The 72,089-nt window shown below is 38.4% G+C and overlaps 2 protein-coding genes and 2 pseudogenes across 2 annotated transcripts in view; all 4 read left to right on the forward strand.

Annotated features, from left to right (window-relative positions):
* The first annotated feature begins 4,224 nt into the window (after positions 1-4,224).
* On the forward strand, positions 4,225-9,207 carry LOC139723754 (uncharacterized). The gene is made up of 4 exons (XM_071634967.1): positions 4,225-4,552; positions 5,251-5,720; positions 6,730-7,163; positions 8,760-9,207. Exons 1-4 carry the CDS (start codon positions 4,225-4,227, stop codon positions 9,205-9,207), a joined length of 1,680 nt encoding a protein of 559 aa, XP_071491068.1.
* Positions 9,208-21,120: 11,913 nt separating this feature from the next.
* Positions 21,121-29,510, forward strand: LOC139723770 (uncharacterized; annotated as a pseudogene).
* Positions 29,511-37,454: 7,944 nt separating this feature from the next.
* On the forward strand, positions 37,455-51,800 carry LOC139723755 (uncharacterized; annotated as a pseudogene).
* Positions 51,801-64,280: 12,480 nt separating this feature from the next.
* The window catches only part of LOC139723757 (uncharacterized), a 7,997-nt gene continuing 188 nt past the window's right edge, over positions 64,281-72,089 (forward strand). Inside the window, exons 1-5 of the mRNA XM_071634968.1 lie at positions 64,281-64,520; positions 65,339-65,666; positions 69,466-69,935; positions 71,220-71,653; positions 71,830-72,089. The exon at positions 71,830-72,089 is cut by the window's right edge and continues 188 nt beyond it. Of these exons, the coding sequence (XP_071491069.1) occupies positions 65,339-65,666; positions 69,466-69,935; positions 71,220-71,653; positions 71,830-72,089 (1,492 nt within the window). The 5' untranslated portion in view covers positions 64,281-64,520. The remainder of the gene's footprint in view (positions 64,521-65,338; positions 65,667-69,465; positions 69,936-71,219; positions 71,654-71,829) is intronic.

Consider the following 72,089-nt stretch of genomic DNA (forward strand, 5'->3'; position numbering starts at 1 on the left):
GTCTTGAAGTAGGGGGTTTGAATGGAAAGCTCACCTGAGTATGGGGTCTCCAAGTCGGATAAAGCCTGTTTATAAACGCCCGCGGAAGTGGGTTTCAGAAATATTGACAGTCCTGAAAAAGGGGGCAGGGATGCTTTCAGAGGGACAAAAAACGAGCATAGGCCCTATGTGTGTTAGGTAACTCAGTATTGTGATACTGAGTAGAGGGGGAGGGGTGATGGCCTCCACCAAGGACCAATCTGAATACAAATGTACCTTATAACTCAGCAAAAAAAAAATTAAAAAAAATAAAAATCTCTGCAGATCTTCACATTTTGAGCGTGGACGGAGCAAGGTACGCTCAACAACCGTCGTTAAATGAAGCGTGAAGGGAGGCTTTATCGACCCATTTCTTCAATAGCGGTGTTTTTTCTCTCATCACAGCCGGACCCTGATCTTTACCATTATAGTCACTCCCACCGCGGACTGACGAAAAGCAAGCCTGGGCGCGAGCGCCTCTGAGGATCTCACATCAAGCTAACACACTGGTTTTTCGTACCCAGAAAACAATTAAGGTATGTAATGAAAACATGTCACTATCATTTTTTCTTGACCTTTATCTTGCTGAATATGCTAAAAATTAATGAGCTTATGAATTAATTTCATTCGAACTAAATAGTAAACATATCAGAGTTATCATTAATTTTTCCCTACAGGAATTGCAGTTGTTTGTCGTGACTACACGCGCGCTCCACGTATCATGCACGTTTAGTTCCATCCAGGAGGCAGGAAGTATTAATGCCAATTATAAAAGGAAGAAGCATTGCAAGAGGGGAAAAGACAAAGAATACTATATGCAGAACACTTTCTTTCAGACCGAGTACGCTTAATCCTAATCTAATGTCTAATCTAATGATTTAAGGTATCGATCACTCGTTTACAGCACCAAGATGTCATACCAGCTGCATATTATATGTCTTCTTTATTTTGGGTGAATCTGAATTTGATTTGAGATTCGAATAAGCCCTTTGATTCACAATTATGATTTTGTTGCTTCATATCGAAAATTTAAACTCTTTTCCCATCTTTAAAGAGACCGTCAACTTCAACTCAGTTTTGAAAGAATGGAAAGTTTTATGTACTTAAAATTTGTATAAATTGCTTTCTTTACATTCACAATGCGGATTTATTCGAAACTTATTAAAATGAAAAGTTTCGCAATGGGTGCTACTTAATTGGGTCTGTCCGGTTGAGATCTGTAAGGAGATTTTTTTTGTGTGTTACGTAACGATACATTTTTTAAATCCAAATAACCTGATTACCAGCAAATTTTCAACAAGTATCCTCGTTATGCACCCCTTGAATTTCCTGTATTAGGTAATATATTTTTACATAATATTTCGCAGTGGCACGATTATAACTTAATCATTGTTATTATAATTGTTTAATTATGTGAAGGAATGAGAGTTTTAAAGGCACTTAAGGATCGAGGGCTTCATCATGGATAGAGGCCCACGTATACTTGTACAGCATGTCCAGTTCTTTCCCTTATTATATATAGTTATACAGAATGGAAAATGTGTCTCATGCAGTCTTAATCAGACAGTAAAATCAAAATAATAATCACACTTTATAAGCTGCAGAGTCAACGTTGAAAACTCATTCATTCATGATAATTTATACATCCAAGATCCTATAGCACGTCTCTCACCAACTACGTTGTACAGTGTTTGATCCCCCCCCCCCCCTCCCGTCTTCCAATATTCTTGTACTGTCAGCAAAATCCGCCAATCCCCTTTTCACGTAAAAGTCTGGGCTGGTCAGCAACATAAATCATGATTATGATAAACAACCATAAAACTCTCAACATGCCCGTTAACATAGCCAAGTAATGGACTGGCTAGACAGTGTTGACCACTCGGCCCCCACCGTCTGGTACTCTGGCCTGATTTATTGCTAGACATGGAATAATGTGCATGCATTTGGAATGTGTAGTTTTGCCTAACTCTGAGCACAACAACAATTTTCTACACCTCATTCTAGAAGAGGCCCCCAATGTATATTATTGCCGTCTTCCCACTGCAAACAGGCACTTGCAAGTGACGGATCATACCCGTCAATGCATGTGTGTTTGCTTCTCTTTTTTGGATTCATTTTTTTCTCTACCATTGTGGCAAAGGAATCTGATATTTGGTATGCATCCCAAGCGTATAATGGGCCTCTGAATGTCATTGTACCAATGAATACAATCGTACACAATGGTTCCAGCGAGATATTCAATAGCGATTTTATTTAGATCACCTTTGAACACGTACATTTCTGTGACCAAGTAAAGTGAATGCAGAGTTCATCTACGGTCCTTTCATAACCCAAAGTCGCTTTCAAGCCAGAAGCAGGGACTATCGAGGTGTCAATGGCGTGAGGTTTACATGTAGGCCTATTTCACAATGCGTGTCCTGCATATATACAACAATTTAACATGGCGGCGACATAATTTGAAGCCTTGAATGAGAACCCTTGATAAACGACTACCACAGAATGATCGAGTCATGTATTACTGTCTAGTTGTCCTTCAGGTTTCACAGCTTTTTTTAAAGTGGATGCTGAAATGAAATTTTTTATAGATGTGACTGTTCCGTCCCATCATGCATGAGACATGAATCCATTATTGTCTTCCTATCTGTGGGGCAGATCGCAAATTGTCACGTATAGTAATCATTATTTCAAATACTTTTGAGTGGCGGCATTGAACATGGGAGCAAAGGGAAAAAGACTATAATATGACTCGATCTCAAGATTGAATATCTTTGGTGAGAGCTAGTCCTGTGTACAGTCTACTGAGTCAAAACTCTCTTTACTAGAGTCAATTACACTACTCCAGTCGGTCCATCACGGTAAATCTGTTTATACAAAAATCACTCGAGTGTGTAACTAAGCTGTCGGTTTAGTGATTAATTTTTTGTCCTAAATTCAGATTGTTCTTCACTGAAAACATGGAGATGCGTCGTCAATGAAAGAGTCGCGTTGCTTATTGTGCACAGCTCTTTCAAATATCTTCGGGTATTAGAGAGATTAGGCGATGATATTGATTGCATTGTATTTGCTGCTGGGTAACTTTAGCGTCCTTCAATTATTTTGGATTACCCACGTTTAGAAGAGACAGATTAAAGAATCTAATTGACTATACATGAATGACCGCGGTGTTCAGCATTCTTGCAGTGATTCTATCACTTCAAATGAAACACATAATTCGGGTCTTATCCATATCGAACTACGCTTAGATATTAGAAGTAATCAATGCATGAAAAAAAAATCACGGAACCACAATTTACTTTGTTTGGGCCTATTTCTTGTAATTCAAATAGAAAAATTAAGTAACTTCTTACTTTTTCAATTGACGTTTTCCATTATATTCCACCAAAAGCGATCGTTCAACTTCAATTCTTAGATGCAAATGCTCCCTTTTGTGGGGGGATTACCCTTCAGCATTCCTCGCTTTGTTGCTGCGCTAACATCTCCAAATAAGTTTATCAGTGTAAATGGGCAAATTAGGCCACATACTGGTAGGCCTACACAATTTTGTTTCAATGTTGCTTTTTCTTGCCGTAGAATATTATGACCAACACAACCTCTTACTTTGTTTGTCGACAACTTTCCAAATATTCCACGAAAAGCATGCAGCATATTGTTGAATTTAAATTCTAGAAATGCAAAACTTCATCGCGTGGGAGGGGGATGCCTCCTCCCACACCATACTCATGCTTGCGTATATATTTTCCTAAATTGATACTGAACATACACTGCATAAACTTGCACCCACATGAAAAAAAAAAAGAGAAATGTCTGTATGCGGCCATGAACTCGACTTATTTCGTTTGCACTCAGTCACATTTAATACCAACAAGTGATCAACCTAAAAGAGATGGTTGACATCTTCATCAGCACAAATTGAATCCAAGGATGACTGATGCTGAACTTAGTGCAGATAATAGGTCAGAACGATGTAGTATATTCGATGTGCACGAAGAAGATCAGACACTTTTCTTCATGGCTGATATTTTTACGTCACACAAAACTATTTATGGTTAAAAAATACTAGTAGATTATTACGTTTTAAGATATACCCTTCTACTGTACCCGCTTGTAAGATCCACTATTTCCAATGTTGAACCACTCCAGCCCCCCCCCCCCCAATAGTCCTATCTACAGGCCTGTGTCATCTATTTTTTACATTTCTGATTATAGATGGGCAAAACGGCTTCAAAAGCAGAAGTTCTTGGAGCTACGTACGAAAAGGACGTTGCCAAAGCAATTGACAAATATCGAGTTCTTCGCGACTTGGACCTCTTCGTGCTGGACAACTCGATCCGGGAGAGCACTGTGGGGCAACTGCGGGGCCACACCCTGGAGAGCAAGTGGCAGATCTTTGACGAGGTGAAGAAGTGCGGCTTTAAACACACCATCGTGGCCTCATTCTCCCACATGACCCGCGTGGATGATGTTTTCATCAAGCAGCTGAAGGAGAAAGGGGAGGATCCCGAAGGTCTGTGGGCATTCTCCGAGATAACTGCAGGTACAATTTGTTATAGTCATTTTTTTTTCTGAAGGTCACGCCTTTTTTCTTTTTCCAATAAGAATATTTTATTCTTATGATAATTGTATCTCGTACGTACTCTAGTCGTAATATGAGTAATACCTTGTTTGTTGCCAGTCTGCTATAGTGTGCGTGCAACACAATGTCGACATAGAAGCCAATTTCGTCTCTGAAAGCCTCAATTAACTTGCAAACCAGACAATAGCATACCAGCGTTTATCCCCAAGGATTCGTACAAACTACATTCGTACAAACTCTGATGCCACTGTCATCCTGTAATGCATTTGGGAATCGTTACAGAGAATCTTCTGGCGGGAAAGAATTTCGTACTATTCGTCATCGTATGCAGTCTTTGAAAATCTGCTGACTTTAGAGATAAAAGTAACCTTTTCTAATTTGAATGTGTGACCACGACAAAATAGATATTACGCTTAAGTTTCAAGAGACACATGAAAAGGATGGCAATGTTAGCAAAACATCTCGTCTTGGGACGCAAGCATCAACTGCGGATATCATGTTTGCGAATCCAGACCCTGATTCTTTGTACCACACTAAACAACATTTTGATAGAAATGTCACAACTGGGAAATCTACGACGATATCAAGAATGAGGTGTCGTAATTGTCAAGTTAGTGAACTATACCCTTCTTTTGTACTATTGTTTTCCCCCGGATCAGGTGTAAAAGAAAAGATACCGGACACTACAAACGTCCCGATAGGTATCCGAAAACTGCAACCAGCAGGTCTTTACAGCGTGATCTTTGAGGTGGACCTGGGAGACTCTGTATATGACTTCAACAAGTTCTCCATAAGCGACATGTGCGCATTGCTCAGCAAGTGGAACAACTGGTGCTATGAGAACCTCAGTTCTAAGGCCAAGGTGATGTTCAACTTCAGAGATATGCCCGACGTGATGCCTAACCACTCCGTCAGACTCTTTGAGGTGGTATCCTTCCTTGCCCAACTGCCGCCAAATCGACGTCCTTTTGGCATTTTGTTTGAGGAGCCCAGAGGCAAATCCCTGCCCGAGGAGTGCGGCATGTGGGCGCGGTACATCCGCAAAATCATGGACGACAACAAGTGGAAGGGACATCTGCTGGTTCACGTCCATGAAAAGTTTGGCTACTGCGATGCAACTGCGCTACAGGTAAGTCGAATATTTAACTAATCGCTCTAGGTAGAAGTGTGTTAGAATTTACCTTAGGTATACGATTAAGATGAATAAACCTTAAAAAGAAGTACTAGTAAGTTGCAAGCAAGCTTCAACAGCTGGACTCGTCATCTAAACCAAATTGTTAGTTAACGTCATGTTACGTAGTTATACATTTTATTGGTCAAGGAAAATGACTGCTTTAAGGCATCAAACTTCAATGAACAAAGAAATCGCTCCACCCAATTGTTAGCTGCCGAGCTCTACTGTAACCTCCTCCAGATGCATATAAAACAGCTAGCACATGTAGAAACATTTTCTGAAACTAAATCTAGTTCAAAATCTGCCAGCTATATAGGGCCTTATATAGAACCTTTCCAGGTGGCTGTGTCATAAATATGCCTAAAACCATGGGCCCGTTGCATAAAAGTTACAATTATGGTAAGTTTGCCATCCAATGGTAACTACCATGGTAACAATACTCAACAGCCAATCAAAATCAAGAATTCCATGGAAGTTGCCATTGGATGGCAAAGTTACCATAATTGTAACTTTTATGCAACGGGCCCAATTTTGTTAGAACTTTGAGGGTGGATCGCTGTAAAATCGACGTTCACCTATCGACAAATAAAATAGGAAAATCTGGTGGAATGAAACGTAGCTCACCTAAGATTGTGAATGTAAGCAATTCAAACATACATCGACATGTATTTACATAAATTAGATATATCCGAGACCAGTTAAACATTATAAAATATCATTAAATGCAACAAGCATTCTATATTCTAGCCTTCGTTCAGCGGCTCTGCTTCCCAGTCTTGAATTCTGATGCTCTAAAAATAAGATGGAAGAGATTATTATTCTTTGGTCAATGGAATCGTTTTGCTATATAAATCATCAGCTTGATGACATTCAGAAACATAATAACTAACTTGCTTCGTTCAGCTATTAAGTGGAAAGTGAAAATCAATTCCAATTTATTTCAATTTAATTTCCCAAATTCAAGGCTCTGATGGATGGTGCGAACGGCATCTGGGCAAGCGTTTGTGCCGAGGGTGCTTCTATGGGCAATGCTTCATCCTGCGTCACTCTGATGAATCTCATTCGCCTCGGCAACAAGAAGGTCCTCAAGAAGTATGACTGCACCTACCTTCGCCAGGCCGCCATCAACGTCACCAAAATCACAACAGGAAAAGACCCACATATCAAGCAGCCGATTTTCGGGGGGCGCGCCGTCGATTTCGTCTACGACCTCCAGCCTGAAGAATTCGATTTGGCCAAGTTCTTTGGTGAGAAGGCACCTGTGAGGATCACCACGATGGCCAGCAAGGAGATGATCCTTCAAAAATTAGTCAATATCTTCGGAGAGAATCCCCAGTTCACCTTGGAATTGGCCAACAAGATGAAGGAGCTGATTCTTGAAGATCTGCGGACTGGCAGGTGAGAAATACCCCCTCTGCGAATTCATAGTCATGGAGAGAGTTAATTTACTGACTGTTTTTTTTTTTAATGGGATTTTCTAATTGTATGTAACTCATTTTGAGATCAATACGTGACACATATTTTGCCTCAATATTTCCAGGCATCCAAAATAACTTGGGGACAACAGTAACGTTTGCAAAGGAGTCTTCGATGCAAGGGAGAACTTTTTGTTAGTTAGAACATTGTGTATCTATGATATATCATTGTACATGTACATCTTTTTCTAATGCAAACTGTAAGATACCTGCTTTGTTGAACAAGACAGACATGCTATTCTATAAATCATTAAATCTCTGAGGCGGTACTCAGTGGGAAAAGGAAATACAACTGAAATCTAAAACATATCATATATCTATGAGCAGTTCGTTGAACTTACCCTGGTATGGACATATCAATATTTAGTAGCATAAGATCGATGTCAGACAGATTCCCATGCAAGGAGAAATAATGCCACATCCTGTTATAAAATACCTTGATTTCGTGATAGGGTATCATCCAACTATTTAAATCAAATGGTAGTCTAAGTTAAAATAGGTCTATCGGACACGGAACTTAAAAACAAAAAAAAAGTTCAGAAATTTCCGGGTTCAATGGAATACAACGATGAAGGAGTAACATCGATTGCAACATCATACCACGAAGTAGATAGGATTATGACGTCATGGATATACTCCTGTCCTTTGTTTGAATATATTTTGATATACAAAATAGTGGAAAGTTGAAACTAGTAATCAAAGCTAATTTGCATATGTAGTAACTACAGTCTGATCCATTCCCTGTATAAACATAGATATACCACCTTACAATATTGACCAACAATAATTGAGTTGGTAGGCTACATAGTTTGTAGCATGTGACATAACGTGTAAGGCTGTTGTACGAGAATGCGTGTTGTACTTTCTGTCATTAAAGTATTGACTCATTGTATTTGTTAGGGATGTCATTGTTATTCAGACGATATACGACTTAATCTGTCTTCTATAAACTTACTGTGTCTTCACTGCTATTGCAAAACATAAATCATGTTTACAGGACCTGAAAATCTGGATCGCATCCAATGGCTTTAAAATGCATGTGTTTCATTGATCATGTTTGTTATTTTCTTTGCTGTTTTCGCACTTGTACCGATACATATATTTTTCCTCGTTCCACTTTTTGAAGAGCCATGAGCACTGAAAGGTGGTCCTGTGCGCTTATTGCGGCCACTGTTATTATTGATAATTCAATATCATTATACACCTCAGTCAGCAATGTTGATACATTCTTTGTTTTTATTAAGCCACCACAATATCAATGTCCATTTCAGTTCAATTTGATTTATTTAGTCGAGACAATTTGCTTCAGCAGAGGTGTTCTCTTTGAGATGGGCTATTTATGCATGTAAGCTCGACCAAACTACTCACACCATTGACCATTGCACCGAGTGTAAGTTGCGCAAAACACAAGCGTGTCATGTCGCATGTCCTCGAAAAGCTTTTAAGTTTCCGCCCTAAGCCAACGCTCACAAACCTGTTTCCAATTTTTATCTTTGTATATGTATTTCAAATATGGCAGGAAGGAAGAGTACATGAGTATGGTGGGTCTGGCCTTGCTCTTCGATCGGGCTGGAGGAAGTCTGGACGAGAGGATGAGAGATGCCATAGATCAGTTTCAAGTAAACAGCCCACATGCCAAGAACCTGCTGGCTAAAGTCCGCGAGATTTGGGATGAATGGGACCTCACGGAAGAAGCGAAAGGCGACGACATGCTGCAGTTCGACTCTTTCTACAACGGCTTCATGGCACCCTACTTCTCCTGCTATCGCTGTTCCGACACCAAGAAGGCCCTTTCCGCCATCGATATGGACAAGGATGGCATGGTAGATTGGAACGAATTTGAGACGTACTTGAAATGGGCGATCTATGAGTACCCGAACATCAGTAATGTGGAAGAGTTGTTTGACATCACTTTCCGGAAAGGCCTTATCCCCGCCATGCAAGACGAATTTCTGAAAACTACTTAAACGTCCTCATAACAGATATTCACCTACTAGCCAACGCAGGATAGTTTCTTTTTTTCGGGTTGTTTGTCAAATGATACAATACTGTATATACGCATGCGATATATGCAGAACATGTATTACTTGAATTATTGTCACATCATCAATATAATTATAACACTGACGCATTTATGTTCATTATACATTTATATGATATATTTACTATTGTCATTTAGTTTGATCCATTTCGCTTTTTAATCAGATGTAGCAAATCTAGATACAATAGAGGGAACTATAAGAACTTATCGAAGATGATCTACATGTATTTTGTTAGGACTGCGCGCCCAAAGATCTCAGGAACTCGTTCATGATGTCTACACGACAAATACACATAAGTACCTCTGCCTGTACAGCAGCATGTTGCTTAAAGCGATACTTTGATGGCAGCTTCAGTGATGGATTCATCAGTTCTCACATCCAACAATATTCTTGGTGCCATCACATCTTATGCAGTAGGTGCTTGAAAATATCTTCGACAAAAGCACAGGGGGCAAGATGGATTGACACAAGTGGCGTGCTTGATGAGGACGCTCCAGCGACAGTCAAACGTCGATGACGTCATCTGGATGTGGAAGAGTTGTTGGACATAACGGATTGTTACCTTCCGGAAAAAAGGAAACATTTCCGGCCATGCAAGGTGAATTTCTTAAGCGACCTATACATTCCAACCTCAAGATTTGCAGACGTGATTTTTTTCTTAGCATTCATTAACTGTGTAGATGTTTGCAATTACATACAACATAATTGATTGTTGAATTTCAATCATAAAATTGCAAAAGCTCCCTCACCCGGCCCCATTCCATAGACTTTGTACACTTTTGAGATTGACAAATTCTCGGGTATTTCATCAAAATGTGTGCATCATTTACAAAATTCAAAAGTTTCCTCATATGAGAGGGCAATATTCTCTTCTAGGTAATCTTTCCAATGCTCTATTCCCCTACACAGATTTAGAAAATTTTTTTTTTGATTGCCAATTTCAAAAATACTCAATTAAAATGTGTATTAATATCATAGTTTTTTTTTTAAATTGCTGCAACAGATTATCGGATCGATTATTACCACCTCTCTCTCTTATATCAATCTCTCTCTATCATTTGAAATATAGCAATTTCCTGCTCCACTCAAGATAGCAAAAGTTATCCCTGTGTACATGTATTAGTAATTACAGACCCATTTCTTTTACCCACCTTCTCTAAAATACTGGAAAGATTTATTAAGAGAGATTTGACAGTTTTCTGACCAAACACAATTCATACATTTCATTTCACTTTTGTACGTACACATCTCGCGCGTGTGCGTATTATGCATGAGCTTGTATACTCATGCTCGTGTATGTGAGGACTGTTGCCGATCAACCCTCCCCCCCCCCCCCCCCAACTCCTCGGTACGGATTTACTACTTACTTAATACAAGGACCCTAGAACTCTTATTCTTTTTTGTAAGTAAGCAATTATACTCTGAATAGATATAGGTTTCCCTGTCAATATCATACTTTTGTCATATTAATTAATTAATTAATTAATGTGCATTCAAACACACAACAAAATCTGTGGGCATTCAAATTCAGAATCCGAGCGATCAATATTTCCTTCGAGAGCTTCTTTCCGTCAAATCAAATTTACGCATGTGCGTGCAATTTTCGAAAACAAGAAGCTCATCAGGACGATCGCGTGGATTTGAATGCACGAGTAGGGAATGCAGTGCTTGCATTTGGAAATTCATTTCAAGGTTATCTATATCTCAATTAATACAATCATTTTGGTATACATTGTACTCGGTTTGCGGTTCGCCATGTGTAGTCCGTAGAAGGACTGTTGGAATGACAGGAGAAAAGAAGAAAGAAAGTCGGATAAGAGGTAAGAATTGAGTGAGAGTATTCTTTCTGGCAATCTGGAGTGTGTGTATTCCTGAAAAGGACTGTGAACCGAAGATATATATAGAAGAGCTTGAGTCCTTTCTCAAGCTCTTCTATCTCTTCGGTTCACAGTCCTTCTCTTCGGTTCACAGTCCTTTTCATGAATACACACACTCCAGAAAGAATACTCTCACTCAATTCTTACCTCTTATCCGACTTTCTTTCTTCTTTTCTCCTGTCATTCCAACAGTCCTTCTAAGGACTTAATGATGAACCGCAAACCGAGTATATCCCATGTACAACACCATGCAAACGCCTTCCCTCAAAAAAAAAAAATCATTTCGATATAGGAAATAGTTTTTGTTTTGCTTTGTTTTGATTTGTTTTGTTTTGTTTTGCTTTGTTTTGTTCTGTTTTGGTTTGGTTTGGTTTTTTTTTTTCTAAGAAGGAGGTATGGGGTGAGGATAGGGGAGGGGGAGGGGACGAACGTTTTCATAAGTTAAGCACACACAGGTATACGAAACCAAGATAGACTCAAATCTTTGTCATGATTGTGTTGTGTTTATATTTAGTTTTAGTTTTTCATTTCAAGAAATTTTAAATGATAAGGTCTAATTAGCAGTGCATTAAAACAACACAACGACAAATTAAACATACTCCTTGATAACACTGAATTCATGCACTTAGGAAGGACAACGCCCCAACACTATCAAAACAATGCATCAATCTGCAGACAAAGTAGGCCTATGTAAACAGATCTTTCATAGTCTCAAAGTCTCAAGACTTTGAATGACCAACATGCTTTCCTTGCAGGCTTGAAAAGAATTTTAATTGCTCATTGCCGAAAGGCATGCTCCTAATTTCGATTTTAATGACGCAAATGAACGGTTTGATTGATTGCTTAAGTAATGAGTTTCAATGACTGGATTTTGAATTTGATTATATTGATTCAGTGCCGCGAGCACTGGTAGGCTTGAAACTGAATGTTCGGAAATGGGAACTTGAAAGACAAAATTATGAAATTGACCGGGAAAACGCCAAGTAAATACATTAGTGAATGTACTTTCAAGATTGTTGTGGCGTAAATCCAGGGGTTGGGCGGGGATCAAATTGGAGGCCGGTTTGTAGACCTACATCTTGATCCCGTTTTTTCTTATTCAGGGTCATTTTTTATACATACAATGTAGGCCTAAGTCTATTTTGCCGATGCATTTTTGTTTTTAAACAAGTGTAACAAAGCATGCAAATGGACATTATTGCCCTCATACATGGAAGCCCTCAAACTTGAGTGTAATAGTCTCTGCAAAAATGTGGAAGGTGAACTTGCTATGAGGTGAGCGCGAGACCCCCCAGTCTCTTGTTATTTTCATGTCAAAACGATATACATGTATAACATATATATATATATATATATATATATATATATATATATATATATATGTATATGTATATATACATTTTGTATATATTATATTACAAACGTCAAAATAAAAATACGTATATATTCTTCCCCGTAATTTTCACGTTTATGGGTTTGTTTGGTTTTTTTTTTCCTTGTTTTGTCTTTTGCACATGCATTTTGACGTATAAAGGAATATTACATTACCTCTGTGGCCCTTTTTTATTCACTGGTTGGTACTTTTAGGTAAATTTATTGCACTCGTTTTCTACTGCCTATATGATATTTTACAGAATTGTAGCGTACTTTTTGCTTTTATGTATAATTATGTGATATTAAACTCATATTCTAGCCGTCTTTACCTTTGTAATAAACTTTTTCTGGTGTATCGTTATTTTTTTCGTGCTGGAAACGTGGTACTGACCTCATAGAGATGAGTACACCTAGTATCATGCGGGCACAGATGAGTTTGAGTCATCCATTCTTCGGTCTTGTCCGCCTCGAGATGGCGTTCGAAACCGGCAACCCGGAGAGCTTTGAGTGATTCCTCGCCACAACAGTCGCCCAGTTCAGCAAGATGTTTCCCGATGAAAAAGAAAAAGAAAAAGAAAGGATGATCATCTTGATCTTTGATAACGCTAAGCCATGTGTCACAGCTGAATTTCCATCAGCGTACCCAATTCCTTAAGTCATACAGTCATAGGTATATTGTATACATAAAAGTGTTTACATAAATCTCAGAATGGCCGAAGTCGCTCTTATTATGTAGCCGTGAGAGATTTTCAAACAGAAGTAAAATGAAGTCTCTCATAATTAGTAGGTCTTATGAGCGAAAGGTATTTCTTCAGACTTTCATGAAATGGACCTCAGGTCGTTGAAGCTGTCAATCGATTGAGGTCCAGCGCAGGCTGCTTAGCAGCAGCTGAACCAGCTTATGTCTATCTCCAGGGGTGGCCATACGACGTTGTGAGAAAATGTCGACACATACAAAAGCAACCGCGGTACACTTATTGTACACGCAGAACTATACGAGATTATAGGTGATTGAATGGCAAGGAGATCGATGTTTCAAGCAATTACCATTGTACAAACAAAAGAAGACAGCTGTGTGACAAACTATTTAAAAAAAAAGAAAAAGGTTACTCTGTAATTGTGCTTCAAATTGGTCTCTTGACTACGAGACATTTTATCTTTCTGTCTGTCCTCCTGTCTATTCAGTTACAAAATGCATCATTCAGTTTCGCGCGGAATGCGACTTCAGGGGGAATTCCCGTCGTACCGTTCTCTGTCAATGGGTATAATCAATAAAGCATATTGATCTTAAACTCAGATTATTAGAACATTAATCACAGTACACTGTAATAGTATGTCGGATCTTAATACATGTATTTGCTTTTACAATTCAATGAAATACAAAGGTCAACAAAATGCCCTTATCTCACGATTCCGCTAAGGTCTTAAAAAATCGACACCAAAGTGTGACGTATCGTAGCTTGATTGTTTCAAATCTGGCGCTAATGCACTTTCGTATCTATGTCAATATCTCAATTTCAACAATGCCAAATTTCACCAAAATCACACGAAATACACTAAAAAGCTTATTTCAAAAGAAACAAAAATTCAATCAAATTGGTTATCTGAAGGTATCGACATCGACTTCGACTTTCTTGTGGGCCTCTATGAAATAAAACGCGATCGCGGCGTACGCTGCCTGTACAATCTGAAACTGCATGAAGTTATTGTATAGCCATCTAAGATGTCTAATATTATGCGACGCATCTTATACATAATCGGAGCAAAGAATCAAACTACAACGATTATGGCGGGTTTAAAGTAGTCGATTGAGAAACAAAATATGAGCATGTGTGTGGTGTGTGTTTGTGTGTGTGAATGTGTGTGTGTGTGTATGTGTGTTTGTATATGTGTGCCTTCGTCAGCGTGTGTGTGCGTGCTTGTGTCTGTGTGTGTCTGTGTGTCTGTGTCTGTGTCTGTGTATACCCATGTGCGCTTTAGGAACTGCATTTCTTAACGGACTTTTATTCAACTGCCATATTATTTTCATTTACAGTGTGTATATTGTGTTAAATCCCGGTTACTAGAAAGATAATATCTATTTTAAAAAAAAAGTAGTACACTACTGTACGAAGAAAACTATCAGGATATACAAGAAATGTAGGTCTATATCAAATCATTTAATGCATGTATGAAAAATTCGCAATAAAGAAAAAAAACCTGAAGAATATGCTATATGAAAACCAGGAACATTGTCAAATACAGTAGGCCCTTAATATCAAACAGACATACACATACACACACACAGGGATAAGCGGAATGACTTGCAAGGCAAATTTTCAGATCACATAAAAATAATATCACTGTGAGTTATGTTCTATTATATCAAAGATAGAATAAAAATGAAAGCACGCTTACGACGGGAATTCCCCCTCAGGTCGAATTCCGCGAAACTGACTGACGCTGATAAATTGTGATAACTGAATAAATAGATGAATAGATAAAATGCCTCACATGCAGTCAAGAGACTTTGGATTATTGAATAATGACTATATACAGATTTGAAGAAAAAAAAGTCCTCTGAATGTATAGGGCCTATAATCATGAATGTATAAAATGAAACGTTTATGGATGGTTACAAAACATGTTGATATTAAAGGGGGTATACACAAATACATTATGAAAAAGCAGAATCAAACCTCAGTTATTACTCTCGGGTGAAGCTGTTAAGTATTCTAATACATCGTACAGATACACGGTGAGAAGAGTTCGGTGCTCATTCTCCCCGTTGCCATGAATGGACCTAGTATGGAAGTAACATAATACATTGTACATTGTACTATACCTCTTTGAAGGACAAAAAAAAATGTTGCCAACTTTTGGAGTAGACAAGTAAAACTTATCTATGATTGTAAAATTTAATGAGAGTTACATGAAATTAATCATCCAAGTTACTAAGTTTGTTTAGTCATTAATTAATTACTTAATTACTTAATTAATCAATTTATTCATTTATTCATCTTTTTTTCATTTATTTATTTATCTGTTTATTTATTCATTTATTTGTTTGTTTTTTATCTATTTATCTATTTATTTATTTAAGTCTTCTTTAAAAGCAGGGTAGTCTCATTCAGAGCGACGTACAAGGGCCTGCTTTACAAGGGAGCCCTGCATGCGTTGATATACATTACAATACATCATGTGCAAACAATATAAAACGAGAACAAAAACGAACGCAAATACACGTATATGGCACAGTTAACGAACAATCGGTTTGTATTAGCATAATATACATGAGAACAAACATAAAACAACCGGAGAAAATAGAAACAAATGATACCATGATATCTAACTGCCTATAGCTAGTGCAAAGGGTTCTTATCAAAATGAGAGATTAATGTTGTGGTCAACACAATTCTTAAATGCTTGCAGCGAAGAGGCTGTTTGAATAAAAATGGGTAACGCATCATTAATATATGAGAAGGAGCATTTCTTATATTCAGTTCTAGGTTTGGGTATATGCAATGCAAGAAAGGGCATATCGCGGGGGTATAAGTAGCAGTGCATTAAAATGGTCATGAGTTTGACTATGTGGGGCTAAATTATAAATTTTGTACACCAGAAGACAGTAATGGTATTGATTCTTTGACTGCCACTTATGAGAGCATGACTAAATGCTTGTGCTGGCATGGAGGCCTACTACTTTCATTTTGACAATCCTCGAAAAAATAGTAAGATATCAAATAGTAAGGACCTCCCTCATTGCCTTGCTCAAAAAACCCGGACGAGAAACTACTTTCTTTTTTTACTTGGCCTAATAACCCCCATTTAATACTTAAAGGGACTGTACAGTACTGGTTGAGGTAGGGATTCATGTTTTGAACATTCCTAAGTGAGATAATGAAAAGCCTCTTATGAAATATGAAAGAGCATGTAATTTTAAGAAGGATTCAACGTTTATTTGATGAAAATTGGTTTTCAAATGGCTGAGATATCAAAAAAAAAGTGTTAATAATAAAAGGCGACATGCCCCATCGTTATCAGTGTCTCTTTGTTTCACCTTGTTTTTGGATATCACAGCCATTTCAAAACCGATTTTCATCGAATAAACTTTTGATACCCCTTAGAACCGCATGCTCTTTGACATCTCATAGAGTGGTTTCTGAATATCTCACAAAACGTTAAAAGCTAAATCTTCACCTCGACCAGAACTGTACACACCCTTTAACGAGCATACTTATTTGGCAACGTTGCAATCCGTTTCGATTCCCATCATACAGCACAACAGTAATCAATATGCGGAAGTATGAAAGCAAAATACAACTGATTCATTGATCTCGCGCGTTAAACACTATTCTTTGTATACACACAATGGAAAGAGAAAATTTCATGACTACTTCATCGACATAAATTATGTGGAAACCAGTCAAGAGTATGTTCAAAGACTATTAAAATAATGCATTATGGTTTCGCAAGGGATAGTCCTGCTTTTCATACGCTAACTATATACGGTCGTATGTTATCATAATCTACTGCATCAGACAACAGCTATCTCCAAACAAACGGAGCTGCTATTATTGACTTACAATTTGACGACTTGCTGGTAAACCCAAAATACCACAATGCCTCCTCACCACTAAGCCTTGCTCACACTTTCTTTTGACAAAAGTTTCACGTTTCTTCCTCTTTACCTGGAAAAAGTGTATCGTCGATTCCTTTGATATTCGTTATTTGATAATTGTTATTTCCAAACGCTAAAGATTGCCGTGATTATTATACTATGAATGTAATATTGTGTGGTTTGTTTGTTTTTTTTAATTCTGTGGTCAGAGACTCGTGTTTTCGTTTCCACATATGATTTCCTTAACAAACAAAAAAATGCAGAAGAAATTAAATTGGAACTGAAACTGAACTGAAGAATGTCACACACAAACACAAATGGGGCAAAGTTTGTTTTAAGTTTTAAGTTTGTGTGAAGACTTACCTGTGTTCTTGCAGTTACATGGACGATATTCATAATGCTAGAATGTATAAGAGAGAGAGAGGAGAATAGGTGGAAGCGTAAAGTGAAAGAATGAAGCACGGCAAAATTAAGATTACTGGTATTGCTATCATAAGCAACCAAACAAACCACATGTGAAAGGATAAAGCGATAAATTCATTAAATCATAAAAGGATGGACAATGAATGATGATAAAACTTAACGAAAGAATTGAATTTTGAATACTGGAAAAGTTACCGCGATCGATTCTTTGAAATATTACATCGAAATAAGATATAACGATGATGCTGTCAATGCATCGGAAGGTTTGGTCTGGGTGAGAAATCATAAAAGGAATTTCACTGATTATCATCTTGAAGAGTTTGGTCTTTCAAGGATGTGAGTTATGCAGATGATAAGCAGCTATACGATGAAGCAGCGATCTATGACACATGACCATATAAATCAACGAGTAACTACACTGTATAGCCGTTAACACAGCCTTTCTGCGAACATAGTGTATAGAATAAAATCAAAATGTCGAACGGAAGCTATACGTGCAAATTATCTCCGCTGAAATGTATATAGAACGAGTGCCTGTAGTTGTGTGTACGAAATCTGTCAGGTATACATAGTCACAAGTCAGGAATTAATCACGAAACCTTGCGTCTTTTAATAAAATAATGGCCTCTGTTCTGGGAGTTAAAGAATATCATGAAGTCAGGAGAGAAAAAGGAACTTTATCCATTCATGCCCAATATAATCGTCTAACTGAATAACATTGTATATCCTTCTAACTTTTAGAGCTATAGCGCGTTACATGTTCGTTGGGCATAATTATCATGCAGCTACCGAAGAAAAACGGAAATTTGCCCATTTTTACGTCCCCGTCAATGTCAATGTCCAGTTTGCATTTCGCTGTCTTCGCTTTTGTCTTCGTCTGTCTTTTCTCTGTTTCTCTCTGTGTGTCCTTATCGCTAGACACTATGTTTTGTATCTTCTTTTATTACGTTATCGCATATCATTCATATTCATTTATGTTAAAGGCACACTAGCCACAAATACGACAAATAAGATATTTACTTCTACAGGTGTGCCCCTGACATGCTCAAAATTGATCGCATTGTTAGTTGTATTTAAAGCCACTATTTATCATTAATTTTGCAGATGAAAAAAAAAAAACATCCTCGGCCTTATTGCCATCAAAATAGTTCTACAACTGCGAGGTAGGAATAGAAGCAACTTAAAAATATCAGGTGTTGTTAAATATGACAAATATGAACAGTAGTTTTAGCAAAATCGTTTCTAAAGCGTCTACAGTCGTGACAGTTATGGTCTGTCGAGAAAACCAGTGATATCTCCATATGTTTGCAGCCTTTCAAAATTTTTATATGGTATGATGTTTCGTGAAACAAATGATGTATACATATGCAGCAAATGGGACAATTCTAAAATTATTTTAATCACTGTTCCCAATGGTAAACAGTATGCGATAGGGTTAAGTATATCAATGTTTGCTGGAAAACAATGTCATTAAACTAAACTGAACCGAAACGTCCCACCTGTATAGCATTGTGTCTCCTTTTATCATCCAGCTGTGTTTATGGAACGCATTCAATTCAAATCAAATTCAATTCAAATTCTATTCAAATTCAAACGAAACCAAATTTAATTCCCGTGTCATGTTTTTGTTTTCTATGCAATTCAAAGTAAAATAAAAGGAAATACAACAAATAACATACATCCATTCTATAATGTTTAAAAGCATTATATCAATATCGCACAATCCTTGTATTTCTTTTCTGATCATTCATTTAATGCTTTAACTATAAAAATGCGGATTCATTTTCTTCGTATTACCTACTGAAGTTAAAGGGATAGTACAGTATTGGTGGAGATGAGAATTGGGCTTTTAACTTTTTGCAAGATACCAAGAAAACACTTATTATATAGTACAGAGCATACCATTCTAAGAGGAATTCAAAGTTTATTTGATGAAAATCGGGTTTGGAATGGCTGAAACATCCAAAAACAAAGTAAAACAAAGCAATCGTGACAAAGTGTGGGACAAAGTGTGGGACCCACACTTTAGTGGAATTGCTCTTTTTTTGATATCTCAGCCATTTCAAAACCAATTTTCATCAAATAAACGTTGAATTCCTCATAGAATTACATGCTCTTTCATATTTTATAAGAGGTTTCTGATTATCTCACCATAAAATGTTAGAAACCTGAAATTAGGTCTCAACCAAAACTGTACGATCCCTTTAATGTGGTTTAAAGGGGATGGCTAGAACCTGATCAGTGGGAATGCTGGGTGATGATTGTTCCCATTCTTGTGGGATTCATTTAAGAGTACTTTATTATCTATTGTTGTGTGAAAATCATTTGTTTCAGAATGGTCTCATAGTCAAGTAATGTGCAGTTTAATGGTTCCAGGCTAGCATGCCTGTACATAAGTGACGGGGCATTAATCTGTCCATTACTTGATTAGACCGTTCTGAAGCAAATAATTTTCACACAACAATAGATATATACTGTACTCTTAAAGGACAAGTTCACCTTCACAAACATAAGGATTGAGAGAATGCAGCAATATTAGTAGAACACGTCAGTGAAAGTTTGAGGAAAATTGGACAATCGATGCAAAAGTTATGAATTTTTTTAATTTTTGTGTTGGAACTGCAGGACGAGGAGACAATTTTTTCACATAACAAAAGAGCATTTGACTTGCCTCTTTCTAAAGGCAGGGGGAATAATATTACCCATAACATAATATGTCGGTAACGAGTCAAGGGAATGTGTCCTTTTTTTCAAAAGATGAAATTTTGTGAAATTCTCTTTATATTTTCTTTATATTGTTGTACGCATGTGATATCGTACACTGCAGTAGTCTTCTCATCCAGCGGTTACTGCACAAAAACTTCAAAAAATCATAACTTTTGAACGGATTGTCCGATTTTCCTCAAACTTGCAATGACGTGTTATACTAATATTGCTACATTTTCTCAATCCTTATGTTTATGAAGGTGAACTTGTCCTTTAAATGAATCCCACAAGAATTGGAACAATCATCCCCAGCATTCCCACTGATTCCCACTGATCAGTTACTAGCCATCCCCTTTAAGTTCAAGTGGATGTATTTCATTTCTAACAAACAAATAATTAGGAATACAATGAAATGCTCGTATATACAGATAATGTTACGAAATCAGTAAAACAATGCGATGAACATAATAACATGTAATATGGACACAGGTAAATTATCAACAGAGATACAAATCAATGTTATATCATTATGGTAAAGGTTGCATGTATGTATTTAGTAATCAGTTATTTTGTTTATAAAGTACATTTTCTTTTTTACGTTGAGAAGAATGAAGTCATGATATATCAAGAGTCATTATGTCTAAGGGTACGCATGAGGCTGGGGAAAACCCCGTTAACTGAGTTACATCCCCTATGATAATTTCCTTATTTCAATTTCAATATCGATGCCTAATGTTGCGGTCGGAACATAATAGCAGTTTATTGACGGATGTGTGTCCATATATACTGGTCCCATTGTTATCACAATGTTATATTGCCTTACAAAGGATTAATCCAAAATACTCTTGTAATCTCAAAGCGAGCCCCGTGTGCAGACCTTCAACTTTGATTTTTAAAAGCGTGCGCGGATTAGGGCAATCTCAATAATCAGTGGTGGGACCACGAAGGCAAGACCATTTTTCATGTCAGTTGAGTTTTTACTCAGTGTTCGAAGTTCTTCGCCAGCCACGCTCTCCGTATAGAAGCCTTTTGACTTCAGGTGATAGGCCTATACGTCACAGTCACACACTTGGAATTGTTTTACAACAGTGAAACGAGGTATGCTGTCAAACACATCACGGTCATCTATGTGAATTTAACTTGCCGCATATTATCAGAGCGTAATGAAGTTTACAGAGTTATTTCATTCGAAAGTACAGTAGTAAACATGTTCGTTTATATTGTATTTAGGGGAGGCTATTGTAGATATCCGCTCTGCGTATACATGCAGTTTTCATAGTGATAGAAACTTCACGCCAATTTAAAAGAAAGATGATTCCAACTTGAAAATATACATATTATGGTCAAAGCTCTTTGATAATGATTCATAACCATTACTGGGACGGACACAATTAAAAGGGCATCATAAATATTTCGGATTTGTTTCTGTGGGTTTCACCTACTATATCATTCTGAAATTACGTACCATTCGAGGATATGGCAGCTTATAATTTCATAGAGCCTATGTACGGCTCCTTAAACATTAAGTTTTAGCCATAGTACTGTCTTTTCATTCAGATTCCACGCTTTGTCTAAATGGATCGATGCTAGAATGTAGATTTGCAAATATATTTTTCAGCTTTTATTTTATTTTTGTTTTGTTTTCTTACGGGAGGCATGATGTTTAAACGTCGACAGTTTGTCCTCATCTTGAACTCGTAATTGCAATTTGAGAAAAAAAATGACGTGCGATTTTGTTTTTCTGGTACACCTGGCCCAGATATGCTGCATGGGCTTTATATCTGCTGATCAGAATTAGGGCAAAAGCGCTCATCAAATGTCCTATCTTACTAACGTTGGCATTGAAAAAAAAAAAAAAAACTAATCATTTTCAACCATAACTTCATTTACTGTTCGTTTTTGTCACTATATAGATGGGTAAAACGTCGTCAAAAGTCGAGGCTCTGGACACTGTGTACGAGAGGGACGTTGCCAAAGCAATTGACAAATATCAAGTTCTTCGCGACTTGGACCTTTTCGTGCTGGACAACTCGATCCGGGAGAGCACTGTGGGCAACTACGGGCCACACCCTGGAGAACAAGTGGGAGATCTATGAAGAGGCGAAAAAGTGCGGCTTTAAACACACCGTCGTGGCCTCCTTCTCCCACATGACCCGCGTGGACGATGTTTTCATCAAGCAGCTGAAAGAGAAAGGGAGGATCCCGAAGGTCTGTGGGCATTCTCCGAGATAACTGAAGGTATTCATTTTTCAACAACCAGGCATTGTGACCTATTTCTTTCTTTCATGTAATAAAATGTATATCTATATAGTTGCTTTGCATGTTAGTGAATAATATTGAAATAAGAACAGGACATAATTATAGAAGTTATGTACATTTCCCAGTTTTTGTTCGCTGTCTTTTTTTTAAATAAAAGAAATAGAATCAAAAAGGGGCGCGCCATTCCGTAATTTTTTTTTTTTTATATATAAAAGTGTGCATGAAGAAATCGCATGGGATCCATATTTTTGCTTGTCTGCTGATGATACCCGGAAGTGGCACGTGAATTATTAACTGCTTTGCGCTACCACCACCCCCCGAACAGAATTTTCTGGATCCATCCCGTATTTATATACATAGCAACCTCTATATCATACGAAAATGAAGGTTTGCATATTCATTGAGTACGGCCTATTCATAATTGATGCTAACTTTCGTTTTATAGCATCATCCTTTGGGAAAAAAAAAATCAGTAGAAATTGGAGAATGTTTGAAGGGTATCATACGATAACGAAAGTTTGCACACTCAGTGAGTGCGATCTATTCAGGACTGATACTAACTTTCACTGTAATAGCATCATTCTTTCAAACATCAATAGAATCATATTTGAGAGTGTTTAAAGGGTTTCTCTCGCTCCCAATCCGTAAATTCTAGGATAGTGCCGGGAAAGCTTCGTCAGACCCAAAAATAGAGTTTTGGCGAAAAACTGTACACTGGACAACTTCCCTTTGTTATAATGATTCCAAATTTAGAGATATATTGAAGAGGAATAATTGTTATTTCCGAAAATGCAAAAAGCTTGTATATAGGCCTATAGAGCTGAGTTGGTTGACCCGTTTCACTCAATGTTGAATTCTAAAGGAAAATCAGGTCGTTGGACTTTTTATTAGTTTTATGATGCATGGTCACATACTATATCAGAGGCGGATCCAGGAATTAGGCAAAGAGGGGGTGCCTTTACAAAATTAAAGGGGGCACACGCACCCCTCGATCCTCCATTTTTTTGTTTTTATTTCTTTTGTTTTAACCAAAAATAAAGGGAGTGTGCGCCCATTGCGCTCCCCTGGATCCGCCACTGTATACATTATATTCCTTGCATGTTTTGTAATTATATGTATTGTTGTTTCATTTCCATGTCATTTGTGACTATCATGGAAAAATAATTAAATAAAATAAAAGATCAAGCAGTTATTTCTTAGTCAATTTCGGGATGCGTTTAGTAAAAATTGCATACCATATTTGCTGTTCAGCATCAGCAATTTCTCACCCGTTATCAGAAATAAGAGCAAAATTTCTTTAGTTAAGAAGCATCGCGCTGATCGCGCTGATTTTTTTTTTTTTTTTTTTTTGGGGGGGGGGGGTTGTGTCCGCACGTGCAAAAAACTCGAGTTTTGTAACCCGAACAAAACTCGAGTCTGTAATTGGTGTAGGTGTAAATTCCCCTATAATGTTTATGAGTGCGATGGTTCCGAATATTAGGCCTACAGGGCGTTCAAATCGAACGGTTCTATTCAACGACGCGACCCATCTTTTGAAGCCAAAATATTTTAACGCACCTCGCGTTGCAACGAAACTGAACGAAAATCGGGGTCGTCCCACGGCCTATCACAGGCCTGGTACTGTATGTTGAGGGTTGATGAAGTAACAAAAGGCATTCTACATTGGGAAATCGAGTGATTTTCAGCATGTACACGTATGGTCGGAAATCACTGATCTCTATAATGGAAGAACAAAGTAATGCAGCGGCTTGGCGGAGCTCTGCGCTCTCAGAGTGCTTCTATCTCTAGGCCAATATCTCGTATTTATACTGCATCACGTGATGTTATGCATCGCGACTATACTACTTACCGCTGGTTTTTGTCCAGGCTCTACCTCGTTTTTTATTTCTTTTCTATGATTTTGCTACGTTAAACATACTGTACTCATTCACTCTCTCTCTCCCTCTCCCCTATCCCCTATCCCTCTCTCTCTCTCTCTCTCTCTCCCTCTCGTTCTCTTGATACATGTCGATGAAATGATTATTTTTTTAACGAAATGACAACATTATAACTAATGAACATTTCGTCCACGAAACGAAAAGATAATTTAGAGGACGAAACGGTCATTTTGTCGACGAAATTACCAATTTCGTAACGAAATATTCCATGCGACACTTAGCGCTCCATAGTTTTTGTCCATGGTTTCATTTTGTACGACCTTCGTGAATTCGGGCCATTACGTGTTGTTTTTCTCACTTAGTAATTATACATGTACTGCAATGTCTGAACCGGTTTGAACCAGCACAATGAAACACACGCGCAGATCATAATTAGTCCCGTTCCATCACGTTCGTTACCAGGAAGAGTAAACAAGTTGTCCGTTCCAAGATATTTCTCAATACTTCCCAGTCTCTTCTGAAGGCACGAAATGTATAATTTTCTAATATTGTCTGAACTATACCACTGTCATTATACATTGACTCATATTGTTATTATTGCCAGAATGACAACGGCTCATCCACTTGCAGCATGTGGCTCATCCGACCCCCAAACATGCATTCGAGAAGAATTCGCTGTATCCCTGTATATTTGTGGGTTTTTTCTCTATGTCTCGGTTGCACCCATGCTCCTCATTTCAATCTGTAGCTCGATTTTAACTGGGTTCGACAAGCTTGCTTTTAAGTATGTTCCTTCAAATTTCTTTAGCATTCATTCTCAGATTCCAACTTTCATAGATTGACCACTATAATGTTTGCAATATTCTTTGTATGTGTCCTCGCTGGATATCATTTATTTCGTTTTGTAATTATGCTTAACCCTAGCTGGATATTATGTATTATTTAATATTCTTATATTTCATGTATTTCAATTGTCAAAGAGAAATATGAAAATAAAAGTGAAATTGAAATTGAAGATGCAACCTGATGGTCGAATCGTTGAATCGATGCCCAGTATTTGCTGAAATCACCTACAAACCATGCTTAAACTCCGTTCAAAGATCATCAAAGAAAGACTTATGAATTTCCACAGGTTTTTGTTTGTTTGCTATAGTTTGTTTTCAATGTATAGACAAAAACAAAAAAAAAAATGAAAATATAGTCGGCCTGAATTTTAAAAGAATGTGGTGTCCAGCCTCCAAATAATAGTTGGTTCAGACGAAGATCCTTAACTTCAAGTTAAGCTAACTTCGAAGATAAGCTCGGAGTAAAGTACTGTGTAATCGCACTTGAAGTTAATGAAGTTAACTCGATGTTATCAAGAAACACGAGATTTCTCAAGGGTAACGCTGTATATCACGAGCAGGGGGATCCCCATATCAATTCCCCAATTTGTACTTAAAGGACCGTGAGTTCACCCTCATCATTATACGTAAGGATTGAGAAAATGCAGTAATATCAGTTGAACACATCAGAGGAAGTTTGAGGAAAATCAGACGATCCGTCCAAAAGTTCTGAATTTTTGAAGTTTTAGTGCTGCCATCACTGGATGAAAAGACGGCTGCGGCCTCTGATGTCTGTGCAGAACGATGTAGTCCCCATAAAGAAAATGTAACGGGAAAAAAATCAACATAATATTTAACCTGTACGCATGATGACAAGAGAACTTAGCTTGCTTCTTTCAGAAGGCAGGGGGAATGATATTAATTGTCATCAACAAACGCCAGAAACAAGTCGATGTAACCTACAAAGATATCAAGAATCAGGAGCTATACTTGTCAAGTTAGTGGTGAATCATGCTTTTGTTTTGCTGTGTCGTGTTTTTTTTTTTCATTGAACAGGCACAAAAGACAAGATACCGGACACTACAAGCGTTCCCATAGGTATCCGAAAACTCCAGCAAGCCGGTCTGTACAGCGTGATATTTGAGGTGGACCTGGGCGACTCTGTATATGACTTCAACAAGTTCTCCATACGCGACATGTGCGCATTGCTCAGCAAATGGAACAACTGGTGCTATGAGAACCTCAGTTCTAAGGCCAAGGTGATGTTTAACTTCAGAGATATACCCGACGCCATGGCTAAACACTCTTTCCGACTCTTTGAGGTGGTATCCTTCCTTGCCAAACTGCCGCCAAATCGACGTCCTTTCGGCATTTTGTTTGAGGAGCCCAGAGGCAAATCCCTGCCCGAGGAGTGCGGTATGTGGGCGCGGTACATCCGCAAAATCATGGACGACAACAAGTGGAAGGGACATCTACTGGTTCATGTCCATGAAAAGTTTGGCTACTGCGATGCAACTGCGCTACAGGTGAGTCGAATATTCAAGCAAACAAAACGCTGGAGATGGAAGTAAAATAAATACACTTGTATGTTAGACTTGATGGATGGGAGTGCAAATCTTCTTTAAAATGGGCTACAATCAGGCTCCATAGACCCGTCATCCAAATCAAATAGTCTACTGAGAGATTCGTAAGTATTCGTTAACGATAACGATTTTGCATGCAGGTAATGGTTCCTTAAATCGTTTTTATTCAATCCACCTTAATGTATTATATGTTTCTGAATTATAGCGCAATGTCCTACATAGAAGTATCCTTGTATCCTTGTATGCCATGTTGTGAAAGGAAAAAAAAAATAAATCAGCCAGCATAAGCGGAAGCAATTCAAGTCTTACCATATTATCAAAGGTAAATCACTCTAAACACAATACATAAAATTTATTTTTCAAAATTTCAGTTCTTACGACTGTATTATAAAAATTCCAAAACAATTTTTTGGCTTCTTTCTGGAGCGCATCTTTGAATATTGTCCTGAGCTATCGACATATTGGCAATAAGGTGGACTCAATAGGCGTTTTCACATCAGCCCGATATAAATCCAAGCTCGAGACATTTTTCGCGATTGCGAGTTAGCGCGCTATTTCATTTCTTATTCGCATCAGCCCGAATTTTTGTCGAGCTAATTCGACAGCCGAGTATGTGCAAACAGCATTAGTAATGTGTGTGCCCTCTCAAAAATTCCTCATGATTTGTGTGCAGTTTGCCTCGATCGATCGGGTCACACACGCTAGGCATAATGGGATGCATCGCGCTAATTTCTCGAGTCGTTTTCACATTATCAAATAGCGCGCTATACTATCCCGCTATTTCAGAAATTTCCCGAGTTGGACTCGAGAAATTTTCTCGATCAGAGCGATACAATTAGCGCGCTAATTTGTGTTCACATTATCAAATAGCGCGCTATTTCGCTATCGGGAAAATTTCCCAAGTCAGAAAATAGCGCGCTATTTCGAAACATCGGGCTGATGTGAAAACGCCTATTTAGTATCTCCTCTAGTCGAATAAATCTGCATTCTAGACTTAATTCAAGGCAATAAATCACTATGAATTCATATCATTTCGGTCACTGTTAAGATGCTTTCCATCCAAATCGTTGACTCTGAAGGTTGCGAAGATTGAATTGAGATGAAAAAGTGGTAATTAGTGTATAAATGTGCATTCCTAATCATGATACCAGACAGTTTGCTATATTCAAGTCGAGCAAAGAGAGACAATTCCGATTAATTTCAGTCAAATCAAATCCACATTAAAGGCTCTGATGGATGGTGCAAACGGCATCTGGGCCAGCGTTTGCGCGGAAGGCGCTTCTATGGGTAATGCTTCATCCTGCGTCACTTTGATGAATCTTATTCGCCTCGGCAACAAGAAGGTCCTCAAGAACTACAACTGCCCCTACCTTCGTCAGGCCGCCATCAACGTCACCAAAATCACAACAGGGACAGACCCACACATCAAGCAGCCGATTTTCGGCGCGCGCGCAGTCGATTTCGTCTACGACCTTCAGCCTGAAGAGTTCGACTTGGCCAAGTTCTTTGGTGAGAAGGCACCTGTGAGAATCACCACCCTGTCCAGCAAGGAGATGATCCTTCAGAGATTAGTTGACCTCTTTGGAGAGAATCCACAGTTCACCTTGGAATTGGCCTACAAGATGAAAGAGCTGATTCTTGAAGATCTGCGGACTGGCAGGTGAGAAAACCCACTGCAAAGTTCATCATAGTTATGCAGAGAATTGATTTGCTAAATAGGCCCATACACTATATCTGTTGTCAGGAACTTTGCCATTTAATTCAATCTGACTTACTGATTGCTGTTGGTAAAACTGACAAGTCTCTTTCTTCAACTTTTTGATATCTATATGGTAGGAAGGAAGAGTACATGAGTATGGTGGGTCTGGCTTTGCTGTTCGATCGAGCTGGAGGAAAGATGGACGAGAGAATGAGAGATGCCATAGATCAGTTTCAAGTAAACAGCCCACATGCCAAGAACCTGCTGGCTAAAGTCCGCGAGATTTGGGATGAGTGGGATCTGACAGAAGAAGGAAAAGGAGACGAGATGCTGCAGTTCGACTCTTTCTACAACGGCTTCATGGCGCCCTACTTCTCCTGCTATCGCTGTTCCGACACCAAGAAGGCCCTTTCCGCCATCGATATGGACAACGACGGCATGGTAGACTGGAACGAATTTGAGACGTACTTGAAATGGGCGCTCCACGAATACCCAAACATCGGTGACGTGGAAGAGTTGTTTGATATCACCTTCCGGAAAGGAATCATCCCGGCCATGCAAGATGAATTCTTGAAGACAACTTAGTCTTGTGTACTTTCAAAGAGATAATTGCGGAATATTATGCACTGTGGGTTATTTAGAAAATGTTGATTAATCCTTGTGTTTCGTCATTAGCATTCATTTTCCCACACTTTGAGATTGGAAGTTTTTTTTTTTTCGATGGCCAGTCTCAAAACTTTCCTGCAACCTTGATCTATGTTCTAGATTTTCCCTTGAACTGTTTCCTTTTATGCTCTTCATGGTTTCCCACTATATAGGTTTTCTGCCAACTAGCTTGAGATGTAACACTTTCTAAAGTAATTTCTTCTTCTTCCATCTCAGCTTGCATGTTTTCAAAACAAGCTACTCCAGCACGAGACCTACAGACTATAAACTCTGTTTTCTTCTTCTTATCCTACACTGTTTAGTGATGCCCTACTCATCCAATTTGCAAATTACTATCTTCATCTCAGCTAGCTTTGACCCCTCCCCCCCCCCCCCCCTTTGTCATGGGTTTTGCGCTGGCCATTTTCACTGACAATGTCTCAATTACGCCATCAAGTTTGGCAGGCAGCCATCAGTGACCCCCAGGTACAGCAAAACTTCTCCACAGTTTCATAATCGCTGCCATGGTTTCTAGGACTACACGTTTCGTCGATTGCATCTCTGTGGGACCATACCCTGGCATCTCTGACAAATGAACATCTCGCTTAATTCAATTCTGCGTAGGCCAGCAGATTGCTAGAAATTTCACTCGTGCATCTGCGCTGGGCCCTAGTTCATGCAGTTGGTGCATCTGAGTGAATTTGCTCTCTCTTTGAAAACAAAACAAAACAAAACAAAAAAATCCGCAGACATGGCAGAGGTATTCTCCTCTTTATTCTGTATCACTTGCATTTGTGGAGATTATGGCGCATGAACAAGGCCTATCAAACCAATTCATTCTGATGACGCTTGTCATAAAGACATCTTAGCTAACATTGCTAATAGCTTGCCCACTCTTATCTGTCAGTACCCGGTCATCTGCGATAGAACTAAATCCTAATCTCAAAATATTCAAATATGATGCAATATTCCTTTATATTACTGAATTGCAGAAATCATGGTGTATGCATACACGTATTTATTATATCATTTTAGAGTTTAGTATTTCATTTCATTCTTAATCTATTCAGCTAGTTTGTGCAAAACATATAGACACAATAGAGATATTCGTATGTCATTAGAAAGGTCGCAGGAGCTGACAACCTTTGATTTAATCCTACCATCATCAGTGTATAGTGCTTCTAAGCTGGTTACCAAATAAAGAGTTTTGCCGTAAAACGGTTCAAAGGGATGGTACAGTATTGGTGGAGATGAGAATTGGACTTTTAACTTTTTGCGAGATACCAAGAAAACACATGATATAGTACGGAACATACCATTTTAAGAGGAATTCAAAGTTTATTTGATAAAAATCGGGTTTGGAATGACAGAAACATCCAAAAACAAAGTAACACGAAGTGATTGTAATAAAGTGTGGGTCCCACACTTTATTAGAATTGTCTTTTTTGGATCTCTCAGCCATTTCAAAACCCAAATTTCATCAAATAAACGTTGAATTCCTCATAGAATTACATGCTCTTTCATATTTCATAAGAGGTTTCTCATTATCTCAACAAAAAATGTTAGAAACCTGAAATTAGGTCTCAACCACAACTTATACAATCCCTTTAAGCGTTATTTTCAAGCATCTCAAAGATAATGTGTTCCATCGTCAAAAAGAGCAAAGTAAGCCTTTCACGTGATAAATATTTCACTTGTTATGCAACTAGGAATTTTGTAAAGTTTGATTAATAGTATCTTTTATTTCCTTATTATTTTCTTTGTATTTAACAACTTTAATTGCAAATATCTAAAATTATTCAGAATGGAGTCAAATCTTTTTTGCAATCAAATACTTCAATATTATACTCATCCGTGTCTAAAACACACACACACATAAAAGCATCTGTAATGTTGTACGCGAGCACATTGCTTAATAAAAGCGATATAGCAATGATCGATGCATTATAGTTTTCGTGGTGTAATCATAATTATTTTCTGCAGAGGTGCTTACAAATCTTAGGAGGGTCTTTTCCTCCACTGACAAAAAATACAGAGGGCTTGATAGACCGGCACTATAGATATGAGACGTATTTGATGAGGACACTCCAGCAATACTCAAAAGCGTCAGTGACGTGGAACACTTGTTAAACAGTTTTAAACATTACCTTCCGGAATTATTCCGGCTATGCTATGTTTTGTTTTGTGAAATAGTTTGTTGTTTTCTTGCAGTTAAGGATGTTGATAGTTACCAAAATTGTATACTTATTTCTTTATGTACCTAGTGAGGCCCCAAATATTAAGCTTTGCTTAGAGGTATCCTTCTGTATGGTAGTTTGATAATAACAATGGTAATAATAATAGTATTGATAATAATAATAGTTATTACTATTATCATTATCATCATCATTATTATTATCGTTATTATTATAATTGTTATTGTTTCTTCTTCCAAGATATAGCCTATTCAGTTTTGCCACCGCTCTACCAGAGGGCCCTGCCAGTATGAATACCCTAGCTAGCGTTGCCAGGTACCCATTTATACACCTGGGTCGAGAGGGACATTGTAGGTAAAACATTTTGTCCTGTTAGGACGTAAGAACTGAGCGGGAATCGAACTTGGGTTCTCCGATTGGGAGTCGAGAATCCTATTCACTTTGTCACAGCGCAGTGTTCTCTTTTTTCATATCTCTATATATCTCTCATGATGATTTCCCTTTCTCTCATGTAAAAAGATAGCCTTAAGATATGATGAATCGATGTGTATTGTTTCTAAAGTGATTTGTCGATCTTGATTTTGTAGAGAAACAATACGTGAAATAACTTGAATGACAGGTAACTTTCTTACTAGACTTACTATATATATCTTTAACTTCAAGATTTGTAGTTGGGATTTTCTACAACATTAATGCCTGTGTTGAGTGTTTGTCAATTACATAGGATAAGACATTACATTGTAAATGATGGGTATTGTATATTTCGTATACACAGTATATACGAAATTCGACACTTTATTTTTCATATTTATTCTGTTACGTTTTCATTAAATAATAACAGCATTACTATAGATACAATAGAAAGGAATTGGAAGTCCGTCAAATATGGCATTTCCGTGTATATCAAAAGTCGCAGGGGCTAACACCTCCGGATGACCTGAAAAACTTTGTGTTGGATATTAGTAAACTCTCTTACTGAGACGCACTCCAACTGCACTCCATGTCCATGGCATTTCGTATCGTGAACAAGAGAAACAGTTTGCATCTTTCAAACAAGTTTTTACCACGCTAAAAATGATGAATTAACACGTTAGCGATGACACCTAATACTTAAAACCCTAATTCTTTATTTTATGCGCGTGCGTAGTGTTTTGTTTGCAGTTACGTACCAGGCTGTCAATAAATATTTCAGAACCAAGATGCACATTTGTTATCATCTCTGAAACTATATAGGCCCAATGTACGAAATAATGCCAGTTGACGAAAGTTTTTGATATTCCATAGATATGTCGTCGATTTGTAGTTTTTGTTTAAGTAGTACATGTATCCTGAAAATGGGTAAATCTGCCCACTCCCATCATTATTAACCTCCTTTATTGCTTATCCAATTATTGGGACAACCTGTAAAGATACGCAGGATTTGATACCACTTTTTTTTAGATGGCGCTGTTTATCCTGTCGAGTTCGTGGGTCTTTTTTGTCTACAGTGTTGTGATTGAGGTTCCTTTTTGTTGTTGTTGTTATTGTTGCTTAGGGCCTGTTAAGCTCGTGGGCCTATATTTTACCTAATAGCGTCTAGCTCATGAGCCTTATTTGCCCAGTGTCTAGCTCATTGTACATGGTGTCGAGATCGTAGGCCTTGTTTACTTTTGATATTGTCTTGCTCGTTCATGGGCTGTATATGACTCGTGGGTGTTGTGAACCTTTCTCATTTTCCACGAGATGGCCCACTCCACATTCCAGAGTGTTTTCAAAAGGTGTCTGGAACAGCCTGCCTAGCAGCAGCATGATAATGCCGACGCATTCGATAGTGCTGTAGAGAAGTATTGCAGTGCAGAATGTTGAAATATGAACATCTGCCAAAGGCAGCCAGTGGTGCAAAGGCATGTAGACCTAAACCCCTATAAGCTATAATCGCTATAGGAGATGGACGTTCGAAATAATTACCACTGAAATAAAATGACGACTAGCATGAATTACAAAGAAAAGAGCAATGAAATGTAAAGAACGATAATCAAATGAAGCAATGGTATCATTCAATGCTTTGCTAAATTCCCGATAAAGAAAAAGAAATAGAATAGAATACATGTAAACCAAGAGAAAAATCGTAATCAAGATAAAGAAGAAGTATGAAATAGATATCAAAAAATAAGAATTGTACATAGTATACGTAAAAACGACAACAACTGCAAAGATAGTATGAGAATAGTATAGCAGTGTTAAAATGTTAAAAGATAAAGGAATGTAGTGTAATTAAATGGAGCTTGAACTGAATCTTCCTTGTACGATGTTGCGTCTGTTGCATTGCTGTTTTCGTCCCTTAGTTTTCTTATATATATATATATATATATATATATATATAGTGGAGCGGCATAGCTTGAAAAATTAGAGGAATTGTGCATTTTATGATAAAAGCACCAAATTTCGCACACATGTTGACAATTACATTTGAAATAATTTCAGATATTGGGCCATCGAAAATAGCGCCCTAAACGTCCATGGCAGCCATTTCTAAAAATGACCGCCATAAATGCCATTTTTCGTAAAATTTACAAATTTCAGAAGGGAAAATCAATAAGATTTTGAAAACGAGTGGGAAATAATATTCAAAATAAATTCAGATATTGGGCCACCGCAAATTACGCCCCCAACGGTCATGGCAGCCATTTTTCAAAATGGTCGCCATAAATGCCATTTTTCGCAAAAAAAATTACACAGTTCAGAAGGGAAAATCAGTAAGATTTTGCCAGCGAGTGGAAAATAACATTCAAAATAAATCTAGATATTGGGCCACCGAAAATAGCGCCCTCAACGGCCGTAGCAGCCATTTTTCAAAATGGCCGCCATAAATGCCAGTTTTCGTAAAATGTTACAAATTTCAGAAGGGAAAATCAATAAGATTTTGCAAATGAGTGGGAAATAACATTCGAAATAAATTTAGATATTGGGCCATCGCAAATTGCGCCCTCAACGGCCATGGCAGGGATTTTTCAAGATGGCCGCCATAAATGCAAGTTTTCATAAATTTTAGACATTTCAGAAGGGAAAATCAATAAGATTTTGCAAACGAGTGGGATATAACATTTGAAATAAATTTAGATATTGGGCCATCGTAAATTGCGCCCCCTAACGGTCATGGCAGCCATTTTTTAATAAAATATAATGGTCACCATAAATGCAATTTTTTGCAAAAAAATTAAACATTTCAGAAGGGAAAATCAACAAGATTTTGCAAACGAGTGGAAAATAAAATTCAAAATATATTTAGATGTTGGACCATCGCAAATTGCGCCCTCAGCGCCAAAGGCAGCCATGTTTAAAATTGGCTGCCATAAATACCACCCTTTTCTCCGAATTTACTAATTCTAGAAGGAAAAGTCAGTGAGATCTTGCACTCAATTTGAAAATTTCGTTTGAAATATATCTTGCGCTTATGTATTACATTATTGTAAATAGCGCCCTCAATGGCCATTACAGCCATTTTCAAAATGGCCACCATGGATTCCATTATCTTTTATTTCCTGATTTCACGAAAGGAAAAGTCAATAACATTTTGCACACAATTTGAAAATTATGTTTGAAATAAATATTTGTATCAGATTGTTATAATACTGCCCTCAACGGCCATGGCCGCCATATGCCAAAATGGCTGCCATGTTCATAATCATTTTGCTTTAAAAAATGGTAATTTCAGAAAGAAAAGTCAACAAATGTGTACATAAATTGAAGATCATGTTTAAAATCAAACAATATATCTATATTGCATTAACTCTAGAAATTGTTCCTTTGCAAACTTTCAAGAAAAAAAATGCTAATAATGGATTAATACCTAATCTCGTAATGTGGACCTTTATGGACATGGGCCTTTGAAACATAAAGAATAGTGAAAAAACAGAAAAGTGAAATTTGCATTTAAAGAAGTTACAACATTCATAAAGAAACGAATCTTTGAACCAGTAACATACAATAGTTCCATGTACAATACTGAATACAGAGGTGACTAAAGTGAATACACCAGTTGTGAGCGCGAATCCCTTTTGGCAAATTTGAACGCTTGAACTGTAGTCAGGTGTCCTTCCTTGACTGCACATAGAGAACACAAAAGACATTTTTGCACTTTTGGTTGCTCTTTGGCGAATTCGAATGTCCATTGTGCATTTTTGGCTACCCTGTGATGTTCATGAATGACTTTTTTTTTTGGAGGGGGGGGGGGGGGGTCCATAGCCATCCTGTCAAAATGTCGAGCATTGTGTCTCTGTTTGTTATCCCGTGAGAATGCGTTGAATGTTTCTTGTATATTTCGTGATCTCTTATCAGTTTAATTCTAAAGATTCATCTATATTTCCATGTAATTTATGTACACATTTGTTGACTTTTCTTTCTGAAATTACCATTTTTTTCTTACTGATTTTCCCTTCTGAACTGTGTAATTTTTTTTTGCGAAAAATGGCATTTATGGCGACCATTTTGAAAAATGGCTGCCATGACCGTTGGGGGCGTAATTTGTGGTGGCCCAATATCTGAATTTATTTTGAATATTATTTCCCACTCGTTTTCAAAATCTTATTGATTTTCCCTTCTGAAATTTGTAAATTTTACGAAAAATGGCATTTATGGCGGTCATTTTTAGAAATGGCTGCCATGGACGTTGAGGGCGCTATTTTCGATGGCCCAATATCTGAAATTATTTCAAATGTAATTGTCAACATGTGTGCGAAATTTGGTGCTTTTATCATAAAATGCACAATTCCTCTAATTTTTCAAGCTATGCCGCTCCACTATATCAGCTTTGTGTATGTATACACGGCGTGCTAATTAAACAATACAATGCACAGCACGATGCAAAACAATGCCGTCGCACTGTGAACGCCACATTGCACACGAAACGACATACAGTATGTAGTGTCGAGTGTATGTTTACAAATACGAATTACTAGTAGTACCCTGTACGTGTGGATTTGGGAGGTCGAGTGCGCGCTAGCTAGCTGAAAACGTGTGCATGACCAGAAACAAAACATGACCTTTGACATAATCTGCATATTTTCCCCGGTGTTTCACCGAGACAACCTTTCACGCTGGGCGCTCTCGGTGAACCACCGGGTGATTTCCAGTTGAACTATCGGAGTTTACCCAGGACGCTTCTCGGGTAAAAATTGCCCAAAATTTCATCGGTGTTTCACCTAGGCTTCCCCTAGGTTTCAACCGAGTGACCTTTCACACTGCGGGGTTCCCCGGATGCCCCCAGGTGCCCCCGGGGAAGATTTTCTTCAGCGGGAAAGGGGTATTAGGTGGCAGGCGTACATCAAAATCACACACTTGAGGTATGTTATTCAATTATATCACATTCGTTTTCTTTGATTTCCTCTTGCCGCATGATAGAGGGTAATGAAGTTTTCAGAGTTATTTCATTCAAAAGTACAAACAAGTATCATTTCAGATTTAGCATGTATGAATGTAGGCTGCTGTATACATATCCGTTCCATAATGTATAACACCCAGGTTTAGATTCTAACCGGAGTTATCTTCAAGTTCATTCTCCAAGAAATTCCTTTAAAATTCTCGTAAAAAGAAACCACCAGGAATCAATTTAGAATAACGATAAAAGAATCATCGGCACAGCAATAAAGAGTATGGGACTCAGGATGAGAGTTACGAGACAGGACGGGACAGCAAAACACGGCCGACGCCACGTTTTGACAGTGTGTGTGTGTGTGTGTGTGTGTGTGTGTGTGTGTGTGTTGCGGGGGGGGAGGGGAGTTTATATTTTTGGTACCACTTCCCGGGCTTTCATCAGCTAACAAGCAAAAAAACAAAATAAAACAAAACAAAAAACAAAAAATAAAAAGGCCTTTACCCGCACTTCTAAACCCCAAGCCCCTCAAGCCCCTCTCTTTTTTCTTTTCTGGTGCCACTTCCGGAGAGGAGGAGGCAAGTGGTTATACCCTATGCATACCTATGCATTATCTGAAAAAAAAAAGTGGGGGCCGAGCCCCCCCCCCCCCCCCCCCCCCCCCCCCGTTCGCCGACCCTGCAAAAGGGAAAAAACATAAAAAACAAAAATAATAAAAAGAAAATATTGTATATTTCAGTTGTAACTATAGACGGACAAGATGACATCAAAAGTAGAAGCTCTGGGCACAGTGTACGAGAAGGACGTTGCAAAAGCACTTGGCAAATATCAAGTTCTTCGCGACTTGGACCTTTTCGTGCTGGACAACTCGATGCGGGAAAGCACCGTAGCGCAACTGCGGGGCCACACCCTGGAGAACAAGTGGGAAATCTATGAAGAGGTGAAAAAGTGCGGCTTTATGCACACCATCGTGGCCTCCTTCTCCCACATGACCCGCGTGGATGATGATTTCGTCAAGCAGCTAAAGGAGCGAGGGGAAAACCCCGATGGTCTCTGGGCCTTCTCCGAGATAACTGCAGGTATTCACTTTTTAACAGCCATGCAAGAATTGTGGTTTTCTTTCTTTTCTTATACAGTATGTTATAATGGCTATTTTAAATATCATTGTTCTATTGTGTGACTTGAAGCACCAAATGAGCTATTATTCAATGAATATCCTGTGGTAGATACTATTACGCCACTTAAAGGAGAAATCTATACCTGCAACTGATTGACAAATTATATTGTTGCGAATCAATTGCGATAGAAACAACTCATATAGGAAGAATTTCTTCAATTTGAAAAAGCTATATACCTAAAACGCTATGTTTTCTTAGGTTTCCCACCATGATAATTCATATCGTTTTGGCAAATTGAAGAACTGTTCTGTATTCTTGCACTATAAAAACACCGAAAGTCCCCAGATATCGTTTCAAAGTTAGCATCGGTTATTAATAGATTCTGAAAGAGCAGACTCTATTAAAAAAAAAGATTTTAAATGAAATATACCTAAATAAAAATGGACTTACCTGACCCATCTAAATAATGGAAAGAAATTACATTCTCTGGAAATGTGTATACTGATAAAGAAGGCTTTAAAGATTTATGTGATCATGCACGGGCTGTCCTTTCCCAGGGACGCTTAATTCAATGTGGGCGTCAGTTTTGCAGAGAAACTGATATTTTCTTTTGATTAGAGTGTAAAATGTTTTAAGTCTGGAATGATGATACCAGACGAATGCATATCCAAAACACGGATATCAGTGAATTGCAAGATGAATCTACAGTGACAATTTGTATTTCATTGAATGGAACAGAAGCTAACCTCAACATCGATATCATTTCTTACCAAATTGAAATAGCAGATGAGAAGATGGGAAGATGATGGAGATAATACTAATAATGTCAACCACGAGCAAAACATCGTGTTGTTACTCTTAACCCTATCATCGACATAGTATTTTGGAAACAATACTTTTCTTTTTGACAGACAGTTGGGGAGGGTTTGGGACGGGTATATCCCCATGTAACTTTTCCATAGAAGGGAGGTCTTGCAAATTTTCTAGAAAATTAAATGGAATATTTAGGGGAAAATTAAATGGAATACTTAGGGAGTTGTCAACAAAAGAAAGTAGGCCTATACATCTATAAAAGGGAACTGGCGGGGGGAGACTGGAAGGGCACATTGCCCTCCCAAATGAGGGAATATTTTGCATGTTTAGTGGAATTGAAATGACAGATGTGATGTAACGTATGTCCCCCCCCCCCAAAAAAAAAAAAATGCAACGGTGCCCTCCGCAACGGTAGCTTTAAAAATAGTCAATAAATCCAAATGCAATTTCAGGATATGAAACTGTAACTCATTGCCCACATCTTACAGAAAACCCCATTCGATTTGCTTCAGTGATCAAAGAGAAATGAGGAATTTTGTAGAGCATGTCAGAAGTCTCTTCCCTCCAAGTTCTGTCTATTGTGTTCACACATTAATTTGCATTTCCAAGAGCATCCAAGTGCTAAACTTGAAGAATCAAACTCACGACATGCTTTACAACAATCCACATTCCTCTGTAACCGCTTAACCAAATTGAATAGTGTTTTTTTTTTGTCTTGTTTTTTTGGTTTGTTTGGTTTTTTTTGCAAAATAGAGCTAAGATGTTATATTTTAAGACTCTGGAGTAGCATTTAGACGGTTTAGTCATGTTGGGTGTAAATAGTGCGAAAAGTGGATTGTAATTTTGGGGGGACATGTACACTCTTGATGAAATATAATATTAGGAAATTTGTCAATCTCAAAAGTGCCAAATGGAAAAAGACTAAACAGGTGCGTGTGGAAGGGGGAGGGGGTTACGGTGTACCCCTCTCACGCGAGGGAGATTTTGCATTTTCAGAATTGCACACTTTGGGTGAAGTATTGATAAGATATCGTAAGAACAAAAAACTAATACTTTCTAAGGATGTTTATTTAAAGCTAAAAAAAAGAAATCTTAATACTTTTTCTTTGGTGTTTGGACAATGAATAGGTGCAAAAGACAAGGCACCAGACACTACAAACGTTCCTCTTGGTATCCGCAAACTGCAACCAACGGGTCTGTACAACGTGATCTTTGAGGTGGACCTGGGCGACTCTGTATATGACTTCAACAGGTTCTCCATAGACAACATGTGCGCACTGCTCAGCAAGTGGAACAACTGGTGCTACGAGAACCTCAGTTCTAAGGCCAAGGTGATGTTCAATTTCAGAGATATAGGCGACGTGATGCCTAAACACTCTGTCAGACTCTTTAAGGTGGTATCCTTCTTTGCCCAACTGCCGCCAAATCGACGTCCTTTTGGGATCGTGTTTGAGGAGCCCATGGGTAAAGCCCTGCCCGAGGAGTGCGGCATGTGGGCGCGGTACATCCGCAAAATCATGGACGACAACGGGTGGAAGGGACATCTGCTGGTTCACGTCCATGAAAAGTATGGCAACTGTGATACAACTGTGCTACAGGTGAGTTGAAAATCAACAAATCGGTACAGATGAAAGTGTGATAGACTTCTTCTCGGAGAAATGCTTGAGAGGAACAAATTAATCCTAACACTAATAAATGTTGCATGCAAGGTTCATCAGCTAGACTCATCTCATCTACCTATCTATCATAGTCAAGCAAAAAGACGATTTCCAGGTAACGGTTACTTAACCATTTCTTTCATTATTTCCTGGTTTTGAGTAGATATCCGACTTGACTGAACTGAACCTGGGTACGCATCCGGTGAATACATGGATAAGATCTGCGCATTGCGGCCGGATTGCGAGATACCGCAGTCCAGTCATGATGTCTTACACAAACTGATCCGTCTGATGGGTATATTACATAGACCCATCCGAGACCCATCTATCCATAATGAATTTCATTAGCTCCTAAATTGTAGCGTAATGTCCTTCATAATCATCTTTTTTTTTTAAGCCAAGTCAACCAGCATAAGCGGAAACAAGCATAAAGCTCAACACACCCACGCCACCAGCGTAGAATCCTTGAAAGGGACCGTTGTTCAGAGGACTGTATTGCAAGAAAATAAAAAAACAACAACAATTTTTGTGAAGAGATATTCTTTTTAAAAAGCAACGTGACTTATCGATGTGGAGGCCTAATGAAAATTTAATGGAATCAACGCCTTATCTTGCAGTATAACTCTGTATTCAACAACAGTCTACTGTAACGCAATAAATCATACTAAACACGTCTTGTACAATCAACTGCTCTGCCGCTGTTGAGATGTCTTCTTCCACATCTTGAAATCTTAAGCTCGTAAAGACCGAACAAAGATGAAAAAGATGAAATCAGTGTTGTGCTGCGAATTTGTTTCCTTGTGCATCCATTATCATGATAACATAATATAAGTTTTCCACGTCTGTCAATGTCTGTCAGTCATGAGGTGAAGATTAAAAAAAGAATTCTCTCCGATTCCAAACCCAGGCTCTAATGGATGGTGCGAACGGCGTCTGGGCCAGCGTTTGTACGGAGGGTGCTGCAATTGGTCATGCTTCAACCTGTGTCACCTTGATGAATCTCATTCGCCTCGGCAACAAGAAGGTCCTCAAGAAGTATAACTGCACCTACCTTCGCCAGGCCGCCGTCAACGTCACCAAAATCACAACAGGGAAAGACCCACATATCAAGCAGCCGATTTTCGGAGCGCGCGCCATCGATTTCGTCTTTACCCTGCAGCCTGAAGATTTCGACTTGGCCAGATTCTTCGGTGAGAAGGCGCCCGTGAGGATTACCACCATGGCCAGCAAGGAGATGATCCGTCACCGATTAGTTAATCTCTTTGGAGATAATCCCCAGTTCACCTTGGAATTGGCCAACAAGATGAAGAAGCTGATTCTTGAAGATTTGAGGGCTGGCAGGTGAGAGAACCCACTGCGAAGTTAATAGTTATGAAGAAAATCAATTTGTTGAGTACATTTTTACAGTCTAATTGAAGAACCAGTGTTTTCCAGGGGCGTCACCAGCTTTTTTTCAAGGGGGGTGCGTTTTGACCCCAGTGTAACGAGATTTTTTTTTTTTGACAGACTTCTGGAATATAGGAAGCTCTCAATCCCCAGACTATTCCCAACTATACTGTTGTTGGGGAAACCATGGAGCTACTAACAGAGATTTACGCCTGTTAGTAGCTCCATGTAGTAGAGCAGATAAGCCGAAAAATTGTGCAAAGTTTGACTAAAGCATGAAACTTTCACCAGTGTTAGTACATGTTATCAGATTCATTTTAAGATCGGAGGTAAGTCTGAATTGACCTCTGATGACCTCCAAAGGTCAATGACCTCAAAATTTGATAGAAATTGATATTTTGCGTCATTGATTAATGTTCAATATGGTAATGATGTACTAAAAACTCATTTTTGTTACAGTGGAATTGTCTTCATGTTCCATAAATCCTTGACAGGTTTCTACCTTTGACCTCTAATGACCTCCAGAGGTCAATTATTGACCTCAAATTATCAGAATTTTGATATTTGGTGCAATTGGTTGATGATAAACATAACGATGTCCTAAAAATTCATTTGTGTTACAACTGAATCGTTTTCCTATTCCTCAGATCAAGGGAAATTATTACATGTCTCTGCCTTTGACCTCTGAGGACTGTGACAAGTCAATGACCTCAAAATATCAAAATATCGATATTGATGTATATTCAATGGTTAACTGTATACCTGGTGTGCAATCATGCATTATGCTATTAGCATTTAATACTACACTGTACAAGAAGTGTCTTCTCATTCCACAGAACATTGGTCATTACCCTGTGTATATCCAACTTTGACCTCTAAGGACAATGTGAGGTCAGACTTTTAGAAATCACTAAAAATTTGTGTAGGATTGCGAATATTGATGTTTGGCTTCATTGGTTTTATCCTAAATGTTTAATCATGTACAAATCATGCCTTGACATTATAATCAAAGTATGTATGCACATTCCACAAAGCATCGGTTCATAGTAACAGGTCTCAGGAATGTGAGCGGTCAATTACTTCATAAATGAAGCTTACGTGTCTTCAGTGATGGCAGTGACCTCAAATATAATATTTATGTTTGGGTTAGTTATGCAGACTAGCTTGCATGAAATTATGTGCAACATTATCCAATTTGCACTGGACAAAATTTGTACGCTTAACATGGAAGGTGGGGAGAGGAGTACCATATTTTGGGTTGATGCTTAATAGTTTGTGAACAGGCATATGGCAAAGTCCTTGAACTGGATGAAAGGGTGACACTGGAGATGCTAACCAGAAACAACAGGCCCACCTCATCAGATGTACGTCACGAGTCAAACAACCGAGTCGTACAGCCCATGAGTTACGCAGTCCACGAGTCATACATCCCGTGACCTAAATACTATACTAGTAGATGAACAAGGTCAATGAGCTCGACATAAAATATAATAGGCCCACAAGCTGTGCGGTCCGCGAGCTCGACACTCGAGGAAACAAGGCCCACGAGATTAATATATGTATTACATCAGAAAGCTTAATCTATTCAGTGTAGGTCTTGTGGACCTCCCCCTCCCCCCATGTGTCGGACTCTTATGGGCCTGGTTTGCCTAAGTGTCACGCTCATGGGCAATGCTACCTAGGTTCGAGCTGGCGGGCCTGTGTTGGTCAGTGTCAAGCTCGTGGGCTGTATGGTTTCGGTGAATGACTCATGGTCCTGGAGCATACAGTGACGTCATGGACCATCTGGAAAGCGACATACTGTGAGGCATAACATGCATTCCACATGAAGCAACCCTGTGTCTTGCAACTTGCTATTGTCATCCAATTAAGTTTGGGTCATTACATCAGGAAATTTTGGGCATTTTTTCAATGACCTGTTTAGGAACCTCATTTCCAAATAGGAGTGGAACTACTATTTACTCTAATTGTCTTCTTTATGCCCGATACTCCTTAACACTTGGGCCTGGCCAAGAGTTGTGCCCCCATGCCCAAATATTGGTTGTTTCCAATATGCCGCCATCCGGTTTGCATCCAATGTGTGAATCAGGGTACGCTGGCAGCGGGTAATATCACCTGCATGATCCGGTTAAGACTCTCTGCCAGCAAGTGATGATTCAGTGTAACCTGCTGAAATTGGTCTAGATCTATACCCTCGATCTCTTTCAAGACAGGGCAGCATCTGCGTCTTCAGTGAAGCACGCGATCGGCACACAGATCTCCTCCACGACTAAACTGGATAGACATCCTGAGGTCAGACCAGCGTTCTTATAGGTGCACAGCCAATGTATGCGATCATCAGTCTTCCAATGGCAATATCTAAACAGTTTGGGTGAAGGCAAGCTTGTCTCTATGATGAGTGCATTGCACATAGAGTACAGGATGCACGAGATGATAAGAAAGCTTCTTTTTGACTCGCGGGATAGGCTAGAAGCCTTTCTCAGGCAGAGGTTCTGAATTATCGGGTCGTGCTCAGTCTGCACACAGTGAGCTGTTTGTTTGTTTGTTTGTTTGTTAATTTCCATCTGCGAAGATGGCTGGATAGCCCATATTTAGCTACGTTAAAGGGGAAGGCTAGTAACTGATCAGTGGGAATCAGTGGAAATGCTGGGAGATGATTGTTCCAATCCTTATGGGATTCATTCAAGAGTTCATTGTATATCTATTGTTGGGTGAAAATGATTTGCTTCAGAATGGTCTCATATTCAAGTAATGTGCAGTTTAATGCTTCCAGGTTAGCGTCCCTAGCTGGTCAGTGACGGAGCATTAATCTGCACATTACTTGAATATGAGACCGTTCTGAAGCAAATCATTTTCACACAACAATAGATATACAATGAACTCTTGAATGAATCCCATAAGGATTGGAACAATCATCTCCCAGCATTTCCACTGATTCCCACTGATCAGTTACTAGCCTTCCCCTTTAAGCTGGTCTTCCATGGGGTCCAGTTGGATGTGAGGTGGGACCACTTCACCAGGTTAGACACCCTGCTCTTTGCGATGAATGAATGAAGCGGGATCTTTTACGTGCATGAGTTATTACTCTTTCATACACGGGACCTCCATTTTATGTCCTATCCGAGGGACAGAGTGTTTTGCCTCTTGCTAGAGGGGACGGTATGTTTACACACAACAGTGCTCAGTCCAGACTCGGGTTCGAACCCGGGCCGCGTGATCGTGAGGCAGACGCGCTACCGACTGAGCCAACTCACCGCCCTGACAGCTGAATACCATATCAAGTATACGTGTGTAATGATTGTGTGTAATGATATGGGAAAATGAATGGAAAAATCAAAGTACATGTTTATGTATTCTACGTGGAATCTGTTCCTGTGTGTTGTCTTGGAAGAAATGCATCAATCTTGCAATGCTGTTGTTTACTATTTTCCCTCTCCATCACAAGTATATAATTATGGAACGTGTTGATCAAAGTTTTTGTGATGTCGGAAAATGCCGGGCTGTATTGCATGTGGCCTATTGAAGGTGGCCTTCAATTTGTTTTTCACAGTATTATTGGCATGTTTAACATACTGTAACTCACCAAGATGCCTCTTGAAATGTTTTGAAAAACTTCTGCTTGATTTTTCATGAGCGGATGATTATCAGTTGTCTTTCTGCTTTTTCATCTTGTGTGAAACAAAGTATTGTTTCTCTTCAAAAGATAGCGTGCCAATTAATCTGCACTTACTGTTGGTGCTCTATCGGCCCTATAAGACATTCAAACCCACCTTCTTCCTAGAAATCCGTAGGCGTTGTGGTGTGGAACAGGATCTGAACATCTCTCATGAAGCAAGACTTCTCTTTTCTTTTCTTTTCTCCACTAACAATATGAAACAAAGATATCCGTAGGCGCTGTGGTAAAAAGACGTGGTAGAGCGAGACTTCTCTTCTCTTTTCTTTTCTTTTCCCCACTAACAAACAAGTTTAGCAGGAAACACAGAAGCATTCGCACGTACTGTTAACATTTCCCATCACATGCTTTTAACATCGGAATTTTCATGTACACATTTTGCCTGGAAAAGAATTACCAAGAACTTTTCAACATAATACATGTTCAAAAGAAGCCATTTAGTTCATATATAATTTACTCGACAGAGTGATTTATAGGGGCCTACTTATCACTGTCCACGTACTCGAACAGTTTTCGCTAAAGATACAAGTATGTTTACAAGACTGCAAACAGTAGAATGATTTGCCCCTTAACATATCAGACTACTACATCTCTTGGAATGTCTTCAAACGTAAATGAAAGTCATTCCTCTTAAATGATTACTCTCGGTCGACGAATGAGGTCCTCGTCTGCATGTCATTGTCGATCTCGTCAGTGTGACTGGGCCGTCCGTTGAGCGGTCTGCCGTCACGCTCTCAGTAGGCCTATTCTCTTCGTCACCATCACTCTCCACTTTGTATCAGTCTGACAGGGCGCTTCAACATCTCCATCTCCGATAACACCAGTTGACTATTTGGAGTTTGTAATTGCACTCCAAATTGGCGTAAACTAGAGTTTTGTGTTATCGTGACTCATAGTTTTTCCTACTGTCCTGCTGCTCGCCGGTTCAGTCATGACAGTCAGATCCTCATCACATTCACAGCGTAGGTCGATGGTGCATTCAGCGTCGATAAAGATTAGTTGGTTGACTTGGAGGAGGGGGGCATGATGTACCAAGAAAGTAGAACTCCTGACTTTATCTCTGTGGTCTCCAACTATTCTCAAAGTTCCTGAAAATTCTCTCAAAATCCTCAAAACTCTGCAGCCTTTGCTTCACTAAATAGCGTGAAGCCGCTCCCACTGTGCTTGCCACTCTAACTGATTTCTCGGCTGAGACATGTTTTTTTTTTTTTATAACTAATCTACTAACAAATTTCCTTTCCCTAAAGCATTTCATTGGCTCAATCTTATATCGGGGTGTGGCGTTTACTAGAAATTAATTCCTTACTGGTCAAATGTTCAATTTGCTCCTTCTATTCGTTTCTGTGAAAACTCAATTTTCTATGATTCATCTCATTTTCTGATTAACTCGCCCACTGTCTTTTAGTTTCTTCATTCACTTGTTCTCTGTAACCACTGGTAAAGACTTTATTGTTTCTTGGATATCAAAGTGATAAATCAAATGAATATTAGTGTCCTTATGGCAACCAGCGTCATCGTTGTTCTGGGTCATTATCCCTGAATTTGTCTTTGGAGTTCCTGTTTGACCCACTCCACTAAACAATAAATGCTAAATAGAGGGATAAATTCTGACAGGAGGGCCACCTTCCAGCTCAGAGGGTCATTTATGTTTGGGGATTAGAGGGCAAAAACACGTCATCACGTCATTCTCCGTAATTTGACGCGGGGCTTTGGGGATGGAGAGTGCTGACCACTAGCGGGGAAAGTAGCCAACATCAAACTTATAAATTCCTATGACCATAGACTTTTCTTGGAAGAGGTGGTTTTGACCCCCCCCCCCCCCCAAAAAAAAAAAAGAAAAGAAAGGAAATAGCTGGAAGGAAGATAAACGGTTTCATAAACTGCAAGAAGGGGAAAAGACTGAGCATAATTGACCTCACAGGGTGTCTAGGAAAACGACTGCAGTGTTCTGTTTTCTTTTACTCTCTAGTCTATTCTATTCTATTCTATTCTATTCTATTCTATTCTTTATCATAAACATGTGCTAGTAGCTATCTGGGCTACAATTGTGTTCGTTTTGTACATCCTCTAAAGGTCACCTGAGGTCAAAGGTAGAGCCCTATCTGTGCTCTTTGGAATAATGAAGACAATTTCTTGTAAAACAGGTATGCTTGTTTTGTACGCCTTAACCATGTTTATCATTAACTAATCATGATGACACTACAGATCAATATTATGATATTTTGAGGTCATTGACCTCTAAAAGGTCACCAGAGGTCAGAGTTAGAAACCTGTCTTTGCTCTTTGGAATATAAAGACAGTTTCATTGCAAACAGATATGCTTGTTTTGCACATCTTAACCATGTTTATCATTAACTAATAACATCACAGATCAATATTATGGTATTTTGAGGTCATTGACCTCTAAAGGTCATCAGAGGTCAAAGGTAGAAACCTGTCAATGCCCTGTGGAATCAGAAGATTTGTAGTACAAATGCATATTTAGTGCAGCGTAACCAAGATCTAAGCCTATCATTCACAAATGCCTCCAAACATCAATATTCTGATATTCAAAGTTCATTGACCTCTGGAGGTCATCAGAGGTCAAATCAGACTTACCTCCCGATCTTAAAATGAATCTTATGGTATGTACTAACACTGGTAAAAGTTTCATACTTTAGTCAAATTTTGCACAATTCTCATGATTTTGAGGGCTTAACCGCTCTACTAATGGGGAAACCAAGCGGGGAAAGGGCACCGGCGTAGCTTCATGGGGGGGGGGGGGGGGGGGGTGTTAGTATGCGAGGGAGCGAGCAGGGGGGGGGGGAGGGTGTGGAGGTGGCCGTTGTCCCCCTCCCACGGTGAGAATTTTTGCATTTTGATGTTGTAAACGGTGCAATTTGATGCAGGCTTTTTGCGTGTTTTTATCGACTTGAAACAGTCCCACTTGTTTAAGGTAGCAGTACATTTTGAAGTAAATTGTTATTGAACAATTTCCCTGTAAATGGTATAATTCAAATAAACTTCTAGTAATAATTCTTACACTGATGTCATGAACGCGACCGAGCCCGAACAAGCGGAACGAACAAGGGGGGGGGGGGAGGTTTTGGGAGGGGGTTGTCCCCCTATAAATGGATTATAGAATTACGGTGTGAAACGACAAATTACTGGCAGCAATATCGGGAGAATGGCTTAACGATTACATGCGAGCGAGCGGAGCGAGCGAGCTTTAAAATGTTGACATTTTACAGTCCAAAAACTGTCGTTTGTAGCCATATTTTTTTTGCTTTGGAAATTAAGGGGGGCGTACCGGGCGCAACTGCTGGCAATTACTGGCAGCAACATCAGGTGAATGGCATAACGATTAAATGCGAGTAAGCGAAGAGAGCGAGCTTGACAATTTTGACATTTTACAGTAAAAAAACTACCATTTGGAGCTATATTTTTTCGCTTTGGAAATAAAGGGGGGAGGGCGCACCGGGCGCAACTGCCGGCAATTACTGGCAGCAACACCAGGAGAAATGCATAACAATTAAATGCGAGCGAGCTATGTATGCTATATTTTTTCGCTTTGGAATTTAAGGGGGCACATCGGGCGCAACTCCTAGCAATTACTGGCAGCAATATCAGGAGAGCATAACGATTACATGCGAGCGAGCGGAGCGAGCGAGCTTGTAAATTTTACATTTTACAGTCCAAAAGCTGCCGTTCTTAGCCATATTTTTTTCGCTTTGGAAATCAAGGGAGGGGGCGCACCGGGCGGAACTACTGGCAATTACTGGCAGCAACATCAGGTGAATTGCATAACGATTAAATGCGAGCGAGCGAAGAGAGCGAGCTTAAAAATTTTACATTTTACAGTCCAAAAACTGCCGTTCTTAGCCATATTTTTTCGCTTTGGAAATTAAGGGAGGGGGCGCACCGGGCGGAACTGCTGACAATTACTGGCAGCAACATCAGTTGAATTGCATAACGATTAAATGCGAGCGAGCTTGAAAATTTTACATTTTACAGTCCAAAAACTGCCGTTCTTAGCCATATTTTTTCGCTTTGGAAATTAAGGGAGGGGGCGCACCGGGCGGAACTGCTGGCAATTACTGGCAGCAACATCAGTTGAATTAAATAATGATTAAATGCGAGCGAGCTTGAAAAATTTACATTTTACAGTCCAAAAACTGCCGTTCAATAGCCATATTTTTTCGCTTTGGAAAATAAAGTGGGGGGGGGGGGGTGGAGCGCATGCCACCGGGCGCAACTGCTGGCAATTACTGGCAGCAACATCAGGTGAATTGCATAACGACTCAATACGAGCGAGCGAAGAGAGCGAGCTGGAAAATTTTGACATTTTACAGTAGAAAAACTGTAGCTATATGTAGCTATATTCTTTCGCTTTGGAAATTAAGGGGGGCGCACCGGGCGCAACTGCAGACAGATGACTGGCAGTAACATCATGGGAACTGCATAAAGATTAAATGCGAGCGAGCTTTAAAATTTTGACATTTTACAGTCCCAAAACTGCCGTTTGAAGATATATCTTTTTTGCTTTCGAAGGGGGGCGCACCGGGCGCAACTGCTGGCAATTACTGGCAGCAATATCAGGAGAATTTAAATGCGAGCGAGCGGAGCGAGCGAGCTTGAAAATTGTGACATTTTACAGTCCCAAAACTGCCGTTTGTAGCTATATTTTTTTTTTTTTGCAGTAAGGGGGGGGGGCGCACCGGGTGGAACTGCCGGCAATTACTGGTAGCAACTTCAGGAGAATGGCATTACGACTAAATGCCAGCGAGCGGAGAGAGCGAGCTTGAAAATTTTGACATTTTACAGTCCAAAAACTGCCGTTTGTAGCTACACTTTTTCGCTTTGGAAATTAAGAGGGGGCGGGGGGGGGGGACGCCTGGTGCGCCCCTCCCTCTGGATCCGTCACTGGTAGTCAAGGGTGTCGGTTTATGTTCATGACTGGGGGAGGTATGACCAGCGAGGTGGCGTCGAAGTGACCAAGCATGGGAAGGATGTCCAAAATCTATCTAAATAGTAAACACTGTATAGAATACACTTGTACCAGAGTAGATATATATAAAATCAGTGCTGCAAGAACCAGGGGTGCGAATTGTTTTTGCCCACGATTTTTTTTTTTTTCCTCGATGCAAAATTTCAAAAAAAAAAATAGATTAAAAAAAAATATTATTCAGGGTCCGGCGTTGAGGTTGCTCGCAGACTGATTTGGTTTTGTTGTTGTTGTTGTTGTTGTTGTTTTTTTTTTTTTTGGTCTGAAGGGGGGTGCGTTCGCACCCAACGCACCCCCCCCCCCCCCTGGTGACGCCCATGGTTTTCTATCATAAATTTCCTCTAGATCTTTTCTGTCCGCTCATAGAAGTAAAGTTATACCCTACATAAATGATTCTGATTATTTCATGAAGATGTTGTGTCATGTAAGATCGTGTTATAGTGCCCTAATTCAGTATGAATAAAGTTAGAAAGCGTACTGCCATTTGAAGCTCTTTGACATACAATGTACCTGCCAATCTTCACATAATTATCAAGGTTTATAGTAATGTGCTGTTTTATCAAATCATTTCACTTTCTGACGTTTTACTCTCTTGATTTCCTATTCCTTTAATAGTCACAGTAGGCCTACATAATATTTGAAGCACTCTGTGATATTTTCAATTCTTTCATAATTATCATGGTTTAATCATATCATTTGAGATGTTTTATCCCATTACTGTATCTTTTACGCTTTTCCTTATATTTTTCGGGTCACGAAATTTCATTTGCGGGCATTCGGAAATTGTACTTTTGATGATTTTAATGCAATTTGATTATGAAACTTTGTTGATGTCGAGCCTTGATATATAATTCTATAATGATAATAATAATCATTATTATATATATATATATATATTTAATATATATATATATTTAATATATATAATATATTCATATATATATATATATATATATTATATTCATATATCCATAGCATCCACAATATAGTAAATACACAAGCATTTTTTTTTTCACAATATGGCAGGAAGGAAGAGTACATGAGTATGGTGGGTCTGGCCTTGCTCTTCGATCGGGCTGGAGGAAGTCTGGACGAGAGGATGAGAGATGCCATAGATCAGTTTCAAGTAAACAGCCCACATGCCAAGAACCTGCTGGCTAAAGTCCGCGAGATTTGGGATGAATGAGACCTCACGGAAGAAGCGAAAGGCGACGACATGCTGCAGTTCGACTCTTTCTACAACGGCTTCATGGCACCCTACTTCTCCTGCTATCGCTGTTCCGACACCAAGAAGGCCCTTTCCGCCATCGATATGGACAAGGATGGCATGGTAGATTGGAACGAATTTGAGACGTACTTGAAATGGGCGATCTATGAGTACCCGAACATCAGTAATGTGGAAGAGTTGTTTGACATCACTTTCCGGAAAGGCCTTATCCCCGCCATGCAAGACGAATTTCTGAAAACTACTTAAACGTCCTCATAACAGATATTCACCTACTAGCCAACGCAGGATAGTTTCATTTTTTCGGGTTGTTTGTCAAATGATACAATACTGTATATACGCATGCGATATATGCAGAACATGTATTACTTGAATTATTGTCACATCATCAATATAATTATAACACTGACGCATTTATGTTCATTATACATTTATATGATATATTTACTATTGTCATTTAGTTTGATCCATTTCGCTTTTTAATCAGATGTAGCAAATCTAGATACAATAGAGGGAACTATAAGAACTTATCGAAGATGATCTACATGTATTTTGTTAGGACTGCGCGCCCAAAGATCTCAGGAACTCGTTCATGATGTCTACACGACAAATACACATAAGTACCTCTGCCTGTACAGCAGCATGTTGCTTAAAGCGATACTTTGATGGCAGCTTCAGTGATGGATTCATCAGTTCTCACATCCAACAATATTCTTGGTGCAATCACATCTTATGCAGCAGGTGCTTATATCTTCGACAAAAGCACAGGGGGCAAGATGGATTGACACAAGTGGCGTGCTTGATGAGGACGCTCCAGCGACAGTCAAACGTCGATGACGTCATCTGGATGTGGAAGAGTTGTTGGACATAACGGATTGTTACCTTCCGGAAAAAAGGAAACATTTCCGGCCATGCAAGGTGAATTTCTTAAGCGACCTATACATTCCAACCTCAAGATTTGCAGACGTGATTTTTTTCTTAGCATTCATTAACTGTGTAGATGTTTGCAATTACATACAACATAATTGATTGTTGAATTTCAATCATAAAATTGCAAAAGCTCCCTCACCCGGCCCCATTCCATAGACTTTGTACACTTTTGAGATTGACAAATTCTCGGGTATTTCATCAAAATGTGTGCATCATTTACAAAATTCAAAAGTTTCCTCATATGAGAGGGCAATATTCTCTTCTAGGTAATCTTTCCAATGCTCTATTCCCCTACACAGATTTAGAACATTTTTTTTTTGATTGGCAATTTCAAAAATACTCAATTAAAATGTGTATTAATATCATAGTTTTTTTTTTTAAATTGCTGCAACAGATTATCGGATCGATTATTACCACCTCTCTCTCTTATATCAATCTCTCTCTATCATTTGAAATATAGCAATTTCCTGCTCCACTCAAGATAGCAAAAGTTATCCCTGTGTACATGTATTAGTAATTACAGACCCATTTCTTTTACCCACCTTCTCTAAAATACTGGAAAGATTTATTAAGAGAGATTTGACAGTTTTCTGACCAAACACAATTCATACATTTCATTTCACTTTTGTACGTACACATCTCGCGCGTGTGCGTATTATGCATGAGCTTGTATACTCATGCTCGTGTATGTGAGGACTGTTGCCGATCAACCCTCCCCCCCCCCCCCAACTCCTCGGTACGGATTTACTACTTACTTAATACAAGGACCCTAGAACCCTTATTCTTTTTTGTAAGTAAGCAATTATACTCTGAATAGATATAGGTTTCCCTGTCAATATCATACTTTTGTCATATTAATTAATTAATAAATTAATGTGCATTCAAACACACAACAAAATCTGTGGGCATTCAAATTCAGAATCCGAGCGATCAATATTTCCTTCGAGAGCTTCTTTCCGTCAAATCAAATTTACGCATGTGCGTGCAATTTTCGAAAACAAGAAGCTCATCAGGACGATCGCGTGGATTTGAATGCACGAGTAGGGAATGCAGTGCTTGCATTTGGAAATTCATTTCAAGGTTATCTATATCTCAATTAATACAATCATTTTGGTATACATTGTACTCGGTTTGCGGTTCGCCATGTGTAGTCCGTAGAAGGACTGTTGGAATGACAGGAGAAAAGAAGAAAGAAAGTCGGATAAGAGGTAAGAATTGAGTGAGAGTATTCTTTCTGGCAATCTGGAGTGTGTGTATTCCTGAAAAGGACTGTGAACCGAAGATATATATAGAAGAGCTTGAGTCCTTTCTCAAGCTCTTCTACCTCTTCGGTTCACAGTCCTTCTCTTCGGTTCACAGTCCTTTTCAGGAATACACACACTCCAGAAAGAATACTCTCACTCAATTCTTACCTCTTATCCGACTTTCTTTCTTCTTTTCTCCTGTCATTCCAACAGTCCTTCTAAGGACTTAATGATGAACCGCAAACCGAGTATATCCCATGTACAACACCATGCAAACGCCTTCCCTCAAAAAAAAAAATCATTTCGATATAGGAAATAGTTTTTGTTTTGCTTTGTTTTGATTTGTTTTGTTTTGTTTTGCTTTGTTTTGTTCTGTTTTGGTTTGGTTTGGTTTTTTTTTTCTAAGAAGGAGGTATGGGGTGAGGATAGGGGAGGGGGAGGGGACGAACGTTTTCATAAGTTAAGCACACACAGGTATACGAAACCAAGATAGACTCAAATCTTTGTCATGATTGTGTTGTGTTTATATTTAGTTTTAGTTTTTCATTTCAAGAAATTTTAATTGATAAGGTCTAATTAGCAGTGCATTAAAACAACACAACGACAAATTAAACATACTCCTTGATAACACTGAATTCATGCACTTAGGAAGGACAACGCCCCAACACTATCAAAACAATGCATCAATCTGCAGACAAAGTAGGCCTATGTAAACAGATCTTTCATAGTCTCAAAGTCTCAAGACTTTGAATGACCAACATGATTTCCTTGCAGGCTTGAAAAGAATTTTAATTGCTCATTGCCGAAAGGCATGCTCCTAATTTCGATTTTAATGACGCAAATGAACGGTTTGATTGATTGCTTAAGTAATGAGTTTCAATGACTGGATTTTGAATTTGATTATATTGATTCAGTGCCGCGAGCACTGGTAGGCTTGAAACTGAATGTTCGGAAATGGGAACTTGAAAGACAAAATTATGAAATTGACCGGGAAAACGCCAAGTAAATACATTAGTGAATGTACTTTCAAGATTGTTGTGGCGTAAATCCAGGGGTTGGGCGGGGATCAAATTGGAGGCCGGTTTGTAGACCTTATACATCTTGATCCCGTTTTTTCTTATTCAGGGTCATTTTTTATACATACAATGTAGGCCTAAGTCTATTTTGCCGATGCATTTTTGTTTTTAAACAAGTGTAACAAAGCATGCAAATGGACATTATTGCCCTCATACATGGAAGCCCTCAAACTTGAGTGTAATAGTCTCTGCAAAAATGTGGAAGGTGAACTTGCTATGAGGTGAGCGGGAGACCCCCCAGTCTCTTGTTATTTTCATGTCAAAACGATATACATGTATAACATATATATATATACATATATATATATATATATATATATGTATATGTATATATACATTTTGTATATATTATATTACAAACGTCAAAATAAAAATACGTATATATTCTTCCCCGTAATTTTCACGTTTATGGGTTTGTTTGGTTTTTTTTTTTCCTTGTTTTGTCTTTTGCACATGCATTTTGACGTATAAAGGAATATTACATTACCTCTGTGGCCCTTTTTTATTCACTGGTTGGTACTTTTAGGTAAATTTATTGCACTCGTTTTCTACTGCCTATATGATATTTTACAGAATTGTAGCGTACTTTTTGCTTTTATGTATAATTATGTGATATTAAACTCATATTCTAGCCGTCTTTACCTTTGTAATAAACTTTTTCTGGTGTATCGTTATTTTTTTCGTGCTGGAAACGTGGTACTGACCTCATAGAGATGAGTACACCTAGTATCATGCGGGCACAGATGAGTTTGAGTCATCCATTCTTCGGTCTTGTCCGCCTCGAGATGGCGTTCGAAACCGGCAACCCGGAGAGCTTTGAGTGATTCCTCGCCACAACAGTCGCCCAGTTCAGCAAGATGTTTCCCGATGAAAAAGAAAAAGAAAAAGAAAGGATGATCATCTTGATCTTTGATAACACTAAGCCATGTGTCACAGCTGAATTTCCATCAGCGTACCCAATTCCTTAAGTCATACAGTCATAGGTATATTGTATACATAAAAGTGTTTACATAAATCTCAGAATGGCCGAAGTCGCTCTTATTATGTAGCCGTGAGAGATTTTCAAACAGAAGTAAAATGAAGTCTCTCATAATTAGTAGGTCTTATGAGCGAAAGGTATTTCTTCAGACTTTCATGAAATGGACCTCAGGTCGTTGAAGCTGTCAATCGATTGAGGTCCAGCGCAGGCTGCTTAGCAGCAGCTGAACCAGCTTATGTCTATCTCCAGGGGTGGCCATACGACGTTGTGAGAAAATGTCGACACATACAAAAGCAACCGCGGTACACTTATTGTACACGCAGAACTATACGAGATTATATAGGTGATTGAATGGCAAGGAGATCGATGTTTCAAGCAATTACCATTGTACAAACAAAAGAAGACAGCTGTGTGACAAACTATTTTAAAAAAAAGAAAAAGGTTACTCTGTAATTGTGCTTCAAATTGGTCTCATGACTACGAGACATTTTATCTTTCTGTCTGTCCTCCTGTCTATTCAGTTACAAAATGCATCATTCAGTTTCGCGCGGAATGCGACTTCAGTGGGAATTCCCGTCGTACCGTTCTCTGTCAATGGGTATAATCAATAAAGCATATTGATCTTAAACTCAGATTATTAGAACATTAATCACAGTACACTGTAATAGTATGTCGGATCTTAATACATGTATTTGCTTTTACAATTCAATGAAATACAAAGGTCAACAAAATGCCCTTATCTCACGATTCCGCTAAGGTCTTAAAAAATCGACACCAAAGTGTGACGTATCGTAGCTTGATTGTTTCAAATCTGGCGCTAATGCACTTTCGTATCTATGTCAATATCTCAATTTCAACAATGCCAAATTTCACCAAAATCACACGAAATACACTAAAAATCTTATTTCAAAAGAAACAAAAATTCAATCAAATTGGTTATCTGAAGGTATCGACATCGACTTCGACTTTCTTGTGGGCCTCTATGAAATAAAACGCGATCGCGGCGTACGCTGCCTGTACAATCTGAAACTGCATGAAGTTATTGTATAGCCATCTAAGATGTCTAATATTATGCGACGCATCTTATACATAATCGGAGCAAAGAATCAAACTACAACGATTATGGCGGGTTTAAAGTAGTCGATTGAGAAACAAAATATGAGCATGTGTGTGGTGTGTGTTTGTGTGTGTGAATGTGTGTGTGTGTGTATGTGTGTTTGTATATGTGTGCCTTCGTCAGCGTGTGTGTGCGTGCTTGTGTCTGTGTGTGTCTGTGTGTCTGTGTCTGTGTCTGTGTATACCCATGTGCGCTTTAGGAACTGCATTTCTTAACGGACTTTTATTCAACTGCCATATTATTTTCATTTACAGTGTGTATATTGTGTTAAATCCCGGTTACTAGAAAGATAATATCTATTTTAAAAAAAAAGTAGTACACTACTGTACGAAGAAAACTATCAAGATATACAAGAAATGTAGGTCTATATCAAATCATTTAATGCATGTATGAAAAATTCGCAATAAAGAAAAAAAACCTGAAGAATATGCTATATGAAAACCAGGAACATTGTCAAATACAGTAGGCCCTTAATATCAAACAGACATACACATACACACACACAGGGATAAGCGGAATGACTTGCAAGGCAAATTTTCAGATCACATAAAAATAATATCACTGTGAGTTATGTTCTATTATATCAAAGATAGAATAAAAATGAAAGCACGCTTACGACGGGAATTCCCCCTCAGGTCGAATTCCGCGAAACTGACTGACGCTGATAAATTGTGATAACTGAATAAATAGATGAATAGATAAAATGCCTCACATGCAGTCAAGAGACTTTGGATTATTGAATAATGACTATATACAGATTTGAAGAAAAAAAAAGTCCTCTGAATGTATAGGGCCTATAATCATGAATGTATAAAATGAAACGTTTATGCATGGTTACAAAACATGTTGCTATTAAAGGGGGTATACACAAATACATTATGAAAAAGCAGAATCAAACCTCAGTTATTACTCTCGGGTGAAGCTGTTAAGTATTCTAATACATCGTACAGATACACGGTGAGAAGAGTTCGGTGCTCATTCTCCCCGTTGCCATGAATGGACCTAGTATGGAAGTAACATAATACATTGTACATTGTACTATACCTCTTTGAAGGACAAAAAAAAAAATGTTGCCAACTTTTGGAGTAGACAAGTAAAACTTATCTATGATTGTAAAATTTAATGAGAGTTACATGAAATTAATCATCCAAGTTACTAAGTTTGTTTAGTCATTAATTAATTACTTAATTACTTAATTAATCAATTTATTCATTTATTCATCTTTTTTTCATTTATTTATTTATCTGTTTATTTATTCATTTATTTGTTTGTTTTTTATCTATTTATCTATTTATTTATTTAAGTCTTCTTTAAAAGCAGGGTAGTCTCATTCAGAGCGACGTACAAGGGCCTGCTTTACAAGGGAGCCCTGCATGCGTTGATATACATTACAATACATCATGTGCAAACAATATAAAACGAGAACAAAAACGAACGCAAATACACGTATATGGCACAGTTAACGAACAATCGGTTTGTATTAGCATAATATACATGAGAACAAACATAAAACAACCGGAGAAAATAGAAACAAATGATACCATGATATCTAACTGCCTATAGCTAGTGCAAAGGGTTCTTATCAAAATGAGAGATTAATGTTGTGGTCAACACAATTCTTAAATGCTTGCAGCGAAGAGGCTGTTTGAATAAAAATGGGTAACGCATCATTAATATGCTTGCAGCATAATATATGAGAAGGAGCATTTCTTATATTCAGTTCTAGGTTTGGGTATATGCAATGCAAGAAAGGGCATATCGCGGGGTAATAGCAGTGCATTAAAATGGTCATGAGTTTGACTATGTGGGGCTAAATTATAAATTTTGTACACCAGAAGACAGTAATGGTATTGATTCTTTGACTGCCACTTATGAGAGCATGACTAAATGCTTGTGTTGGCATGGAGGCCTACTACTTTCATTTTGACAATCCTCGAAAAAATAGTAAGATATCAAATAGTAAGGACCTCCCTCATTGCCTTGCTCAAAAAACCCGGACGAGAAACTACTTTCTTTTTTTACTTGGCCTAATAACCCCCATTTAATACTTAAAGGGACTGTACAGTACTGGTTGAGGTAGGGATTCATGTTTTGAACATTCCTAAGTGAGATAATGAAAAGCCTCTTATGAAATATGAAAGAGCATGTAATTTTAAGAAGGATTCAACGTTTATTTGATGAAAATTGGTTTTCAAATGGCTGAGATATCAAAAAAAAAGTGTTAATAATAAAAGGCGACATGCCCCATCGTTATCAGTGTCTCTTTGTTTCACCTTGTTTTTGGATATCACAGCCATTTCAAAACCGATTTTCATCGAATAAACTTTTGATACCCCTTAGAACCGCATGCTCTTTGACATCTCATAGAGTGGTTTCTGAATATCTCACAAAACGTTGAAAGCTAAATCTTCACCTCGACCAGAACTGTACACACCCTTTAACGAGCATACTTATTTGGCAACGTTGCAATCCGTTTCGATTCCCATCATACAGCACAACAGTAATCAATATGCGGAAGTATGAAAGCAAAATACAACTGATTCATTGATCTCGCGCGTTAAACACTATTCTTTGTATACACACAATGGAAAGAGAAAATTTCATGACTACTTCATCGACATAAATTATGTGGAAACCAGTCAAGAGTATGTTCAAAGACTATTAAAATAATGCATTATGGTTTCGCAAGGGATAGTCCTGCTTTTCATACGCTAACTATATACGGTCGTATGTTATCATAATCTACTGCATCAGACAACAGCTATCTCCAAACAAACGGAGCTGCTATTATTGACTTACAATTTGACGACTTGCTGGTAAACCCAAAATACCACAATGCCTCCTCACCACTAAGCCTTGCTCACACTTTCTTTTGACAAATGTTTCACGTTTCTTCCTCTTTACCTGGAAAAAGTGTATCGTCGATTCCTTTGATATTCGTTATTTGATAATTGTTATTTCCAAACGCTAAAGATTGCCGTGATTATTATACTATGAATGTAATATTGTGTGGTTTGTTTGTTTTTTTTTATTCTGTGGTCAGAGACTCGTGTTTTCGTTTCCACATATGATTTCCTTAACAAACAAAAAAATGCAGAAGAAATTAAATTGGAACTGAAACTGAACTGAAGAATGTCACACACAAACACAAATGGGGCAAAGTTTGTTTTAAGTTTTAAGTTTGTGTGAAGACTTACCTGTGTTCTTGCAGTTACATGGACGATATTCATAATGCTAGAATGTATAAGAGAGAGAGAGGAGAATAGGTGGAAGCGTAAAGTGAAAGAATGAAGCACGGCAAAATTAAGATTACTGGTATTGCTATCATAAGCAACCAAACAAACCACATGTGAAAGGATAAAGCGATAAATTCATTAAATCATAAAAGGATGGACAATGAATGATGATAAAACTTAACGAAAGAATTGAATTTTGAATACTGGAAAAGTTACCGCGATCGATTCTTTGAAATATTACATCGAAATAAGATATAACGATGATGCTGTCAATGCATCGGAAGGTTTGGTCTGGGTGAGAAATCATAAAAGGAATTTCACTGATTATCATCTTGAAGAGTTTGGTCTTTCAAGGATGTGAGTTATGCAGATGATAAGCAGCTATACGATGAAGCAGCGATCTATGACACATGACCATATAAATCAACGAGTAACTACACTGTATAGCCGTTAACACAGCCTTTCTGCGAACATAGTGTATAGAATAAAATCAAAATGTCGAACGGAAGCTATACGTGCAAATTATCTCCGCTGAAATGTATATAGAACGAGTGCCTGTAGTTGTGTGTACGAAATCTGTCAGGTATACATAGTCACAAGTCAGGAATTAATCACGAAACCTTGCGTCTTTTAATAAAATAATGGCCTCTGTTCTGGGAGTTAAAGAATATCATGAAGTCAGGAGAGAAAAAGGAACTTTATCCATTCATGCCCAATATAATCGTCTAACTGAATAACATTGTATATCCTTCTAACTTTTAGAGCTATAACGCGTTACATGTTCGTTGGGCATAATTATCATGCAGCTACCGAAGAAAAACGGAAATTTGCCCATTTTTACGTCCCCGTCAATGTCAATGTCCAGTTTGCATTTCGCTGTCTTCGCTTTTGTCTTCGTCTGTCTTTTCTCTGTTTCTCTCTCTGTGTCCTTATCGCTAGACACTATGTTTTGTATCTTCTTTTATTACGTTATCGCATATCATTCATATTCATTTATGTTAAAGGCACACTAGCCACAAATACGACAAATAAGATATTTACTTCTACAGGTGTGCCCCTGACATGCTCAAAATTGATCGCATTGTTAGTTGTATTTAAAGCCACTATTTATCATTAATTTTGCAGATGAAAAAAAAAAAAAAAAACATCCTCGGCCTTATTGCCATCAAAATAGTTCTACAACTGCGAGGTAGGAATAGAAACAACTTAAAAATATCAGGTGTTGTTAAATATGACAAATATGAACAGTAGTTTTAGCAAAATCGTTTCTAAAGCGTCTACAGTCGTGACAGTTATGGTCTGTCGAGAAAACCAGTGATATCTCCATATGTTTGCAGCCTTTCAAAATTTTTATATGGTATGATGTTTCGTGAAACAAATGATGTATACATATGCAGCAAATGGGACAATTCTAAAATTATTTTAATCACTGTTCCCAATGGTAAACAGTATGCGATAGGGTTAAGTATATCAATGTTTGCTGGAAAACAATGTCATTAAACTAAACTGAACCGAAACGTCCCACCTGTATAGCATTGTGTCTCCTTTTATCATCCAGCTGTGTTTATGGAACGCATTCAATTCAAATCAAATTCAATTCAAATTCTATTCAAATTCAAACGAAACCAAATTTAATTCCCGTGTCATGTTTTTGTTTTCTATGCAATTCAAAGTAAAATAAAAGGAAATACAACAAATAACATACATCCATTCTATAATGTTTAAAAGCATTATATCAATATCGCACAATCCTTGTATTTCTTTTCTGATCATTCATTTAATGCTTTAACTATAAAAATGCGGATTCATTTTCTTCGTATTACCTACTGAAGTTAAAGGGATAGTACAGTATTGGTGGAGATGAGAATTGGGCTTTTAACTTTTTGCAAGATACCAAGAAAACACTTATTATATAGTACAGAGCATACCATTTTAAGAGGAATTCAAAGTTTATTTGATGAAAATCGGGTTTGGAATGGCTGAAACATCCAAAAACAAAGTAAAACAAAGCAATCGTGACAAAGTGTGGGACCCACACTTTAGTGGAATTGCTCTTTTTTTGATATCTCAGCCATTTCAAAACCAATTTTCATCAAATAAACGTTGAATTCCTCATAGAATTACATGCTCTTTCATATTTCATAAGAGGTTTCTGATTATCTCACCATAACTGAGAAAAGAAGCTCTGAAGTACAGTGTCTATTCAAGCGCTTAATCTTTACCAAACCGTGCTGGCTGTGCGATGAATGGGACGAAAACAGGAAGTAAACCACCAGAGTTAATAACAACAATGAAGGGATTATTAGATTAAACTGAAATTAAGAATGCCTCATTAACACATTCTGTCCATGATTGATGCCAACTTTCAAAGCAGTAGCACTATCCTTTCAAAAGTTATTAGAGTTGAAAGTGAAGAGTATGGACAAGGTTTTTCAGAAATGAAAAAGGGATTCTAAAGACACACCTAATCACACTATTCTACCAAAAATGTTGGAGATAAACTGCTAAAAAAACACACTTTCCTGCCCGTTTTATGATACCAAATTTTAGCATAATGTAAAAGAAGACCCGCTCTTTCAGAAAATATGAAAAAGTCATGTTCGGCTAGGTTGACCCATTTCACTTTTTTTCAGTCCTCACGCAAAATCAGTGTGTGCGACTTTATGTTCAAATGTTAGAAACCTGAAATTAGGTCTCAACCAAAACTGTACGATCCCTTTAATGTGGTTTAAAGGGGATGGCTAGAACCTGATCAGTGGGAATGCTGGGTGATGATTGTTCCCATTCTTGTGGGATTCATTTAAGAGTACTTTATTATCTATTGTTGTGTGAAAATCATTTGTTTCAGAATGGTCTCATAGTCAAGTAATGTGCAGTTTAATGGTTCCAGGCTAGCATGCCTGTACATAAGTGACGGGGCATTAATCTGCCCATTACTTGATTAGACCGTTCTGAAGCAAATAATTTTCACACAACAATAGATATATACTGTACTCTTAAAGGACAAGTTCACCTTCACAAACATAAGGATTGAGAGAATGCAGCAATATTAGTAGAACACGTCAGTGAAAGTTTGAGGAAAATTGGACAATCGATGCAAAAGTTATGAATTTTTTTAATTTTTGTGTTGGAACTGCAGGACGAGGAGACTACTACAGCTTGTGATGTGATATGCGTACAACAGTATAAAGAAAATGTAAGAAAATTTAACATATTTTCAATTTTTTCACATAACAAAAGAGCATTTGACTTGCCTCTTTCTAAAGGCAGGGGGAATAATATTACCCATAACATAATATGTCGGTAACGAGTCAAGGGAATGTGTCCTTTTTTTCAAAAGATGAAATTTTGTGAAATTCTCTTTATATTTTCTTTATATTGTTGTACGCATGTGATATCGTACACTGCAGTAGTCTTCTCATCCAGCGGTTACTGCACAAAAACTTCAAAAAATCATAACTTTTGAACGGATTGTCCGATTTTCCTCAAACTTGCAATGACGTGTTATACTAATATTGCTACATTTTCTCAATCCTTATGTTTATGAAGGTGAACTTGTCCTTTAAATGAATCCCACAAGAATTGGAACAATCATCCCCAGCATTCCCACTGATTCCCACTGATCAGTTACTAGCCATCCCCTTTAAGTTCAAGTGGATGTATTTCATTTCTAACAAACAAATAATTAGGAATACAATGAAATGCTCGTATATACAGATAATGTTACGAAATCAGTAAAACAATGCGATGAACATAATAACATGTAATATGGACACAGGTAAATTATCAACAGAGATACAAATCAATGTTATATCATTATGGTAAAGGTTGCATGTATGTATTTAGTAATCAGTTATTTTGTTTATAAAGTACATTTTCTTTTTTACGTTGAGAAGAATGAAGTCATGATATATCAAGAGTCATTATGTCTAAGGGTACGCATGAGGCTGGGGAAAACCCCGTTAACTGAGTTACATCCCCTATGATAATTTCCTTATTTCAATTTCAATATCGATGCCTAATGTTGCGGTCGGAACATAATAGCAGTTTATTGACGGATGTGTGTCCATATATACTGGTCCCATTGTTATCACAATGTTATATTGCCTTACAAAGGATTAATCCAAAATACTCTTGTAATCTCAAAGCGAGCCCCGTGTGCAGACCTTCAACTTTGATTTTTAAAAGCGTGCGCGGATTAGGGCAATCTCAATAATCAGTGGTGGGACCACGAAGGCAAGACCATTTTTCATGTCAGTTGAGTTTTTACTCAGTGTTCGAAGTTCTTCGCCAGCCACGCTCTCCGTATAGAAGCCTTTTGACTTCAGGTGATAGGCCTATACGTCACAGTCACACACTTGGAATTGTTTTACAACAGTGAAACGAGGTATGCTGTCAAACACATCACGGTCATTCTATGTGAATTTAACTTGCCGCATATTATCAGAGCGTAATGAAGTTTACAGAGTTATTTCATTCGAAAGTACAGTAGTAAACATGTTCGATTTATATTGTATTTAGGGGAGGCTATTGTAGATATCCGCTCTGCGTATACATGCAGTTTTCATAGTGATAGGAAACTTCACGCCAATTTAAAAGAAAGATGATTCCAACTTGAAATATACATATTATGGTCAAAGCTCTTTGATAATGATTCATAACCATTACTGGGACGGACACAATTAAAAGGGCATCATAAATATTTCGGATTTGTTTCTGTGGGTTTCACCTACTATATCATTCTGAAATTACGTACCATTCGAGGATATGGCAGCTTATAATTTCATAGAGCCTATGTACGGCTCCTTAAACATTAAGTTTTAGCCATAGTACTGTCTTTTCATTCAGATTCCACGCTTTGTCTAAATGGATCGATGCTAGAATGTAGATTTGCAAATATATTTTTCAGCTTTTATTTTATTTTTGTTTTGTTTTCTTACGGGAGGCATGATGTTTAAACGTCGACAGTTTGTCCTCATCTTGAACTCGTAATTGCAATTTGAGAAAAAAAAATGACGTGCGATTTTGTTTTTCTGGTACACCTGGCCCAGATATGCTGCATGGGCTTTATATCTGCTGATCAGAATTAGGGCAAAAGCGCTCATCAAATGTCCTATCTTACTAACGTTGGCATTGAAAAAAAAAAAAAAAACTAATCATTTTCAACCATAACTTCATTTACTGTTCGTTTTTGTCACTATATAGATGGGTAAAACGTCGTCAAAAGTCGAGGCTCTGGACACTGTGTACGAGAGGGACGTTGCCAAAGCAATTGACAAATATCAAGTTCTTCGCGACTTGGACCTTTTCGTGCTGGACAACTCGATCCGGGAGAGCACTGTGGGGCAACTACGGGGCCACACCCTGGAGAACAAGTGGGAGATCTATGAAGAGGCGAAAAAGTGCGGCTTTAAACACACCGTCGTGGCCTCCTTCTCCCACATGACCCGCGTGGACGATGTTTTCATCAAGCAGCTGAAGGAGAAAGGGGAGGATCCCGAAGGTCTGTGGGCATTCTCCGAGATAACTGAAGGTATTCATTTTTCAACAACCAGGCATTGTGACCTATTTCTTTCTTTCATGTAATACAATGTATATCTATATAGTTGCTTTGCATGTTAGTGAATAATATTGAAATAAGAACAGGACATAATTATAGAAGTTATGTACATTTCCCAGTTTTGTTCGCTGTCTTTTTTTTAAATAAAAGAAATAGAATCAAAAGGGGCGCGCCATTCCTTAATTTTTTTTTTTTTTATATAAAAGTGTGCATGAAGAAATCGCATGGGATCCATATTTTTGCTTGTCTGCTGATGATACCCGGAAGTGGCACGTGAATTATTAACTGCTTTGCGCTACCACCACCCCCCGAACAGAATTTTCTGGATCCATCCCGTATTTATATACATAGCAACCTCTATATCATACGAAAATGAAGGTTTGCATATTCATTGAGTACGGCCTATTCATAATTGATGCTAACTTTCGTTTTTATAGCATCATCCTTTGGAAAAAAAAAATCAGTAGAAATTGGAGAATGTTTGAAGGGTATCATACGATAACGAAAGTTTGCACACTCAGTGAGTGCGATCTATTCAGGACTGATACTAACTTTCACTGTAATAGCATCATTCTTTCAAAGATCAATAGAATCATATTTGAGAGTGTTTAAAGGGTTTCTCTCGCTCCCAATCCGTAAATTCTAGGATAGTGCCGGGAAAGCTTCGTCAGACCCAAAAATAGAGTTTTGGCGAAAAACTGTACACTGGACAACTTCCCTTTGTTATAATGATTCCAAATTTAGAGATATATTGAAGAGGAATAATTGTTATTTCCGTATAAAAAAAAAAAGCTTGTATATAGGCCTATAGAGCTGAGTTGGTTGACCCGTTTCACTCAATGTTGAATTCTAAAGGAAAATCAGGTCGTTGGACTTTTTATTAGTTTTATGATGCATGGTCACATACTATATCAGAGGCGGATCCAGGAATTAGGCAAAGAGGGGGTGCCTTTACAAAATTAAAGGGGGCACACGCACCCCTCGATCCTCCATTTTTTGTTTTTATTTCTTTTGTTTTAACCAAAAATAAAGGGAGTGTGCGCCCATTGCGCTCCCCTGGATCCGCCACTGTATACATTATATTCCTTGCATGTTTTGTAATTATATGTATTGTTGTTTCATTTCCATGTCATTTGTGACTATCATGGAAAAATAATTAAATAAAATAAAAGATCAAGCAGTTATTTCTTAGTCAATTTCGGGATGCGTTTAGTAAAAATTGCATACCATATTTGCTGTTCAGCATCAGCAATTTCTCACCCGTTATCAGAAATAAGAGCAAAATTTCTTTAGTTAAGAAGCATCGCGCTGATCGCGCTGATTTTTTTTTTTTTTTTTTTTTGGGGGGGGGGGGGGGGGGGGGGTTGTGTCCGCACGTGCAAAAAACTCGAGTTTTGTAACCCGAACAAAACTCGAGTCTGTAATTGGTGTAGGTGTAAATTCCCCTATAATGTTTATGAGTGCGATGGTTCCGAATATTAGGCCTACAGGGCGTTCAAATCGAACGGTTCTATTCAACGACGCGACCCATCTTTTGAAGCCAAAATATTTTAACGCACCTCGCGTTGCAACGAAACTGAACGAAAATCGGGGTCGTCCCACGGCCTATCACAGGCCTGGTACTGTATGTTGAGGGTTGATGAAGTAACAAAAGGCATTCTACATTGGGAAATCGGGTGATTTTCAGCATGTACACGTATGGTCGGAAATCACTGATCTCTATAATGGAAGAACAAAGTAATGCAGCGGCTTGGCGGAGCTCTGCGCTCTCAGAGTGCTTCTATCTCTAGGCCAATATCTCGTATTTATACTGCATCACGTGATGTTATGCATCGCGACTATACTACTTACCGCTGGTTTTTGTCCAGGCTCTACCTCGTTTTTTATTTCTTTTCTATGATTTTGCTACGTTAAACATACTGTACTCATTCACTCTCTCTCTCCCTCTCCCCTATCCCCTATCCCCTCTCTCTCTCTCTCTCTCTCTCCCTCTCGTTCTCTTGATACATGTCGATGAAATGATTATTTTTTTAACGAAATGACAACATTATAACTAATGAACATTTCGTCCACGAAACGAAAAGATAATTTAGAGGACGAAACGGTCATTTTGTCGACGAAATTACCAATTTCGTAACGAAATATTCCATGCGACACTTAGCGCTCCATAGTTTTTGTCCATGGTTTCATTTTGTACGACCTTCGTGAATTCGGGCCATTACGTGTTGTTTTTCTCACTTAGTAATTATACATGTACTGCAATGTCTGAACCGGTTTGAACCAGCACAATGAAACACACGCGCAGATCATAATTAGTCCCGTTCCATCACGTTCGTTACCAGGAAGAGTAAACAAGTTGTCCGTTCCAAGATATTTCTCAATACTTCCCAGTCTCTTCTGAAGGCACGAAATGTATAATTTTCTAATATTGTCTGAACTATACCACTGTCATTATACATTGACTCATATTGTTATTATTGCCAGAATGACAACGGCTCATCCACTTGCAGCATGTGGCTCATCCGACCCCCAAACATGCATTCGAGAAGAATTCGCTGTATCCCTGTATATTTGTGGGTTTTTTCTCTATGTCTCGGTTGCACCCATGCTCCTCATTTCAATCTGTAGCTCGATTTTAACTGGGTTCGACAAGCTTGCTTTTAAGTATGTTCCTTCAAATTTCTTTAGCATTCATTCTCAGATTCCAACTTTCATAGATTGACCACTATAATGTTTGCAATATTCTTTGTATGTGTCCTCGCTGGATATCATTTATTTCGTTTTGTAATTATGCTTAACCCTAGCTGGATATTATGTATTATTTAATATTCTTATATTTCATGTATTTCAATTGTCAAAGAGAAATATGAAAATAAAAGTGAAATTGAAATTGAAGATGCAACCTGATGGTCGAATCGTTGAATCGATGCCCAGTATTTGCTGAAATCACCTACAAACCATGCTTAAACTCCGTTCAAAGATCATCAAAGAAAGACTTATGAATTTCCACAGGTTTTTGTTTGTTTGCTATAGTTTGTTTTCAATGTATAGACAAAAAACAAAAACAAAAACAAAAAATGAAAATATAGTCGGCCTGAATTTTAACTTGAAGAATGTGGTGTCCAGCCTCCAAATAATAGTTGGTTCAGACGAAGATCCTTAACTTCAAGTTAAGCTAACTTCGAAGATAAGCTCGGAGTAAAGTACTGTGTAATCGCACTTGAAGTTAATGAAGTTAACTCGATGTTATCAAGAAACACGAGATTTCTCAAGGGTAACGCTGTATATCACGAGCAGGGGGATCCCCATATCAATTCCCCAATTTGTACTTAAAGGACCGTGAGTTCACCCTCATCATTATACGTAAGGATTGAGAAAATGCAGTAATATCAGTTGAACACATCAGAGGAAGTTTGAGGAAAATCAGACGATCCGTCCAAAAGTTCTGAATTTTTGAAGTTTTAGTGCTGCCATCACTGGATGAAAAGACGGCTGCGGCCTCTGATGTCTGTGCAGAACGATGTAGTCCCCATAAAGAAAATGTAACGGGAAAAAAATCAACATAATATTTAACCTGTACGCATGATGACAAGAGAACTTAGCTTGCTTCTTTCAGAAGGCAGGGGGAATGATATTAATTGTCATCAACAAACGCCAGAAACAAGTCGATGTAACCTACAAAGATATCAAGAATCAGGAGCTATACTTGTCAAGTTAGTGGTGAATCATGCTTTTGTTTTGCTGTGTCGTGTTTTTTTTTTTCATTGAACAGGCACAAAAGACAAGATACCGGACACTACAAGCGTTCCCATAGGTATCCGAAAACTCCAGCAAGCCGGTCTGTACAGCGTGATATTTGAGGTGGACCTGGGCGACTCTGTATATGACTTCAACAAGTTCTCCATACGCGACATGTGCGCATTGCTCAGCAAATGGAACAACTGGTGCTATGAGAACCTCAGTTCTAAGGCCAAGGTGATGTTTAACTTCAGAGATATACCCGACGCCATGGCTAAACACTCTTTCCGACTCTTTGAGGTGGTATCCTTCCTTGCCAAACTGCCGCCAAATCGACGTCCTTTCGGCATTTTGTTTGAGGAGCCCAGAGGCAAATCCCTGCCCGAGGAGTGCGGTATGTGGGCGCGGTACATCCGCAAAATCATGGACGACAACAAGTGGAAGGGACATCTACTGGTTCATGTCCATGAAAAGTTTGGCTACTGCGATGCAACTGCGCTACAGGTGAGTCGAATATTCAAGCAAACAAAACGCTGGAGATGGAAGTAAAATAAATACACTTGTATGTTAGACTTGATGGATGGGAGTGCAAATCTTCTTTAAAATGGGCTACAATCAGGCTCCATAGACCCGTCATCCAAATCAAATAGTCTACTGAGAGATTCGTAAGTATTCGTTAACGATAACGATTTTGCATGCAGGTAATGGTTCCTTAAATCGTTTTTATTCAATCCACCTTAATGTATTATATGTTTCTGAATTATAGCGCAATGTCCTACATAGAAGTATCCTTGTATCCTTGTATGCCATGTTGTGAAAGGGAAAAAAAAAATAAATCAGCCAGCATAAGCGGAAGCAATTCAAGTCTTACCATATTATCAAAGGTAAATCACTCTAAACACAATACATAAAATTTATTTTTCAAAATTTCAGTTCTTACGACTGTATTATAAAAATTCCAAAACAATTTTTTGGCTTCTTTCTGGAGCGCATCTTTGAATATTGTCCTGAGCTATCGACATATTGGCAATAAGGTGGACTCAATAGGCGTTTTCACATCAGCCCGATATAAATCCAAGCTCGAGACATTTTTCGCGATTGCGAGTTAGCGCGCTATTTCATTTCTTATTCGCATCAGCCCGAATTTTTGTCGAGCTAATTCGACAGCCGAGTATGTGCAAACAGCATTAGTAATGTGTGTGCCCTCTCAAAAATTCCTCATGATTTGTGTGCAGTTTGCCTCGATCGATCGGGTCACACACGCTAGGCATAATGGGATGCATCGCGCTAATTTCTCGAGTCGTTTTCACATTATCAAATAGCGCGCTATACTATCCCGCTATTTCAGAAATTTCCCGAGTTGGACTCGAGAAATTTTCTCGATCAGAGCGATACAATTAGCGCGCTAATTTGTGTTCACATTATCAAATAGCGCGCTATTTCGCTATCGGGAAAATTTCCCAAGTCAGAAAATAGCGCGCTATTTCGAAACATCGGGCTGATGTGAAAACGCCTATTTAGTATCTCCTCTAGTCGAATAAATCTGCATTCTAGACTTAATTCAAGGCAATAAATCACTATGAATTCATATCATTTCGGTCACTGTTAAGATGCTTTCCATCCAAATCGTTGACTCTGAAGGTTGCGAAGATTGAATTGAGATGAAAAAGTGGTAATTAGTGTATAAATGTGCATTCCTAATCATGATACCAGACAGTTTGCTATATTCAAGTCGAGCAAAGAGAGACAATTCCGATTAATTTCAGTCAAATCAAATCCACATTAAAGGCTCTGATGGATGGTGCAAACGGCATCTGGGCCAGCGTTTGCGCGGAAGGCGCTTCTATGGGTAATGCTTCATCCTGCGTCACTTTGATGAATCTTATTCGCCTCGGCAACAAGAAGGTCCTCAAGAACTACAACTGCCCCTACCTTCGTCAGGCCGCCATCAACGTCACCAAAATCACAACAGGGACAGACCCACACATCAAGCAGCCGATTTTCGGCGCGCGCGCAGTCGATTTCGTCTACGACCTTCAGCCTGAAGAGTTCGACTTGGCCAAGTTCTTTGGTGAGAAGGCACCTGTGAGAATCACCACCCTGTCCAGCAAGGAGATGATCCTTCAGAGATTAGTTGACCTCTTTGGAGAGAATCCACAGTTCACCTTGGAATTGGCCTACAAGATGAAAGAGCTGATTCTTGAAGATCTGCGGACTGGCAGGTGAGAAAACCCACTGCAAAGTTCATCATAGTTATGCAGAGAATTGATTTGCTAAATAGGCCCATACACTATATCTGTTGTCAGGAACTTTGCCATTTAATTCAATCTGACTTACTGATTGCTGTTGGTAAAACTGACAAGTCTCTTTCTTCAACTTTTTGATATCTATATGGTAGGAAGGAAGAGTACATGAGTATGGTGGGTCTGGCTTTGCTGTTCGATCGAGCTGGAGGAAAGATGGACGAGAGAATGAGAGATGCCATAGATCAGTTTCAAGTAAACAGCCCACATGCCAAGAACCTGCTGGCTAAAGTCCGCGAGATTTGGGATGAGTGGGATCTGACAGAAGAAGGAAAAGGAGACGAGATGCTGCAGTTCGACTCTTTCTACAACGGCTTCATGGCGCCCTACTTCTCCTGCTATCGCTGTTCCGACA

Source organism: Diadema antillarum, unplaced genomic scaffold (genome assembly GCF_040938485.1).
Source record: "Diadema antillarum isolate AM-2024a unplaced genomic scaffold, OU_Dant_1.0 scf00000199, whole genome shotgun sequence".
Taxonomy (NCBI): Eukaryota; Metazoa; Echinodermata; class Echinoidea; order Diadematoida; family Diadematidae; genus Diadema; species Diadema antillarum.

Excerpts from the sequence above, each read along its gene's own strand:
- LOC139723754 (XM_071634967.1), top strand. The coding sequence starts at position 4,225 with ATGGGCAAAACGGCTTCAAAAGCAGAAGTTCTTGGAGCTACGTACGAA. Across the intron at positions 5,721-6,729 it reads GCGATGCAACTGCGCTACAG|GCTCTGATGGATGGTGCGAA; the intron begins GTAAGTCGAATA and ends CCCAAATTCAAG. Across the intron at positions 7,164-8,759 it reads GAAGATCTGCGGACTGGCAG|GAAGGAAGAGTACATGAGTA; the intron begins GTGAGAAATACC and ends CAAATATGGCAG.